This window comes from Euphorbia lathyris, chromosome 6 (genome assembly GCF_963576675.1).
Source record: "Euphorbia lathyris chromosome 6, ddEupLath1.1, whole genome shotgun sequence".
In the NCBI taxonomy this organism is placed as follows: domain Eukaryota; kingdom Viridiplantae; phylum Streptophyta; class Magnoliopsida; order Malpighiales; family Euphorbiaceae; genus Euphorbia; species Euphorbia lathyris.
The window spans coordinates 39,897,401-39,969,489 of NC_088915.1; the positions used below are offsets into that span (position 1 = coordinate 39,897,401).

General features: G+C 35.6%; 2 protein-coding genes, 1 long non-coding RNA gene and 1 other non-coding gene across 4 annotated transcripts; 2 read left to right on the plus strand and 2 right to left on the minus strand.

Annotated features, from left to right (window-relative positions):
- The first annotated feature begins 10,184 nt into the window (after positions 1 to 10,184).
- LOC136232239 (extra-large guanine nucleotide-binding protein 3) lies at positions 10,185 to 16,992 on the plus strand. The gene is made up of 9 exons (XM_066021290.1): positions 10,185 to 10,478; positions 10,690 to 11,853; positions 12,003 to 12,140; positions 14,282 to 14,386; positions 14,479 to 14,658; positions 14,941 to 15,118; positions 15,667 to 15,914; positions 16,024 to 16,196; positions 16,277 to 16,992. Exons 2-9 carry the CDS (start codon positions 10,879 to 10,881, stop codon positions 16,869 to 16,871), a joined length of 2,592 nt encoding a protein of 863 aa, XP_065877362.1. The 5' UTR covers positions 10,185 to 10,478; positions 10,690 to 10,878; the 3' UTR covers positions 16,872 to 16,992.
- A 4,327-nt stretch (positions 16,993 to 21,319) lies between these two features.
- Positions 21,320 to 25,796, plus strand: LOC136232008 (protein FAR-RED IMPAIRED RESPONSE 1-like). The gene is made up of 6 exons (XM_066021041.1): positions 21,320 to 21,616; positions 22,530 to 22,610; positions 22,714 to 25,049; positions 25,135 to 25,290; positions 25,390 to 25,489; positions 25,586 to 25,796. Exon 3 carries the CDS (start codon positions 23,397 to 23,399, stop codon positions 25,047 to 25,049), a length of 1,653 nt encoding a protein of 550 aa, XP_065877113.1. The 5' UTR covers positions 21,320 to 21,616; positions 22,530 to 22,610; positions 22,714 to 23,396; the 3' UTR covers positions 25,135 to 25,290; positions 25,390 to 25,489; positions 25,586 to 25,796.
- Positions 25,797 to 27,051: 1,255 nt separating this feature from the next.
- LOC136233339 (uncharacterized) lies at positions 27,052 to 28,383 on the minus strand. Its single transcript, XR_010690784.1, has 2 exons — positions 28,131 to 28,383; positions 27,052 to 27,209 (listed from the first exon to the last, which is right to left on the minus strand). It is a non-coding gene; the product is annotated as an uncharacterized lncRNA (long non-coding RNA).
- Positions 28,384 to 62,321: 33,938 nt separating this feature from the next.
- Positions 62,322 to 62,428, minus strand: LOC136234290 (small nucleolar RNA R71). The gene has a single exon (XR_010691181.1). It is a non-coding gene; the product is annotated as a small nucleolar RNA R71 (small nucleolar RNA).
- Positions 62,429 to 72,089: the final 9,661 nt, after the last annotated feature.

Genomic DNA, 72,089 nt, shown 5'->3' on the forward strand with positions numbered 1-72,089 from the left:
ATGTGTCTCCAAGAGATAACTAAATCCGCTCACGACATGAGGGGTGTTGGATAACTACGCATGGGCAAGTGTCTCCAAGAGATTGATCGATTATTACCTGCATTAAGAGCACAGATAATTCCCTTTTTCTCGAGGGTTAAATTTGTCAAAAAATTAATTCTGAATTAATTTCAAAGGATAAACTGTAATAAATAAAAGAATGACTTGTATTGAAAGTCGAAACGTTTATTTTGGATTAAACGCATTTAATTGGATTAAATGAATTTAATTACAAAGCATTGATTTCCACATAAAGAATGTGAAAAGATGGTTACTGATCAATGGTTTGGTCACCAATCGGGTACTAGGGTCGCCGATCGAGGACTTGGTCGCTGGTCGAGGACCACTGCGAGTAGTAGCCTATAAATAAGACATTGAAGTGCCTTGGATAGTTACATCTCCATAACTAAAATCTCTTGGCATTCTAATACTCTTTCGAAACAGATTTTCTAAAATGGCGGAACGCAGACAGAGGCACCACCGTACTTTAGAGAGTTTGAGTGATGGCTCGAACGAAGCTGCTGCTCCTATGCTGTTGGAGCAACGTGTCAGGGACTTGGAGTTGGTCCCATCACTTGCTCACCTCGATTTTGTGCCTGTTGGGAGGCACCTCGGGAGCATCAGTGTAACTGCATTATACGGGAAGGTCCTGGTGAAGGACGAACCTATACCGGGAGACTCACTCGTCGAAGTTCTCGATACGTTAGATACTTTTCACGTATTAGGACGTTATGCAAGTAGTTATTAGTCTAAAGTTGAATTTGGGATTTGCATGTTGACATTTTACGTATGAATATTTTAATACATGCTCGGGAATAGGCCGTTTGATACTATTGCAAAAATAAATTAATATAAAAAATGAAATTAGAAAAACAAATATAGAATAAAACATCAAGAGTATTGATGAAGTCTATATGAATGTCTAAAAAAATTAATTATAAAACCAATTATAGAAAAACAAATACAACTATTTTTAAAATTTTAGAATATTAATCCCATCAATTTGAAAATAATTTTTACTTTTAAATAAATGAGTTGTCGTACTAAAAAGAGAAAAAATATTTATATAATGTAGGTTCATTTAGACTATTATAAACTATTTAAAAAAAATAAGTAAACAATTATATTATTTATAATAAAAACTCACTACTATATTTGCAAGAATTTACAAAATTTACGAAGCGAAATAATATATGAAGCGAAATGTTATTCGAATCATTATGCTCCGTTTTTCTAACAAAATAAAATATTAATTGCTTATTACTTTACTTTATAATTTAATTAATAAAAAATATTATTTTCAATACAATTACTATACGCATATATTAAATTTATTGTTAATTTTTTTTTGAAGGATAATAAATTATACAAAATTATTTTTTAAAATAATCTTTTTTTTTGTATATTTAAATCATTTTAAAGTAAAAAATTATATACAAATAATATGTAATTAAAATTTTTTTTTACTATAATCTGGGTTGATCCTGTGGAGAATCGAGCAGATAAGGCGATGAAGGTAGGGGAGTTGTTTATCCAAAGGTCTAGAATCTGGGATCGTGGGAAATTGGAGAGCTGTTTTGACAGGGATACGACTAAGAATATTGGGGCCATGGTTATCCCGTTCTCTGTAAAGGATGACAGACTCATATGGCATTACACAGCAAATGGAGTATATTCTATCAAATCAGGCTACAATTTACAAGGCTCGGGCAGGAATAATTTTGGGGATGTTGCGGGATGGAAGGCACTGTGGAAGTTTGAGTTACCTCCCAAGATTAAACTCTTTGCATGGAAATTAATGTCAGGTATACTTCCTCTTCGAACTAAACTTGCTAGTAGAAGGATCCCTATTGCGACTAATTGTCTGTTATGTCCAAATGACATTGAACATGGGTGGCACTTGTTTGCTGGTTGTGCTTTTGCCAAAGCATGCTGGGGTTTAATTGGATTAGCTTCACCTGGAGAGGATTGGGAGTATATTGAGGAGTGGACGCTTAATTTGTGTGCTGGCTCACAAAAAATAGTCATACAGAAAAGTATGGTTGTTCTTTGGGCTATTTGGCAGGCCAGAAACAAAATCCTATGGGATCAGGAAGCTTGTAGGCCGGAAGTGATAATGCGAGTATCCCTGAGATTTGTGGAGGAGTGGGAGGAGGCCCAAAATTCCAAAAAGATGGAGTTGGGAAGAGTTGGGGGAGAGGTGACTAGAAATTTAGAGGGAGGTGGTTTGACTAGGGTGGAGATAACACGGGATGGTGAAGGAAGGAGGGGGTGGGAGATTTTTCTCATAATAATTTCTGTTTTGCAGGTCCGACGGATAGACGAAGATACAGTGCTGAATTAGCAGACGACGGACATGTTGGCACCTCGGCCGAGGGAGCATCTCGTCAATTTTTGGCAGAAAATCATCCTGGTTAGCATGCTGAGTGTAATCCGTATCCAGGATTCTCTGATGTAGATATCGGGTTAGAAATTTCAAGCTGCAGCAATGTTGGTCGCCTCAACGATCACCACTCCAGACACGACGCTGAACCAGGTATCACCTATGCGCAGCAGACCAGACAGGATGCTATTGCAGGAGACTCCGGTGCACAGCGGATCGGGAATGATGAAGCTGCAATTTCTTTCAATGTACAACAGTTCCGTTTTGCATCGTTAGAAGCTGTCAGCGAGGTTAGGCCCGAAATGACAAGCGATAGATTATCTCTTAGTCCCAAATGGTGCCCGCCACCTTGTAATTATTTGAAGTGCAATGTCGATGCCGCAATGTTTAACAATGAGGGGGCTATCGGTGCAGGAGCAGTTTTGCGCGACTGTATGGGTAGCTTCATCCAAGGCTATAGCACACATCAGTTGGGTGTGGTATCGGTCAAAATGGCGAAAGCAATGGCACTTAAGGAAAGTTTGGGTTAGGTATCATCTTTAGGTTATAACTCAGTTATGTTTGAAAGCGATGCAAAGGTTGTGCTAGACTCGATCCGAGCACAACATCGAGATCTCACTGAGTTTGGGCAAATTGTTCAAGACATTAGAGAGTTTATTCAAGATCACCCAAATTTTAAGGTGAATTTTGTTGCAAGGTTAGCGAACGGTGCAGCTCACGCTATGGCACGAAATGCTCGTTCCTATGCTAATTCTTTTATTCATTGGTCTAGTCCTGTATACATTCGTAGCATTCAGATCTGTTGTCATGGTGAAGAATTTTTATGAAGATTGAGAGTTTTAAGATCTATCTCTTCTCTTTTAGATCTTTCTCTCTCTTTTAGATCTATCTTCTCTTTTTCAGATCTGTCTTCTCTCTCTCAGATCTGTTGTCATGGTGAAGAATTTTTATGAAGATGGAGAATTTTGAGATCTATCTTCTCTCTCTCAGATCTATTTCTCTCTTTTAGATCTTTTTTCTCTCTTTTAGATCTATCTTCTCTCTCTCAGATCTATTTCTCTCTTTTAGATCTTTTTCTCTCTTTTAGATCTTGTTCTCTCTTTTAGATCTATCTCCTCTCTTTCTCTCTCTCTCTCGGCTAGGGTTCATGGTAAAGCGTGTTAGGGATAGATCTAGGGAGAGGGGGGTTGTGGCCGGCAAGGGGGGGTCGGATCTGGAGGGGATTTGCGGCAAGGAAGGGGGCGGCGGCCTGGTGGTTTGGGGCGAAAAGGGTGAGGCAGGTTTTGTTGGTGGCGAGCGTGCGCCTGGTGTAGATCGGGGCGGGGCGCTTGGCGGGGTGGAGGCAGGGGAATCCAGGGGCGTCGGTAGGGATCTCGTGGGCATGGATGGTGCGTCGGCAGGGTTCTCACGGGCGTCGCCCGTGCGGCTGGGGACGGATCTTTGCGATCCATAGGCGGCAGATTCGGCAAGGTTGTCGCGGCTGGGTGCGGATCAATGGGAGATACGGGCGGCTGGGTTTTCTGATGCCGGGGGTAAGGCTCCCCCAATCTCGGGGGGAGAAGTGGGGCGGGGGGTGCCTGGCGCAGGGCTATGCGCCGATAGTGCCGGGCACTGCCCAGGCGCTGCCGGCTCCTCGGCCGGGCAGTGGGCTGGGGCTGTCGGCGCAGTGCCTTGCACGGGATCCTCTCCTTCGGGCTGTGAGGGGCAGGCAGGGGCTAAGACGGGGAGGCAGGCTGCCTCGGGTCTGGATGTTTCTAATAATTCGAGAAGGGTGGGTGTTGTAGGAGTAGCTCATGGGAAGACGGTCTCCCCCAGACCTAGGGTTCAGATGAGCGAGATTGGTAAAAACTCTTGGAAGGACACGGTCATGGGGGTGGCTGAGGAAGAGCCGGTTTTAGAGGAAGTTTTAATGGTGGGAGATTCTGATGATATGTTCTCGGATTCTGATGAGGAAGATAATGGCTAGGAGGATCCTCTTTGTCCGGTCATTAGACTTTCCGCTACAGAGAAGCGTGAGCTTAAAGAGAAGTGGAAGGTGTCTTTGATTGTTACTGTCCTGGGTAAGCGAATTAGTTTTAACTATTTTGCCCAAAGAATACAAGCGCAGTGGGCAAGGAAAGGTAAAGTCAGTATTACTGACCTGGAAAATGACTACTATGTCATTAAATTTACCAGGGTTGAGGATTATAATTCGGTTATCAAGGGAGGCCCATATATCATTTCCAATCATGTTTTGGCCTTAAGGCCTTGGGTTCCTAATTTTAATCCTCACGACTATTCGGTTAACAGGATCTTAACTTGGGTAAGATTCCCGGGCCTTCCCATTGAGTACTACAGTGACAATTGGGGCCATTAGGGGTAAGTTTGCTAGGGTATGTATAGATGTTGATCTGGCTAAACCTTTACTTTCAAAGTTCTGTGTTCAGGATAAAGTGTTCTTTATTGAGTATGAAGGTTTACATAACATCTGTTATGATTGTGGCATGTATGGTCATTCTTAGAAGGGTTGCCCTAAAAGGGAGAGGGTTGTTATAGAGAGGGTTGAGAGTAGTGTGCGGATTACTAGAGGGAACCATGGGTATGAAGGGAACTTTGGTCCCTGGATGGTGGCAAAGAGGCCCGCTAGACGTAGGAATCAACCTGTAGTGGTTCACAATCGTCCTCCTGATATCAACACAAATTCTAAGTCCCTTTCTCCTAAAGCTACTATTATTCCAAATGTCAAGAAGAAGCCTGTCCTCAAAGCTAGAAAGGAGGCTGGGGTTTCTTCAGTAGCATTGCCTGGGTCCAGATTTGGGGCCTTGATGATTGAGGAAGTTCAAGAGTCGGACCAAGATGAGAATCATATGGATCAGAGTATTCCAGGATTGGAGTTTGTAGATCCAGTCGAGAAGGTGGTTGAATCTGTGAACCCGCTTTTTGTCTCTAAGGATGAAGCCCAGGGGGGGACCCTGACCCTTGCAGCTAGAAGGATGAAGAAATCAAATGAGGTTAGTATTCATGTTCTTGGTATTGATCCTGGGATTAGGAAATCTATGGGAGTTAACAAAACTAATATGAAAAAGCTTAATGGAAAACAAAAAAGTGGCCTTAACACTTTGGCGTTTCCAGATAAGAGGGGGCCTGGGGGTACCTCGGTAAGGCTCTCAGGAGCCCCTAGTAAACACCTGGCTTAGGGTAGGGGTGTGGTCAGTTGTCCTCATTTCTATGGAGTTGTTATTTTGGAATGTTAGGGGTGCGGCTAGCAAGGCTACCCGTATCCATATTAATGATCTTATTAAGCAGTTTAATCCATCTTGTTTTGCTCTTTTGGAAACTAAGATTAGTGGTGAGAAAGCAGATGAGGTGGTTAAGAAGTTTAAGAACTTGCACTGTGTTAGATCGGAGGCAACTGGCCGGGCTGGGGGGATTTGGCTTTTTTGGAGGCCAGATCGGATTCATTTTGATATTCTTAGCATGGATAAGCAGTTCATTCATTGTAAAGTGAGTATTTCCGGCAATACTCCCTTTTTTATTACCCTTGTGTATGCTGACCCTATCTTGTCTAATCGAAAACGGCTCTGGGAGGTTCTCTATTCTATGAGTGTCAGCATTTCGGAGCCCTGGTTTGTGGCGGGTGACTTTAATGATATCGCCTTTATGAGTGATCAGAGAGGGGGATCCAATCATTATGTTAATCGCTGTCTGCATCACAAGAATAGTATGGATTTATGTGGGCTTTCCGATCTGGGGGCTTCTGGTCATAAATTCACTTGGAAGCGTAATAATACTTTTGTTCGATTGGACAAAGTCTACGCTAATGTTTTAGCTCTAACTTCCTTCCCCGAGTGCTCTGTGTTGAACCTCCCGTTCCGTCATTCGGATCATTGTCCTATTTTGTTTAGACTTTTGAGAGGTAAGCATCCTAGGGGTAAGAGACCGTTCCGGTATCAGTTGGCTTGGGAGTCCCATCCTAAGTTTAAAGAGTTCGTTTATGAGAGTTGGAGACCTCATTCGTATGTACTGCAAGCTGCTGAAGGGTTCAGGAATAAGGTGCAGGGGTGGAATAGGAATGTGTTTGGGCATATTATCAGAAGGAAGAACAAGTTATTAAAGAGGATGGAGGGCATTCAACACAGGTTGGAGGGGAGGTTTGATCATAGCCTTGAGGGCCTCCTCAGAACCCTTCAGAAGGAGCTGGAGGCTGTGCTTAGGCAGGAGGACTTCCTTTGGTTCCAGAAGTCTCGGAAGTCCTGGATTAGAGATGGGGATCGTAATACCAAATACTTCCATCTCTCTACCCTGATCAGAAGGCAGAGAAATAGAACTGAGGCCATTAAGGATTCTAATGGTGATTGGGTTTATGAAGATGAGGTTATTCGGAACTTAGCCCTGGATTTCTACAGAGAGATGTTCAAAGAGGAACCTGTTCTTTTGGAGAGGGCTCACTCTATTGCTACATTTCCTTTAATCAGTGAGGATTGTAGTCAGGAGGCCTTTCAACCTATTTCCCGAAAAGAGATTGACCAAGCTATCTTCAGCATTGGGGCTTCTAAAGCTCCTAGGATTGATGGTCTTCCGGCGGGCTTTTACCATAAGCATTGGGATGTCGTGAAGGAAGGCATCTATAATTTTGTCTTGGGGGTGTTCAGTGGTTCGAAGGATATTGAGCTGGTTAATAGAACCCTCCTGGTTCTGATTCCTAAGATTGATAAGCCTTCATCCTTTTTGCATATGAGACCTATCAGTCTTTGTAGTGTTCTTTACAAAACTGTTACAAAGATTGTGGCTAATAGAATCCGTGGCATTCTTCCTGCGATCATTTGTCAGAATCAGGGTAGCTTTGTGCCTGGTAGACAAATGATGGATAATGTGGTGATCGCCCAAGAGTTGGTCCACACGATGAAGATTAGAAAGGGGAGGAAAGGCATTGTGGCTCTGAAGCTGGATTTAGAGAAGGCCTATGATCGAATTAATTGGGATTTCTTGATGGAGAGCCTTGAGAGAGCTAGAATCCCGGACAGCTGGAGAAGTTTAATTAAGGTATGTATTTCTTCTCCTGTGTTTCAAGTTATGGTCAATGGGGATATGTCGGAGGAATTTTCCCCGGGCAGAGGAATCCGTCAGGGGGATCCTATGAGCCCTTTCCTTTTTGTTATTGCTATGGAGAAGCTCTCTCACCTGATTCAGGATGTGATTGATAATGGGAGTTTCCACCCTGTGGCGATCAACAGCTTCTGTCCCCAGGTGACTCACTTATTCTTTGCAGATGATGTCCTTATCTTTCTTGAGGGTAATGAGGAGCAGTTGAGAGTCATTATGGATATTCTGGATTGTTTTTGTTCGGCCTCTGGGCAGAAGCTTAATATCCAGAAATCTAGGATGATGTGCTCTAAGAATATGAATCAGAGAGTCTGTAAGAGATTAAATGATCTCTCAGGTATTCCTCTTACTGATTCTCTTGGGAAGTATCTGGGCGTTCCCCTCCATAGTGAGCGTGTGTCTAAAGGCTCCTTCAAAGAGACTTTGGATAAAGCTAATTCGAAGTGTGCCACTTGGAAAGCCAAGACTCTGTCTCTCGCTGGCCGCCTCACGTTAATCCAATCTGTTAATTGTGCTGCTTCCAATCACATCATGCAGGCTTGTAAGATTCCGGATCCTGTGCTTAATGATCTTGACAAGATTAACCGTAAGTTCCTGTGGGGGGAAGCTGCGGAGGGCAGGAAGATCCATCTTGTGCCTTGAAGTGAGGTTTGCCAGCCTAAAGATTCTGGGGGTCTGGGTATTAGGAAAGCAAAGGACAATAATAAAGTTTTATTAATGAAACTCCTTTGGCGTATGTGGCAAAACCCCTCCTCTCTTTGGGTTCGCTTCCTTTGTGGTAAGTATCGGAAAGACAAAATCTTCGGGGGCCCGAAAGAGAGAGTTGCTAATTGTTCCTTCCTCTGGAAAGGACTTAGTGCTGTGTTTGATGAGTTCTGCTCGGGAGTTGGCTTGGAGGTGGGGAATGGTAAGTCCATTAGTTTCTGGTTTGATAACTGGATTGGGGATAAACCGTTAATTGAGGTGTGTTCTTCCCCCCCGCCTAGTGATATACGCAACTGGAGGATTGCCGATGTGGTTGACTCGGAAGGGGACTGGATCTGGTCAAAGTTTGATACTTTCTTTAGCCTTGAGACTCTCCTTAGAATGCGGGGAGTGAAGGTGAGTAATCAAGAGGAAGACTTGGATAGGCACTGCTGGGCGCTAACTAACAATGGAGTTTATTCTTGCAAATCGGCCTTTGAAGCTTTCTCTCTCTTTAGATCTGATCCTCCCTCGGATGTGTGGAAGTCGATTTGGACCCTTAAAGTTCCTTTCCGTATTAGGAGTTTCCTGTGGCTGGGCGTTAAGGACAGACTTCTTACTAATTCGGATAGGCACAGAAGGCACTTGGCTGATTCTGGAGCTTGCAGTAGATGCAGAGGCTATGTTGAGACTTTGTGCCATGCTCTTAGAGATTGCTCTAATAGTAAAGAGGTTTGGAGGAAAATTCTCCCACACCATATTTTCTCTTCCTTCATGGCACATTCTGAGGTCGACTGGTTCTCTGATGGTGTTAGAGGAAAGTTGCTTCCATACATGGAGCATGGTGACATTTTCTTTGCTATTATTTGTCACCAAGTTTGGAAATGGAGAAACGAGGAGATTTTTGGAGATAAAACTGTTTTTATGACAAACTTAGCTGATTTCTTCTCGAAAAAACTTTTCTCTATTATCGATAGTTTCAAAGGAGAGTCCCTTACCAGAGCCTCTCAGTGTTGTGATGTCCATCTCGTGGGATGGAGCAAGCCAAGAGAGGGGGTTGTGAAGCTGAATACTGATGGTTCATGCCTCAGTAACGGTAAGATTGCGGCTGGAGGTGTGCTTAGAGATGCAGGGGGCGCCTGGCTTTCTGGGTTCTCCCAGAATTTAGGGTTGGGTTCTTCCTTTTCTGCGGAGCTCTGGGCTATTCTTACTGGAATCAATCTTGCTAAAAGGCTGGGTGTTAAGAGGCTCTCTGTGGAGTCTGATAATTTGGAAGCAATCAAAATGATTTCTGAGAATCATTCTATGGGTCTTAACAGTCGCAACCTCATCAAAGCTATTAAAAGGTTTTGCTCCTCCTTTGAGTTCGTAGAGTTCAGGCACATTTTTAGAGAGCAGAATCGTGTTGCTGATCGCTTGGCGGCGGCGGGCCATGAAGGGACGTTAGGCGTTACTATCCTTCCTGTTTCCCCTAGTTTCATCTCTCCTCTTCTCTTAGAAGCTCTTAGAAGATAGAATTGGGGTTAGCTTCCTTAGGCTAATTCTTGAGTAGTTTGTTGTTGTTCGTTTTTCTTTTCCTTTTCTACCAAAAAAAAAATGTAAAAAGATTAAAATTTTATACAAAATTTAATCGACCCGCCTAGTTTCTAAAAAAAATAAAATAACACATACGTTGTCATTAATGTTTTTTTTTTCTTTTTCTGAAAGAGTTGTTATTATTTTGCAGGTTATAATAAAAACGCTGACTAGCTGACCTGTCAACATCCATCAAAATCTGAAATATAAACAGCCAAAATATTCAACAGGGTGGGTCCATCATTCATTATCATCTGCTTTCTCTCCTCTCTTCCAAAAATCTGCAATCTCTGGTTACTTCAAAGCACACAAGAGTTTGAGAGAAACCTCAAAAACCATACTTTTGTAAATTTTCTTCGTTCTCGCACATTTTTTTTTCCTTACACCAGGTCCCTTTTGCTTTATTTTAATAGAAAAGACTCTGTTGACTATTCCTCCTCCTCTCCTTTTTTACTTCTATATTATTATTATTATTATTTATTTTTTTTTTTTTTTTTGTGTCTGACTGATCAATCTTTCTAGGGTTTTTATTTTAGATTTAAAGCTTTGATTATTTCAACTCTTAGACTAATATATGTAACTCTCTCTATATATATGGCTTCTCATTTATTTGATTACTACTAAAATGTCATGCTGACCTCTGTAAGAGTTGAATTTGGTTACATTCAACTTGAACGTTTCTTGTTCGGCTGCTACATGATTCAATCTTAGATGGGTACTGTGCACTTTTTCTTTGCAAGTTCTGCTTGGAGTACATATGAATTATTGAATTTGTTTTTATCCTTTTTGAATTTGCGTTGAAATCTTGATCTGGTCCGTTATTGTTGTTGTCATTATATTTGTATGTTTTCAAATCTGAAGGCTTTCAAAGAATGATCCTTTCTTATAAGACTATTGATTGCGACTCCTGTTTTTTATTATTCCAGGTTCTGATTGCCAGTCCAAGTCAAAGGTTGATCCTAGAATTTCCCTCCTTGGCTTGGTTTGGGGTTGAAAGTGATTATATTGTGTGCAGCATGTGATTCTGAGTCATAATTTATATTATTTGGAACCCAGTTGCTCCTTGAGAAGTTATTAGTTTGATTCTGTATTTGAAGATTGTTGTTCTCAAATAAATGGAGCAGAGAGAGGGAGAGAGCTGGAGGGTATTAGCGAGTAAGATGCTTCCTCCTGGGGCTTCTCTCCCCGAAGATGATACTAATCTTGATTACTCCATTGCAATAGAATATGAAGGCCCACCTGTTTCTTACATGGTTCCTAAAGTTGAACCTCTTGATGTAAGTCCATATACAATCCCAACTGCAGAACCACTTTCAGAGTCACAAATATTAGCTGCAAATCAAGGTCCTCCAGTAATTGAGCCAATACCTTTGCCTGTGTCTCATATAGCTGGCGTCACAAGTTCCCCTACTCAAAGTCCAAGATTCTCAGCAAGCTCAGAGTCGGTAGTTTCTGTATTGCAAAATCCTGACTTTTCTTCAGCTTCGGCTTCAGCTTCTCCAGGATCGGTCCATGCTCCTTCTACCCATCCTTCGAAACAAGTGGTTAGTGAAGCAAAGAGAGTACCAGTTGTTAAATTTAATGATGTTGATAGATCAGAAAGGAAAGATGTCGACCTCCTCGAGAAGCCATATTATCCTGACTATGTCGGGGTTGTTTCCAAAGGGAAAAAGAAGAAAAAGAGTAGAGTTTGTTATAGATGTGGAAAAGGAAAGTGGGAAACCAAGGAGTCATGCCTGGTTTGTGATGCTAAATATTGTAGCAATTGTGTGCTTAGAGCAATGGGATCAATGCCCGAAGGGCGTAAATGTGTCACCTGCATTGGTCAGGCAATCGATGAATCCAAGCGGATGAAGTTAGGTAAACATTCAAGGGTATTGTCGAGATTGCTCAGTCCTTTGGAAGCTAAGCAGATAATGAAAGCTGAGAAAGAATGTTCTGCTAATCAGCTGCGACCTGAGCAGTTGATAGTGAATGGATTTCCTCTGAAGCCAGAAGAGATGGCAGAATTACTAGGATGTGCATTACCTCCACGAAAACTGAAGCCGGGTAGATATTGGTATGATAAAGAATCTGGTCTCTGGGGAAAGGTGTGCATATTCTCAATAAGATATGTGTTAACTGAGTTTCTCTTTGCTAAGCATTCTCTAATTGCACTAGTTGGATTATTCTTATGATCTCTCTAGCAGATTATATATGGTTGGATTTTTCTCTAACGTCTCGATTGATAATTTTACAGGAAGGGGAAAAGCCAGATAAAATCATTAGTTCAAACTTAAATTTCACAGGGAAACTTAATCCAACTGCAAGCAATGGAAACACCGAGGTTTATATGAATGGCCGAGAAATTACCAAACTTGAATTGAGGGTACTAAAAGTAAGTCCTCTTGTTCTTTTATAGTTGGGCTATATGTTTAAGTGTTTATCTGGTCTTGACTTTAGTTGTCTAACCACATGGCTGAGATAGAAAAACTTGCACTTTGGATCTTAGTAGTTGAGGAAAAATGGCAGTTCCAACAATGTATGTTGTCCTTTCTTTAACTTGTAGAAAAGTGGATGCACTACTATGGGTGTATTATGATCTTCCCTGTATCAGTTTCTTCAGAGTAGAAGTTCTAGTAGAGAAAGATGTGCTATTCTGCACCTAAGGTAAAAAAAGCATTCCTTGTAAATAAATCATAGGAACAAATATGAATTTGAAAGCATATTATCAGATACATGTCTAGCTAAGTTAAGAATTATATATGTTTTCCCTTATATTATAATCTAACTATAACGTTGAGCAAGTTCTGAATAATGGAATTCATAAGCATCCTAAGATGCACATACGTAAAGTAAAGAGTCTTGAGCAAAGATGGGCATATGCAAGGTTCCGCTAAGTCCTTGAGATGGGCACTCTTGATCCAAGTCAGCCATTATGCCACTTATGAAGCACTTGGTTCACTCTACTTATATGGCCCATAGGTAGGTGAAGTATATAATTCTCTAAGTGGAGTTTTAGACTGGATTGATGCCTTTCCAGTGGCGAATCCAAGGGTCAGTTTGTAATCTGACAACTAGTGTCACATTATAGAATTAGGCCCCTTCTATTTATTGGCAGTTACCATCTGTTTAATTCCGTATCAACCAAAATTCTATGTTATAATATGCATGTTACTTTGTGAAGTTCATTACTCTACTTTAAGTATATGTGAGTCATAATTAATATTTCTTCTTTCTGACAACTAGTTTCTAGCTGCTTATGCCAGAGTTCGGTTCTCATACGCTTTCATGGGCCAAGTGGATGACTTTTTTGTTTGATGGGGAACAAACATGTGAAAGTTTTGTACCAAATTGATTATTCTGCTAAATGTTCAATTATGTCCTATTGAGTTGAAGTATCAGAAAGGGGTAGTTGTATACCTTGAGCCACATGGAAGATATGGGGAAATTCCTTCTTGAACCTTCAGACTTCTTTTGTAAGAACTTGTGTTTTATATTTTGTCAGAACCACTGGTTCTGAATCAAGACCAAAAGTAGAATAAAAGAATTTAGAAGAGAGGAGAGAGAAAATGGAGGAAGCTGAGAGAATTTAGGAGAAAACTGTAAGTACTTCCATTGACAGATTCACTACAAGAGCATGATCTTTATTAGTAGCTAGATAGCTGAGATCAGAAATAGGAAATAACTATCAAAGAAATAGGAACTATTAGAATTAGACAATAATTTTAATTTTCCTTCTTTGCTCTTCCATTTGCACATTCTTGTCCCCAAGAATGGTAAAAGTCCGGAAACTGCTTGCTGATAGTAAGCTCATCTTCCCAAGTGGCATCCAGCAGGCCCAAAGAATCCCTACTAGGATAGTTATGCCACTCAACATCCAGAATAGGAGGTAATGTAGTGAAAGTAAGGGTATGGAGTGTTAACTCTCTTTTGAGTAAAGAAATATGGAATACAGGAGGGATCTTATGGTTTGGGGGAAGTTGCAGTTTGTAAGCTACTAAGCCAACTTTGTCAGTAATCAAATTCTGCTCCATCAATAGAGCCTCGATACGTTGATTCTGATTCCGTTGTGCGTCTTGATAGATTCGCTACAAGAGCATGAGACAGCTGAGGTCAGAATAGGAAATAACGATCAAAGGAATAGGAAATAACTACTAAAGAAATGGGAAATAACTAAATAGGAAATAACTATTAGAATTAAACAAAATTAGCCTTCTTTGCCCTTCTTTTGTATGTGACATATTTCTTTAGTGTAGAAAATGCTTTGGCAGTTGTCTTTGAATTTCTACGGTTGATATGCTAAACAGCTGGCAGTGGTGTCATGTGTACATTGGTATCCCAATTTAGCCATATTCATCTGTTTTTTTCCTTAGATTCCACTTGTCTACTTAGTTGCAGCAATTACTACATAAATAGTAGCTAATGTTTGGTTCTATATCTTGAAGTGGTAATCTGAACCGAGTTTGTCAATGCCATAGCTTGACATGTGTGTTACCCATAGCTGAAGAAACTAACTTCATCTCTTAATGTTTCCAGTTAGCAAATGTGCAGTGCCCACGTGATACTCATTTTTGGGTCTATGATGATGGGCGTTATGAAGAGGAAGGTCAGAATAATATCAGGGGAAATATTTGGGAGAAGGTATATGCTGGAAAGCTCACCACCAATCTGACAACCATGATAAAACTGTATTTTTATAATGAAACGTTGTGGATTTTCTTTTTGCTAGACAGGCATCAACACGGTTTGTGTGTGCAATTTTCTCTTTGCCTGTGCCCCATGGTCAACCACAAGGGCACAGAGATGAGACTAGTAACTATGTTACTGTTCCGAATTATTTAGAGCAAAGAAAAGTACAGAAACTTCTTCTGCTGGGTCTTCAAGGCTCTGGAACCAGCACGATTTTCAAGCAGGTATGGACTTGTGTTTTTGATTTTGCTTCAGCTTTGTGTGAACATGTTATGATGTGGATATGTATTACAATGACAATTGAATGATGATATGGTTCATTTATAGGTCAATATTTGCAAGTATATCAACCCTTTTTGTGTTGAAAAACCTAAATAGAAAAAAATGTAGAAAAAATGGTTGCATGGTGCTTTACATTGAAAAATAGTTTACAATTAGTAACCTCAAATCAATAAGCTGTTTGTTGAAATCCCTTGATGAGTTTATGTTTTTGTTTCACCCAACAGGCCAAATTTTTGTACGGGAACAGGTTTGCTATAGAAGAATTGCAGGATATCAAGTTGATGATTCAGAGCAATATGTATAGATATCTTAGCATTTTGCTTGATGGAAGGGAACGCTTTGAGGAGGAGGCAATATCTAGGATGAGGGAGCTAAGCATCCAGGATCAAAGCTCGGAGGGAGGTACGATTTTGATTGTTGTTCACTGCACTGCATTAAGATCTTTTGTGTAATTATATTTATTGAATTATTCTTAAATTCAACATAAATTATTAATATCTGCATTGACTATGAATATCATGTAAGTTTATGAGTGAATTGGCTGGTAAATTATGTTTGGGTGCTTGGATTTGTTTAAATACCTTTGAATTTGGTTAATAAATATACTTTTCGACACTAGAATCTTTTGCTATTGTGATCTCTTGCTTGTGTTAATTATTTTGAGAAGCCATTCTTGTTTCTTTGCCAGTACTGTTGCATAGGCTTTTGTTGAACTAATCTTAGTAGCAATTCGTTGTCTCCATCAATAGCCTATGTGCTTGAATGTGTCTATCTATTTAACGGTTTCAATGAGTCTGATATAATTCCTGCATTAGAAAAATTCTTACCCGAAAGAAGGGATAAAAATACGAATTATAGATTATCTTGAAGAAAAATAATTAAATTGCTTGATACTCTCTTTATACTATTTGAGGTATTTTGAAATGAATGGTGGTTTAATTTTGCTTCAGGTGGAGAGGCTGACTCTTGCGAAACTAATCAGTGTATCTATTCGATCAACCCGAGATTAAAGCATTTCTCTGATTGGCTGCTGGACATTATAGCCACAGGAGATTTAGATGCATTTTTTCCAGCAGCAACTCGTGAATATGCTCCATTAGTTGAAGAAGTGTGGAAGGATCCGGCTATACAAGAAACATACAAGAGAAAGGATGAGCTTCATTTCCTTCCAGATGTTGCCGAGTATTTCTTAAGCCGGGTATTGTACTGTTTGTTACTCATTTCTGACTTGCGTTCATTGGCAATTCTTAATGATGAAATCAGTTAGCATTCAGATACATAATGCATGATGAGGTCTTCTTTCTCAGGCCGTGGAGGTGTCAAGCAACGAATATGAACCTTCAGAACGTGATATTGTCTATGCAGAAGGGGTCACGCGAGGGAACGGTTTGGCCTTCATAGAATTCTCACTTGATGATCGCAGCCCAATGTCTGAAACATATGCTGATAATATGGAACCTCAGACACCGCCTCTCACAAAGTAATTATTAGTATTATTATTATTATATGTTTTTCATTTTGATGTGCATTACTTGATTACTTATAGAGTTCCGTTTTCAGATACCAACTGATTAGAGTAAATGCGAAGGGGATGAATGAAGGGTGCAAATGGGTGGAGATGTTCGAAGATGTGCGTGTAGTGGTGTTCTGTGTTGCCCTCAGTGACTATGATCAAGTGTGGCTAGCACCAGAAGGTGGTGGGAGCGGCTCACTACTGAAGAACAAAATGATGCAATGCAAAGAGCTATTTGAGTCAATGATCAGGCACCCTTGCTTTAAGGATACTCCTTTTGTTTTGATACTTAACAAATACGATCTCTTCGAAGAGAAGGTTAACCAGGTGCATCTAAGTAGTTGCGAATGGTTCAAAGACTTCAGCCCTTTGCGGCCTCACAATAACAATCAAACACTTGCTCACCAGGCGTATTACTATGTTGCAATGAGGTTCAAAGATCTTTATGCTTCTCTAACCGGTAGAAAGCTATTTGTGTGGCAAGCTAGGGCTAGAGACCGGGTAACGGTTGATGAAGCATTTAAGTACATAAGAGAGGTTCTGAAATGGGATGAGGAGAAAGAGGATAATTATTATGGTGGAGCTGAAGACTCTTATTATAGTACTGACATGAGTTCATCACCATTTGTTCGTCCAGAATGATTTGTTGTATTTGCATTTGGAATAAGTAAAATTTATGCACTTTCCAATAATTGTTTATCTGTAAAATCATAATTTAATTTATTATTCTGAGTTTTCCATTTTCTTGTTTGCTCAGGCTTAACATGCTTCTTCGCCAAACATTTTATTCCTATGAGAGAGCAAACCATCTTTTGTTAACCACGTTTTAAATTCCAATATTTTGTAAAAGGCTTGAAATTGAATATTTTCTCATAATGAAAAAACTCATCTTTTTCTTTTTGTTAGATTTAAAGATATAATATTATATATATATATATATATATATATATTTATATATATATAGGAGAGATCAGGTGTAACACATTTCTTATGGTGTGACAACCCTTATTGTGTGACAATGACCAATTTTGTAATTATCCAAAGGAATGTGGCAAATTTGTAAATAAAAGGAAAGAGAAAATTGTTTTATTTCTTTTCTTTAAAATGCATTTTCCCGACTTTCCAACCTCGTTTTTCCAAGAAATTTATACTGTTGGACTCGTCTTAATTAGACGGTCATTTCAAGATCCCAGAAGCTCGAGTAAAAAAAATTTCCGGTGAACGGAATCCGGCGATCTATTTTTCTGTGAGAAAAAATGTACAGAAAATTCTCAAAAAAATTCAAAAAATGTAAAACATCATTCTGGGAAACTTTAATTCTTGACTCAAAGTGAGATTTCTTACGGTTTAATCCCAAATCAACGGAATTCGGCGATTAGATGGGCGTTTTCTGGTGAGAAATCCGAAAGTGCCCAGAAAATACTCAAAGTATTTCAGAAAATGTAAAACATTATTTGGAGAAACTTTAATTCTTGACTTGAAGTAGGATTTCTTACGGTTTAGTCCCAATAAATTGTTGAAGCATGTAAAATGGATAAAATTAAGGAACAAGTTTTATTGGGACGAAACCGTAAGAAATCCCATTTCGACCCAAGAATTAAAGTTTCTTAGAATAATGTTCTACATTTTCTAGAATTTTTTGAGAATTTTATGGGAACCTTTTTCCTCGCTAGAAAACGCCCACCCGGATTCCGTTCACCGGAAATTTTTTTACTTGAGCTTCAGAGATCTTAAAATGACCGTCTAATTTAGATGAGTCTAATAGTATAAAATTTTTCGAAAAACGAGGTTTGAAATGTCGGAAAAATGTATTTAAAAAAAAATAAATAAAACAATTTTCTGTTGGAACAATATAAGTATTATGTTGGAACAAATAGTACACTGATTTGGAACAAATGGTACACTGATTTGGAACAATTTCGTACACTGCCGGAACAATGTAAGTAGGACAAAAAACGTGCCCAGAAAATTATCAAAAAATTCCAAAACATGTAAAACATCATTTTAAGAAACTTTAATTCTTGGCTCAAAGTGAGATTCCTTACATTTTTGACCCAGCAAATTGTTGAAGCATGTAATAGATAAAATTAAGGAACAAGTTTTATTGGGACTAAACCGTAAGAAATCCCGCTTTGACCCAATAATTAAAGTTTTTTAGAATAATGTTTTACATTTTCTGAAATTTTTTAAGAATTTTCTGGGCAATTTTTTCTCGCCAGAAAACGTCCACCCGGATTCCGTTCACCGGAAATTTTTTTACTTGAGTTTCAGGGATCTTAAAATGATCGTCTAATTTATACTAATAGTATAAAAATTTTCGAAAAATGAGGCTAGAAATGTCGGGAAAATGTATTTTAAAGAAAAGAAATAAAACAATTTTCTGTTGGAACAATATAAGTATTATGTTGGAACAAATTGTACACTGATTTGGAACAAATGGTAAACTGATTTGGAACAATTTCGTACACTGTCGGAACAATGTAAGTAGGACAAAAAATGTGCCCAGAAAATTATCAAAAAATTTCAAAACATGTAAAACATCATTTTAAGAAACTTTAATTCTTGGCTCAAAGAGAAATTCTTTACAGTTTTGACCCAACAAATTGTTGAAGCATGTAAAGTTGATAAAATTAAGGAACAAGTTTTATTGGGACTAAACTGTAAGAAATCTCGCTTCGATCCAAGAATTAAAGTTTATCATAATAATGTTTTACATTTTCTGAAATTTTTTAAGAATTATCTGGGCATTTTTTTTTCTCGTCAGAAAACGCCCACCCGGATTCCGTTCACCGTAATTTTTTTTACTTGAGCTTCATGGATCTTAAAATGACCGTCTAATTTAGACGAGTCTAATAGTATAAAAATTTTCAAAAAACAAGGTTAGAAATGTCGGAAAAATGTATTTTAAAGAAAAGAAATAAAACAACTTTTCTATTTTCTCTTTCCTTTTATTTACAAATTTGCCACCTTACCCTTTTTAATTATAATCAAAACTACGTAGTTTTGTTATATCACACAATAAGCTCATTGCAACACCCTAACCCCTTGTCATATATATAGGAGAGATCAGGTGTGACACATCTCTTATGATGTGACAAACTTTATTGTGTGACAAAGACCAATTTTGTAATTAACCAAAAGGAGGTGGCAAATTTGTAAATAAAAGGAAAGAGAAAATTGTTTTATTTTTTTTCTTTAAAATGCATTTTTCCAACTTTTCCAACCTCGTTTTTCAAAAAAATTTTATACCGTTGGACTCGTCTTAATTAAACGGTCATTTTAAGATCCATGAAGGTCAAGTAAAAAAAATTCCGGTGAACGGAATCCGGGTGGACGTTTTCCGGCGAGAATAAAAGTGTCCAGAAAATTCTCAAAAAACTCCACAAAATGTAAAATATTCTTCTAAAAACTTTAATTCTTGGGTCGAAGCGAGATTTCTTACGATTTAGTCCCAATAAAACTTTTTTCTTAATTTTATCCATTTTACACGCTTCAACAATTTGTTGGGTAAAAAATGTAAGGAATCTCGCTTTAAGCCAAGAATTAAAGTTTCTTAAAATAATGTTTTACATATTTTGGAATTTTTTTGATAATTTTCTGAACACGTTTTTTGTCCTACCTACGTTGTTCCAAATCAGTGTACCATTTGTTCCAACATAATAGTTATATTGTTCCAACAAAAAATTGTTTTATTTCTTTTCTTTAAAATACATTTTTCTGACATTTCTAATATCGTTTTTTGAAATTTTTTATACTATTAGATTCATCTAAATTAGACAGTCATTTTAAGATTCTTGAAGTTCAAGTAAAAAAAATTCCGGTGAACGGAATCCGGGTGGGCGTTTTCTGGCGAGAAACAAAGTGCCCAGAAAATTCTTAAAAAATTCCAAAAAATGTAAAACATTATTCTAAGAAACTTTAATTCTTGGGTCGAAGCGGGATATCTTACGGTTTAGTCCCAATAAAACTTCTTTCTTAATTTTATCCATTTTACATGCTTCAACAATTTATTGGCTCAAAACTGTAAGGAATTTCGCTTTGAGCCAATAATTAAAGTTTCTTAAAATGATGTTTTACATGTTTTTGAATTTTTTGATAATTTTCTGGATACGTTTTTTGTCCTACTTACATTGTTCCAGATCAGTGTACCATTTGTTCCAAATCAGTGTACAATTTGTTCCAATATAATACTTGTATTGTTCCAATAGAAAAATGTTTTATTTCTTTTCTTAAAAATACATTTTCTCGACATTTCTAACCTTGGTTTTCAAAATTTTTTATACTATTAGACTCGTCTAAATTAGACGGTCATTTTAAGATCCCTGAAGGTCGAGTAAAAAAAATTCGGGTGAACGGAATCCGGGTGGGCGTTTTCTGGTGAGAAACAAAATGCCCAGAAAATTCTCAAAAAATTCCAGAAAATATAAAACATTATTATAAGAAACTTTAATTCTTGGGTCGAAGCGGGATTTCTTACGGCATAGTCCCAACAAATTGTTGAAACATGTAAAATGGATAAAATTAAGGAAAAAGTTTTATTGGGACTAAACCATAAGAAATCCTGTTTCGATCCAAGAATTAAAGTTTCTTAGAATAATGTTTTACATTTTCTGAATTTTTTTGAGAATTTCTGGGTACTTTTTTTCTCGCAAGAAAACGCCCACCTGGATTCCTTTCACCGGAAATTTTTTTACTTGAGCTTCATGGATCTTAAAATGACCGTTTAATTAAGACGAGTCCAACGGTATAAAATTTTTTGAAAAACGAGATTGGAAAAGTTGGGAAAATGCATTTTAAAGAAAAAAATAAAACAATTTCCCCCCTCTTTCATTTTATTTACCAATTTGCCACCTTGCCCTTTTTAATTATCATCAAAACTACGTAGTTTTATTATGTCACACAATAAGCTCCTTGTCGGAAAAAAATCTTCTGTCCCTGAAATGCTATCCCCTTTCCTGTCCCCCATTTAATTAATTACATGTGTCCAATTTTATCCTAATCAGCATTTAGATTAATTAATCTCTTAACTAGAGTTAAACTCTTATTCTAACAGATTTTAAAGACCCACGTATCTCTCTTTATCAGTTCAGTTCGACTTTCTCTCACTTAGATTGCTCTGTGATCGAAAAATCTTCCGTGATTGAAACCAATTTGTTTTGAATTCTGAAAACGTGATACAATAATAATCGAGTTTGCTTTGAGTTTAAAATCTGTTGTTTGAATTCTGCAGAAGTAATTTTTGCTTTGATGGAAAACAGAGAGCCACATACTATTTAGCTGTGATTGAAACCAATTTTCGTTGGTTGGGTTTAGGAAACAGAGGAGCATACAATAGCAAGTGAAGAAATTCCACTGATTGAATTCTGCAAAGACCATTGAAACCCGAGGTAGGTATTGCTGTAAATTCTATGTTGTTCATCATTTTAGGAAACAGAGGCACCTGCAACATCAAACAAATCTATTTACTGCAAGGTTGAGATACATAATCTAGTTAGTTTTTGATAAAATATATATGAGGAATTAATATATATTAAAAGTAGTAATTAATTACTCTAAGTGTTGTAGAAGAAATCCATTATCAATGCCATGAATTTAAATTGATATGTAAAGAATCTTCCATAATTTTCTTAGTTCATGTCCTGAATAAAATTAAATAACTGCACAAGAACTTGAATGACCAAATTGTAGATATATTAAAATTTGCTTGTGTGAATATAATTAGCTTTAAGTTGATCTTGTGTCTCATAATTTGATCTTGTGGGCCTTGAAGGTTGTAAAGTTTCTTTTATTTTATTTTTCATTTGAATTTTGTTTATTGCATTCCATGACCAACTATTATTTGTTGTAATTAGTGTTCTCGAATACATTTCAAATTCTTTTTATTATCTTCTATAGACTTAGGATAGATTGTTGCAGTCTTTATAATAAAAATATAGATTATTGCAGACTTATCATGGTTCTTGGTTTCATGAATTTCTTGGATAGGTTTTAATGATTGAATCATTAGGTATGAAAAGGTTTTTTTACTAGAAATATTCACCATTTACAGGAATAATACTGCAATTCTTAGTATGGTTCTACATTTGCTTAAAAATATTACAAAGTGTTATAGTATTCATCATTCACATGAATAATACTGCACTTGTTAATGTGGTTCTACATGTTTCATTTTAATATTATGAATATTACAAAACCTTCTTAAATTTGAAGGTTTTTCTGTCTTTATATTTGTCCAAGTTAACATGATTTGGAGGCTTCAAAATTTTACTAATCATTTTATTGTTTCTTTTATTTATCTAGTATTTTGTGAAAGAGTTTTGATTGTTGAACTCGCCCATGAGTATCAATAGCCAACATCGCAGCGAGACAGTATCAACAGAGGTAGTTATAGTTCCTCTTTTATTTATGTATTGTTGTTTTGGTATGAAAAAAAAATTGTGAACAATTTTGAGTGTCTCACACATTGATCATATATTTCTTGAAGGAGGTTGAAGCAGAATATACTAATAACGATGGAATATCTAGCAAACTAAATTATAAATACAGTGAAGAAGAATCACATGAAGGCGGCAAGCCTTGTGAGACCGACTCTATTCATTCAAGAATGCTTCAAGACTTGATTCATGTAGTTGGTATGGAGTTTGAAACAGAAAAGAATGCACATGACTTTTATAATCGATATGCATATAAATTTGGTTTCGGCACCAGGTTAAGTAAAGCGCATACATCATCTAGTGGCTTTTTGAAAGATAGAACATTTGTTTGCTCAGCTGAAGGTAAACGTCAAAAAGACAGGAGAAATATGTATGTTAGAGTTCATCGTGCAGAGATAAGATTTGGTTGTGGAGCAAGAATGAAGATTAAGTATGATTCATCGTCTGAAAAGTATGTTGTTTCAGAATTTATTGCTAATCATACTCATTTGACTTCAACTCCTAGTAAAACACATCGATTTCGGTCACATAGAAGCATATCTCTGTCACATAATGTTATGGCTGATGATTCAGGATTAGATCCAAAAGAAACTCTTGAGTTATTGAGTAGACAAGCTGGTGGACGTGAGCATCTTGGATTTATTGTAGAAGATTATAGGAACTATTTACGTTCAAAGAGAACAAGGGAGATGAAGTCGGGGATACAGGTGGTGTATTAGAATATCTGCAAAAAATGCAATCAAATGATCCTAGTTTTACCTATGCTATACAAGTTGACGTAGATGATTTGATAACCAATATTTTCTGGGCTGATGCAAAGATGAAGGTAGACTATGATTACTTTGGTGATGTTGTATGTTTTGACACCACTTATCGAAAAAACAAAGAAGGAAGACCATTTGCAATGTTTGTTGGTGTTAATAATCACAAGCAAACACTTATTTTTGGAGCTGCATTGTTATATGATGAGACTGCAGAAACTTTTATGTGGTTGTTTGAGACTTTTGTAAATACAATGTTAGGAAAGAAACCAAAAAGCATATTGACCGACCAAGATCCTGCAATGGCTAAAGCTTTAGCCACTCAATGGCCAGAATCACATCATCGGCTTTGGCACATATATCAGAATGCTGCTAAGCATCTTAAATGTGTCTTTGAGAATTTTAAGGATTTTGCTAAAGACTTCAGTAGTCTAATATATGATTATGAAGATGTGGAAGACTTTCTAATAGCTTGGCAGAATATGCTTGAAAAGTACAAACTCCAAGCTAACTCATGGTTGAGCCGGTTATTTTCTATGAAGGAGAAATGGGCTTTAGTCTACGGGCGTGAAACATTCAGTGCAGATATAACTACTACCCAACGCAGTGAAAGCATGAATAATTCTATCAAAAGGTATGTGAGCTACAAGTATGATTTGCTGCGATTTTTTCGTCATTTTCGACGATTAGTTGATGATCGTCGTTACAAAGAGCTAATAGCTGATTTTAAAGCAAGTCATACTACCCCTGCATTATCATTTCCTGTGAAGATATTAAAGGATGCATCAAAGGTATACACGCCAGCAGTCTTTAAATGGTTCCAAGTTGAGTTATGTAAAGCTCATGATTGCACCTCTAAGTTATTCAGCGACATTGGATCTATGCGGGTATATGAAGTGAATGCTCATGGAAAGAATTTCCATCATACTGTGAAATTTAATTCACTTGATAGTACTATCACATGTAGTTGCAAGAAATTTGAATTTGCTGGAATTTTGTGTTCACATGCTTTAAAAGTTCTTTCAACTAATGATGTGAAGACCATTCCTAGGCAATACATTTTAAAGAGATGGAGAAAGGATATTAGAGATCAAATACCAAAGGTGTCTTGTCCAAATTCAAATGATGATGATGATCTAAAGGGAAAAATAGCAAGGCGTTATAGAGACTTGGCTCGGTTACATATTGAATTAGCAACAATTGCTGCCGAATCTGATGAGGCTTATGAAATTGCTTTAAATTCTGTTCAGAAAACATTAGTTGATGTAAAAACATCTTTAAGGATCCGTCAAAAACCTCCTGAAGACCTCTCAGTGATCAACAATAATACACATGAGGTTGTTATTGATGAGTTTGGTGAGCATATAGTGAAAGGAATCAAGACCAAAGAAAAAATTGTTCGTAAGGAGGATTCTATAAGACCAAAGAATGCATTGGAGAAACTTGTCGGGAAAAAGAGATCTAAGAAAGATGTAGATATTTCGCCAAGACACCAAAGAGAACCACAAATAGATCAACTTAATGTGACCCCTCAATGTGTTGATTCCATAAGAATTCCTGCTTCACAAAATCAAATGAATGAACATGTACCACATTTTTCGACTATTGCTACTGTTTGGAAATAGGTCTGAAGCCTTTTTTATTTATGTTTTGATAATTTGATTAATTAACTTGTTTAAACTTCTATCTTCTTTTTTCAATATGTAACAGATACCTCAATATGCATTGTTGAATGGAGTTCAAATTCCACATGATTTACCTTTTCACCCACAATTCAATTCTGTTGCGTTTCCTCCACGGATGCAATTTACATCGCCTATTTTGTGTCCAACCATGCAGTTCACGCCACCCTATCAATATCAACAGGTTCTTTCAAGTGTTTGTTATTTAATTAGTTTAAGGCCTGCTTGATTAATTCTTATTACTTATTTTGCTATATGTTTTTTCTTGTGCCATGTTGTATAGATTTTAGGAGGCTCGAATGTTGGTGCATTTTATCATCAAGGCTCTATGATGACTTATCAACCACCTCTTACATCAGATTTGAATAGAGTTCCATCTGCAAGTATGTATTGTCCATGTATTTATGAGTTAGAAATATCTAGCATGTTAAAAATATTGATTTCATAAAATTTTGTGAAATATAATTTTGTGATTGCAGGCACAACTTCTACTGAAGAACATAACTTGCTGAACATAAACCAAGATGGATCATGAGTAAAGAAGGAATGATATTTATTGTGTTTGGAAGGAGAGGAATTTTTGTTTTTTTAACAATAAGAGTTTGTTATGGTCTGATTTATCAACAGTAACTGCACTTTTTGTTCCAATTTTTTTAATTGAAGTGAAATTTCTATGGCTTGATTTATCAAGAGTGATGGTGTTTAGATTGTTAGTTTGACAAGCAATAGATTTTTCTAATGCTATTTCCTCATACGAACAATTTAGTTAATGTCACAGATAAGTATACAGTTCAGATGTATTTATCAATTTTTGTTATTATCAGTGTTTCTTTCTCTATAAAATATCCAATTTTGATAAAATGTGCATTAGTTGTGTTATTATTTTTGCTTTACTGTGAATGAGTAGCAGATTCTGGCCATTCAAAATGCTGCTTTTTTAGAATGAGCATTAGTTTCAGGAAGAGGAAGCTATGCACCATTCATTTTGTGGATGGAAGACATGTTTTTCAATGTTCAGCGTCTGCCTTATTTATAATTGCTGTTATCAGGCAAATTTGAATCTGATTGACAGTATCTGAAGCATTGGATTAAACAGGTCAATATTAGGAAAAAATATGGAGTAAAACTTAGTAATTGTAATTTATGCGCTGGTCTGGGTTTCTTGTGCATCAATACTGATTTGCTTGTAATTTTAGAATGATTGGTCTATATGTATACCAATCATCTAGGAAAATATATTACCTTTTGATTTCGTATCTAGATTATTACAGATCTAACTTAATATTGAGCCTTAACTTGCTTAAATATGCAGCTTGACATCTAAACCAGATTCAAACTGCAGAAGAGTTTTTAGTTTATTTGGTGAAGTAACATGATAACAAGTATAAGTTTTGTTTAAAGGTAGGTCTCTATAGCTCCCAATCATCAACAACACCACTGTGGTAGGAAATATACAAGACCAAGTAAACATTTTCAGATTTTATACCACCACGTCTAATGATTATGCCATATAACTTCACTCAACTCACTTGTTGAAGCAGACCAAAGGGTAACATTTAATATCAAAAACAATTTTTTTTTTTTGCATATCATCCTTATAATAATCGACATGTGCTTGATATCTCTTCAGGCAGGTTGAAATGAGTAATTGCATAATCCTTTCGAAAAAGAAGCATAAATCATGTTATAATATGCAGATTAATATGTCACTGAAACCATATTATTCAATTTCGAATCTTGTTTCAGAATAAAAGATCAATAGATTAATATATGTTTTACAGCCAAAATTAGAATATAAGTTTAAAATGCAGGTGGGTCTCCTTTTTGATGTTTGAAGTCCTGAATGCCTTGCTGTTGTTGTTGCCTTCCTGTTTGTTGATGGTGCTAACCAAACTGTTGCAATTAGAGAATCTTCTGAATAAGTGACAGCATGTTGCTCTTCATATTTTGACACAACACTTTAAGTATTTGGATATATAGCTTCTTCAATGGAAGGTTCAAATACAAATCCCCTGCCGTATTATATTCCTGATTTTCCTTCATTTGTCTTCTTGTAATACTTGTTCAAATTTTTCAAGCTTTTCCCTGGATTTTTTCCCACTCCTTTAATTAAAAAAAATAAATAAATTATAATTAGAACAATCATACAAGCAACACATAAATTACAAGTAACTATGGAGTGAGTTCATCATGCAACAATGGCCTACAAATTTGTATTTAACTCAATTTAGCATACCACTTACAAACTTTTGCTAAACAAAGATAAAAGTTATTATGGGTATTTGCTAATAGAGGTTTAAATGCTACTTAATTACTTAATTAAACATGTATAAGGTCAATCATTCACATTTTCAATTGGGGAAAAAATAGTAGAAATGGAGGTGTACAGGAGCCTATGCATACTTATTTTTATTCCTAAGGCAAGAAACTGCTACTGGTATGGATGTTTTTGTTTATATGAGGTTGGTAAGGTGGAATCTCCGCTCGGCGAAAAAGAGTTTCCAAGAATGGTAGTTTTTCAAATTTTCAGTTGCAAATGAAGAACACCAAAGAGAAGGAGGATTTACCAAGATACTAATCCAAATTTATTAATTTTGCACATCACCATTCTTCACTGAAATATTTTCACTGTTTCTAATACAACACACATATATTTATATTTATGTATACAAGCAGTTAAAAAAAAACAGGCAGAAAAAATCAATAATTTTATGCAATGAACAAATAAGAAAATAAAATAGCACCATCAGTCTGTAACTGAGCAGTCATTTTCTTAGTCTGTAACTTTTTTCCTTGAAGTTCAGGGGGAACAACAAAATTAACAATCTGCAAAGCCAGCCCTCAGCTACTACAATGGTTTTAACAATTTCAAATAGAAATCGTTCTAATTAATTATAATTCTAGCCCAAACCAAAATCGTTTTAATAATTCCAATCACTCTAAATTTTGAAACAATAAAAATTGTTTCTGCTCCCAAAATTTGCAATCGGAAGAGGAAGAGAAAGAAATTGGAAGAGAAAAGACCTGAATTCTAATTCTGCTCAAAAGTCTTGGCTCTTTACGGAAGAAGAAGTCGAACTGTAAAAAAAAGGAGAGAAAGTCGAACTTTGATCCAGGTAAAAATTGTTTCTGCTCCCAAAATTTGTAATCGGAAGAGGAAGAGAAAGAAATTGAAAGAGAAAAGACATGAATTCCAATTCTGCTTAAAAGTCTTGGCTGTTTACGGAGAAGTCGAACTGTCAAAAAAAAGGAGAGAGAGTCGAACTGATTACCTGGATCTTTAAAATCTGTTAGAATAAGAGTTTAACTCTAGTTAAGAGATTAATTAATCTAAATGCTGATTAGGATAAAATTGGACACATGTAATTAATTATCATCAAAACTACGTAGTTTTGTTATGTCACACAATAAGCTCATTGTCATGCTTATGTGGCAATGAGCTTATTCTGTGATATAACAAAACTACGTAGTTTTGATAATAATTGAAAAGGGCAATGTGACAAATTTGTAAATAAAAGGACAGATTAGATAGAGAAAATTGTTTTATTTATTTTCTTTAAAATAGATTTTTCCGACCTTTCTAACCTCGTTTTTCGAAAATTTTGATATTATTAGACTCGTCTAAATTAGACGGTCATTTTGATATCCCTGAAGCTCAGGTAAAAAAATTCCGGTGAACGGAATCCGGGTGGGCGTTTTCTGGCGAGAAAAAAAGTGCCCAGAAAATTATCAAAACATTCCAGAAAATGTAAAATATTATTCTGAGAAACTTTAATTCTTGGGTCGAATCGGGATTTCTTACGGTTTAGTCTTAATAAAACGTTTTCCTTAATTTTATCCATTTTACATGTTTCACCAATTTGTTGGGTCAAAACCGTAAGGAATATCGCTTTGAGCCAAGAATTAAAGTTTCTTAAAATGATATTTTACATGTTTTGAAAAATTTTAATAATTTTTTGGATACATTTTTTGTCCTACTTTTCAGCACTATGTGTTGGAAAAACCAGCACATACTGCTAGACGCCAGCACGTTGTTCTAAATCAGTGTTCAAATTGGTCTAATTAGTGTACTAATTATTTCAAATCAATGTATCAATTGTTCCAACAAAATAATTATATTGTTCAACGGAATTCTTAAATTATTCCAACAGAATAGTTACATTATTCCGTCAGTGTACGAAATTGTTTCAAATACTATTTGTTCCAACATACTACTTATATTGTTCCAACAGAATAAATCAGCGTACCAATTGTTCCAACAAAATATTTATATTATTCCAACATAATAAATCAGTTTACCAATTGTTCCAAATCAATTTTATTATCTATCGTCTTCAATTTCATTTTTGTTTTTTTAGTATTTAATATAGTATCTTCAAATTTATATTAGTTATATTATTTAGAAAATAATTCTAATTCTTATATTCTTCCAACAGAATAAATCTGTGTACCAATTGTTTCAAATTAGTGTACCAACTTTTCCAACAGAATAATTATATTGTTCCAACAGAATACTTATATTATCCCAACAGAATTGTTATATTGTTCCAACAAAATATTCCAACACAGAGTGCTGAAAGGTAGAACCAAAACGTGCCCAGAAAATTATCAAAAAATTTCTAAAATATATAAAATAACATTTTAAGAAACTTTAATTCTTGATTCAAAATGAGATACCTTACGGTTTTGACCCAATAAATTGTTGAAACATATAAAATGGATAAAATTAAGGAAAAAGTTTTATTGGGACTAAACCGTAAGAAATCCTTCTTTGACACAAGAATTAAAATTTCTCATAATAATGTTTTACATTTTCTGGAATTTTTTAAAAAATTTCTGGATACTGTTTTTTTTCTTACCGGAAAACGCCCACCTAATCGTCGGATCCCGTTCACCAGAATTTTTCTCAGAATTTATTATCTATCGTCTTCAATTTTATTTTTATTTTTTAGAATTTAATATAATATCTTCAAATTTATATTAGTTATATTATTTAGAAAATAATTTTAATCCTTAAAATTTATTGAAAATAAAAAATTACCCTTAAAAATCAATAATCATTTTTCTTAATTTTATCCATTTTACGTATTTCAACAATTTATTGGGATTTAACCTTTATTGAAAATAAAAAATTACCCTTAAAAATCAATAAATCATTTTTCTTAATTTTATCCATTTTACATATTTCAACAATTTATTGGGATTTAACCATAAGATATCTCACTTCGGTGCAAGAATTAAAGCTTCTCAGAATATGTTGTACATTTTCTGGAATTTTTTGAGAATTTTCTGGGCACTTTTTTTTTCTCGCCGGAAAACGCTCACCTAATCGTCGGATTCCGTTGATTTGGGACTAAACCGTAAGGAATCTCACTTTGAGTCAAGAATTAAAGTTTCTCAGAATGATGTTTTACATTTTTTGGAAGTTTTTGAAAATTTTCTGGACATTTTTTTCTCACAGGAAAACAGATCGTCGGATTTCGTTCACCGGAATTTTTTTTACTCGAGCTTTTGGGATCTTAAAATGACCGTCTAATTAAGACGAGTCCAACGGTATAATTTTTTTTTTGAAAAACGTGGTTGGAAATGTCAGAAAAATGCATTTTAAAGAATAAAAAACAATTTTCTCTTTCCTTTTATTTATAAATTTGCCACCTTTCCCTACTTAATTACAAAATTAGTCATTGTCACATCATAAGACTTTTCTCACCATAAAAAAAATTATTACACTGGATCTCTTTTCTCTCTCCCTCCCTCTCTCTATACAGTAAAACCTCTATAAATGCATATCCTTGGGACCGGAAAAAAATATTCATTAAGCGAGATTATTTATTTATCGATAAATGAATAAACTATTCATTTATCGATAAAATAATAAATTATTCATTTATCGATAAATATTCATTAGATATGTAATTATCTTGTTTAGGAAATATATTATTTGATTGATTTGTAATTATCACATTAGCGTAATTACAAATCAATCAAATAATTATAGGCACAATTATATGTCTTGTTTTTTTTTTTTTTTGTAAACTCTTGGCTATATATATATATATATGGAGGTCTTCTCAATGGAGAGTGGTAAATTATCTCCATGTATGGAGAGTATTTAATAACCATTGGATCAAAGCCAATGGTCCATGATTTAAGTTATGATTTAATATTAAAATTTGCTGACACATAAATTGCAACTTGGAACATTGTGCCTTCAAAAATATTTCTCTTTCCTCAATAAATAAATACTCTTCTATTCTCTTTCTAAAATGCCTTGAAAAACTCTTTTTCGTTTTTTTTGAAACAAAAAACTCTTTTTCGTTTTTAAGAGTTTGTTGGGAAAAAATTAAAAAAAAAAAAAATTGATTTGAAAAGTTTACTGGAATGGTATGGAATGCTAATGGTCCCACGTTTGCTTTGCTCACCAAAAATATAAATAAAATTAAAATTAAAGAAGTCCACCCATTATTTCCATTGTACAATTGATTATTAATAGTAAATTATGAAATTTTAGTTTGAAATATACCCAGAAAACTTCCATTAAAAAAATTATATTTATAACATTTTAAATGAAAATAATACATAATCAATTTTGAATTGATTAATTTAATTCATTTTTTCACATTGTTTTCCTCAATTTTAGCTCAAACATAAATATTTCTTTTATTCATATTAGGTTTATGTAACATAACGTGACGTGACGTAGCATAATATAACGTAACGTGACGTGACGTAAAGTAATGTAACATGACGGAACGTAACTTAGAATAACGTAACATAAGATAACATAATATAATGTAACTTAACATAACATAACGTACCGTACCGTAATATAATATAATGTAACTTAGCATAACATAACATAATTAGCATAGGTAACTTAGTATAATGTAACGTAACATAATATAATTTAACATAACATAATTTAGTGTAATGTTTCGGTTCAGTCAGGTTTCAGTTGAGTGATATTCCGTTTAGTAATCTTTTAATTCAGTGATGTTTTAGTTCAGTAATGTTTCGGTTTAGTAATATTTCAGTTCAGTGATGTTTCAGTTAAGTGATATTTCAGTTCAGTGATGTTTCGGTTCAGTGATGTTTCAGTTTACTAATGTTTCGGTTCAGTGATGTTTCGGTTCAGTAATGTTTCAGTTCAGTAATGTTTCAGTTCAGTGATGTTTCAGTTTAGTGATGTTTCGGTTGAGTGATGTTTCGATTGAGTGATATTCGGTTTAGTAATATTTCAGTTCAGTGATGTGTTTAGTTCAGTAATATTTTAGTTTAGTAATATTTCAGTTCAGTGATGTTTCAGTTCATTAATGTTTTAGTTTAGTAATGTTTCAGTTTAGTGATATTTCTGTTTAGTGATGTTTCAGTTCAGTAATATTTTAATTTAGTAATATTTCAGTTCAGTGATGTTTCAGTTTAGAAATGTTTCAGTTTAGTGATGTTTCAGTTGAGTGACGTTTCCGTTCAGTAATATTTAAGTTCAGTGATATTTCAATTCAGTAATATTTCAGTTTAGTAATGTTTCAGTTTAGTAATGTTTCAGTTCAGTAATGTTTCAGTTCAACGATGTTTTAGTTGAGTAATGTTTCAGTTTAGCAATGTTTCAATTTAGTATTGTTTCAGTTCAGTAATGTTTTAGTTGAGTAATGTTTCAGTTTAGTAATATTTTAGTACATTTATGTTTCAGTTAAGTGATGTTTCAGTCCAGTGATATTTTGGTTCCATGATGTTTCAGTTCAGTAATATTTCAGTTTAGTAATTTTTCAGTTCAGTGATGTTTCAGTTCAGTGATGTTTCAATTTAGTAATATTTTAGTTAAATGATGTTTTAGTTCAGTGATGTTTCAGTTCAGCAATATTTCAATTGAGTAATGGTTAACTTTAGTAATATTTCAATTGAGTGATATTTCAGTTAAGTGATGTTTCAATTTAGTGATGTTTCGATTCAGTGATGTTTCAGTTCAGTGATATTTCAGTTCAGTGATGTTTCAGTTCAGTGATGTTTCGATTGAGTGATATTCAGTTTAGTAATATTTCAGTTTAGTGATGGTTCAGTTTAGTAATATTTCAATTCAGTAATGTTTCCGTTCAATAATGTTTCAGTTTAGTAATATTTCAGTTTAGTAATGTTTCAGTTTAGTAATATTTCAGTTGACTGATGTTTCAGTTTAGTAATATTTCAGTTTAGTATTGTTTCAGTTGAGTGACGTTTTAGTTTAGTAATGTTTCAGTTGAGTGATCCTTCAGTTGAGTAATGTTTCAGTTGAGTGATCCTTCAGTTGAGTAATGTTTCAGTTGAGTAATGTTTTAGTTCAGTAATATTTCAGTTCAGTAATGTTTTAATTGAGTGATGTTTCAGTTCAGTAATATTTCAGTTCAGTAATGTTTCAGTTGAGTAATGTTTTAGTTCTGTAATATTTCAGTTTAGTAATGTTTGGGTTCATTAATGTTTAAGTTCAGTGATGGTTTAGTTTAGTAATGTTTCAGCTCAGATATGTTTCAGTTCAGTAATATTTCAATTCAGCTCAGTGATGTTTCAGTTTAGTATCAGTACTATGATGTTTCAGTTTAGTGATGTTTCAGTTTAGTGATATTTTGGTTCGGTGATGTTTCAGTTCAGTAATATTTCAGTTCAGTGATGTTTCAGTTCAGTGATGTTTCAGTTCAGTGATGTTTCAGTTCAGTGATGTTTCGATTGAGTGATATTCAGTTTAGTAATATTTCAGTTTAGTGATGTTTCAGTTTAGTAATGTTTCAGTTTAGTAATATTTCAGTTCAGTGATGTTTCAGTAGTAATGTTTTAGTTCAGTAATATTTCAGTTTAGTGATATTTCAGTTCAATGATGTTTCAGTTCAGTAATATTGCAGTTTAGTAATATTTCAGTCTAGTGATATTTCAGTTAAGTGATGTTTTAGTTCAGTGATGTTTTTGTTCCGTGATGTTTCAGTTCAGTAATGTTTCAGTTTAGTAATTTTTTTGTTCAGTGATGTTTCAGTTTAGTAATATATTAGTTAAATGATGTTTTAGTTTAGTGATGTTTTAGTTCAGCAATATTTCAATTGAGTAATGGTTAGCTTTAGTAATATTTCAATTGAGTGATATTTTAGTTAAGTGATGTTTTAATTCAGTGACATTTCGGTTCAGTGATGTTTCGGTTCAGTGATGTTTCGGTTCAGTGATGTTTCAGTTCAGTGATGTTTCAGTTCAGTGATATTCGGTTTAGTAATATTTCAGTTTAGTGATGGTTCAGTTTAGTAATGTTTCAATTCAGTAATGTTTCTGTTCAGTGATGTTTCAGTTTAGTAATGTTTCAGTTTAGCTTTGTTTCAATTTATTATTGCTTCAGTTGAGTGATGTTTTAGTTCAGTAATGTTTCGGTTGAGTGATGTTTCAGTTCAGTAATGTTTCAGTTTAGTAATATTTCAGTTTAGTAATGTTTGAGTTCAATATTGTTTCTGTTTAATAATTTTTTCGTTCAGTGATGTTTTAGTTCAGTAATATTTGAGTTTAGTAATATTTTGGTTCAGTGATGTTTCAGTTGAGTGATGTTTCGGTTCAGTGATGTTTCAGTTGAGTGATATTTAGTTTAGTAATATTCCAGTTCAGCGATATTTCAGTTCAGTAATATTTCAGTTTAGTAATACTTTAGTGCAGTGATGTTCCAATTAAGAAATGTTCTAGTTCAGTAATATTTCAGTTCGGTAATGTTTCAATTCAGTGATGTTTTAGTTGAGTGATGTTTCAATTCAGTAATATTTCATATCAGTGATGTTTTATTTTAGTGATGTTTCATTTTAGTAATGTTTGAGTTTAGTAATGTTTCAGTTCAATGATGTTTCAGTTTAGTAATGTTTCAGTTTAGTTATTTGTTAGTTCAATGATGTTTCAGTTGAGTGATGTTTTAGTTTAGTAATATTTCAGTTCAGTAATGTTTCAGTTCAGTGATGTTTCAGTGCATTGATGTTTCAGTTGAGTGATGTTTCAATTCAGTAATATTTTAGTTCAGTGATGTTTTTATTTAGTGATGTTTCGGTTCAGTGATGTTTCAGTTTAGTGATGTTTCAGTTTAGTGATGTTTCAGTTTAGTGATGTTTCAGTTCAGTGATGTTTTAGTTCAGTAATATTTCAATTTAGTTATTTTTCAATCGAGTGATGTTTCAGTTGAGTGATGTTCCAGTTCAGTAATATTTCAGTTTAGTGATGTTTCAGTTCAGTAAAGTTTTAGTTCAGTAATGTTTCAGTTTATTAATATTTTAGGTTAGTATTGTTTAAGTTCAGTAACATTTCAGTTCAGGGATGTTTCAGTTCAGTGATGTTTGAGTTCAGTAATGTTTCAGTTCAGAGTTGTATCAATTCGATACTATTTCAGTTCAGTGATGTTTCAAATCAGTAATATTTTCAGTTCGGTGATCTTTTAGTTTATTAATATTTCAGTTCAGTGATGTTTCAATTTATTAATATTTCAGTTCAGTAATATTTTAGTTCAGTGATATTTCAGTTTAGTAATGTTTCAGTTGAGTGATGTTTCAGTTCAGTAATATTTCAGTTGAGTGATATTTCAGTTCAGTTATGTTTCAGTTTAGTAATATTTCAGTTTAGTGATGTTTCTGTTCAGTAATGTTTCAGTTCAGTGATGTTTCAGTTTTATAATATTTAAGTTTAGTGATGTTTTGGTTCAATGATGTTTCAGTTCAGCAATGTTTCGGTTCAGTGATGTTTCAGTTTAATAATATTTCAGTTTAGTATCAGTGCAGTGATGTTTCAGTTTAGTGATGTTTCAGGTGAGTGATGTTTCAGTTCAGTAGCGTTTTAGTTTAGTAATGTTTGAGTTCAGTAATATTTCAATTCTGTGATGTTTCAGTTTAGTAATGGGTCAGTTTAGTTATTTTTCAGTTGAGTGTTGTTTTAGTTGAGTGATGTTTATGTTTAGTGATATTTCAGTTTAGTAATATTTCAGTATTGTAATATTTCAGTTCAGTAATATTTCAGTTTAGTAATGTTTCAGTTTAGTCATGTTTCGGTCTAGTGATGTTTCAGTTTAGTAATGTTTCAGTTTAGTAATGTTTGAGTTCAGTAATGTATGTTTCGGTAGAGTGACGTTTCAGTTCAGTGATGTTTCAGTTCAGTACTATTTCAATTCAGTGATTTTTGAGTTCAGTAATGTTTGAGTTCAGTAATGTTTCAGTTCAGTAATGTTTTAGTTGAGTGATGTTTCAATCCAGTAATGTTTCAGTTGAGTGATGTTTTAGTTCAGTAATATTTCAGTTTAGTAATGTTTGAGTTCATTAATGTTTCAGTTCAGTGATGTTTCATTTCAGATATGTTTCAGTTTAGTGATGTTTCAGTTTAATGATGTTTCAGTTGACTGATGTTTCAGTTTATTAATATTTATGTTCAATTCAGTGATATTTCAGTTGAGTGATGTTTCACTTCAGTAATATTTCAGTTCTGTGATGTTTCAGTTTAGTAATATTTCAGTTTAGTAATGTTCAATTTCAGTAATGTTTAAGTTCAGTGATGTTTTAGTTGAGTAATGTTTCAGTTTAGTAATATTCCAGTTTAGTATTGTTTCAGTTCAGTAATTTTTCAGTTGAGTAATGTTTCAGTTCAGTAATATTTTGGTTCAGTGATGTTTCAGTTCAATGATGTTTCAGTTCAGTGATGTTTCAGTTCAGTGATGTTTCAGTTCCGGTTGAGTGATGTTTTAGTTCAGTGATGTTTCGATTTAGTAACATAACTTATCATAACATAATGTAAGCTCTTAGCCTAGTGGTTGAGAGCTTACCTATGACTATGAAGGTCATGGGCTCGAATCACACCCGGGTCTGGTGGAGATTTTTCTTTCTTCTTTAATGTAAGCACATTGTTCGGATTAAAAAAAAAACATAATGTAACTTAGCGTAATGTAACGTAACATAATATAACATAACGTAACATGACATAACATAATGTAGTATAACGTGATGTCATGTAATGTGACAGATTGTAACGTAACGTCACGTAATGTAATGTAACCAAATTAAGCTCATTTAGCAACCGAACCTTTCTTGTAACGTGATGTCATGATAGAAAAGTATTTTATATGACAAACAAACACAGTAAAATATTTTCTAATGTTATTGTCAAACAATGAAAAAGAAAATTATACAGAACCAAATTAAAACTAAAATAAAATCAATACTAACGAAGCATAAAATACAGTAATAATACTAATCAATACAGTTAAGTTTCTTACAACTTTCAATGGAATATATAATAATTTTTTAATTTATTCAATTGAATTCTTTCTCAACACTCAAATTCTTGTTCATATAAAACACAGTAATAATCCCACTAGTTTCTAACTCACCAAGAGAGAGGCATGGTAATTCCATTGAAAAAATTAATTAAAAGTTGTACAATCAAAGACATTAGCTTACTATTGACGTGCTGTACTTTACAAATACAAGGTTTAAGTATTGGAATAAATTAATAAAAGGCAACAATGAAAACAATATTATATTTTTATTCGGATATTTAAATAAATTTATTAATAATTTTATATACCAATTATTTTTTATGATGGATTTATTATGGAATGAGTAAGTATTTTTGAAAAATGTGGATAATCATTTATTATAGAGAGAAACTTTCTTAAAAAAAAAGAAAATGAATTTATCATAGAGAGAGAAATATATATTTAGTAACCTGATAACCTTTTGGTAACCTGCTATAGCAGGTCATTTAATCATATTTTATTAGTCTCCATCCATGGAGAGTCTCCATTGAGAACTCTTCCATATATATATATATATATATATATATATTGTGTGTAATTTAATAATTATTATTTTATATTTTCATTGGGCCCTTAAGGATTTAAATATTTTTTATTATTTAATGCATTTAGCGAGGTTATTACTTTAGTCCATTGGCCCAAGTCGAGACCAGAAGAATTTATTATATAATCGAGGTTATTACTTTATCGAATATTCATTTATCGAGGTTTAATATATATATATATATATATATATATATATATATATATATATATATATATATATATATATATAGTTGTCGTCTATCTCCTTATATGAGTGTTATCATATTTTCCTTATCATCACATAGATCTAGCTCATTAAAAGATCATGAAGTCAGTTCTGTGCCCTCTCTCTCAAAACTTCATTCTTCTTTGTAGGAAACTAAGAAAAAATCTGCAAATTCTCTTCTTCTTCCTTTCTCTTCCATTTTTCTATCAATCTTTCTATTTTGTTGATCTACTTTGAGGAGGACGAAGGGTCTTCCTTCTTCCTCCTCACATCGGGTTCAATTTCTATATTCTTTTATTGCTTTTTTAGTTTGTATTCATATATTTCATCGAAACTCTTTATCCGTCTGATTGTATCTGGTCTCTGTTATTCTGTCGTTTATGCTTTTTTCAGATTTAGCAAGAGCGAAAATGATTTATCTTGTTCGTAGATCAATAAATCTACGTGGTTGCAACAAAAAAGGACTCAGATCCGAATGTTCAAAATGGTCTAAAGGATGAAGTTTGGATTGCAGATGTCTTTCTACAGATTTGGATTTACGAGAAATATATTGTTGTTTTGTGTTTTTTATGCTTTTTATGGTGTCTTCTTGCTCTTTGTAGTCATTTCCATCCCTTTGTGGATACTGTATTTGTTTCCTCTAATCATGTAAGGTTTTATTCCTTACATTTTGCTTGTTGTACTTCTTTTCTTATCTAATGAAATTACAAGCATTTTCTCAAAAAAAAAAGATCATGAAGTCATTCCCGAAGAAAAACACTATGACATTGATTATGATTGGAATGTGTTTATGGTCGTTGTGCTAAAAATAGTTTCAAGCACCGTCTACTATTATTCTATGGATTGTAATTTTTTACTTAGGTATGACGAAATTTACTATTTTTCTTATGAATAAAACAATTTTTTCTTCTAAAAAAATAAAAAAGTAAAAGTATTTTAAAAATATCAATTGAACTCGTTAAACTCTGATTGAACCTTTAATCCTTGATCCTTTATGTTTTTCAATTCTTTGACCGGTTCGATTTTGACAACTATGAAAAAAAGGGACTCTCTCTAAATTTGTCCCTGTAGTTTTTGGAGAAGTGCATATTTACCCCCTAACTACAAAATGATGCAATTTTACATTTAACATTGTCAATCAAAATCAATTTTATCCTTACCTAACAGAAACTTTGAACGGACTAATTTAATAGTTATCCAATTGCCACATCAAATCTTACAAACAAGTTTGTCGATAAACTGAAGTAATTTCATGCATTTTGACAGATTGTTTATAATTTGTTTTAATAACATTAATACACGTTTTAGAAAACATTTTATGATTAACTTGTATCTAACAGACTTAAATATTGATATTTTAGCAAGTTGTTTATAATTGTATTAACAAGTAATAACATTACAAATATTTTAGACATAATTGATGTTTAAAGATCCGATGAATCATGTAAAAACTAAATAACAAGTCAAATAACTGGTAAATTAGTCTGTTTAGTTTTCTGTTAGGTATTAACAAAGTAAACATAGCCTAACCCTTGAATTAAATCTACATTCCCTAAACATGATAAGGACATATTTAGACTTTATTCTGTGTTAACTAGATGTAGATCTGTCTTTTGGGTCAAATCAAAAATTGATGTAGATATGTGTTAAATTTGACTTTATTCTATGTTAACTTGAATTAAATCTACATTCCCTAAACTTGATGTAGATATGTGTTAAATTTGAAGTAGGGGAAAATTATAAAAATGGGTCAAATGGGAGACCCATTTACATATATTTAACTCATTTACTCAACCTACTACATATCTAGACTGATTTTGTGTGACTTTCCCACAATACCCCTAACCGTCCCACTTCCCCTTACGCGAACGTTCTCTCCCATTTTCTCCTTGGATGCGCGAAACGACTGTTGGCTCCTTCATTAATGATTCCAAAACTTTTGATCTTCCTATCTTCCTTTAAATTGCACGAAATCTGCACCATTTCTCCAAATCACAATGTATTTCTCTTTTTCCTCTCTTCATCTCTTGATTCTGCAACTTCCTAATCCTAGAAAACGAAGCTATGGTTCTTTATCTTCCTGTTCCTGCTCGTTACTTGGTTTCTTTCTTCTTGTTACCATCAAAGAAATGATTATTCTACGTTATTTCCATCGTTTTCCCCAGTTTATCATATTGTTATTGTTGCTTTTAAGGGTGAAAGGCACGGAAAATGTAAGTACCTGTTGTTTTTTTGCGTTTTTCCATGAATAAATACACTTCGCGTAATCGATGATTTCGCGAAGATCTGCGAAGAGAAAGAGCCTGAAACGTGACGATCTACTTCGCGAATCGATTAGTTCGCGAAGTCTGCGAGTAGAAAAGTTCATGATTTCACTCGCAGACTTCGCGAAAGCATCGATATGCGACGTAGATCGTCATGTTTCAAACCTCGCATACCTCATGAAAACATCGATTAGCGAAGTAAAATCATCTCTTTCCCTGCACATTTACATTCGCATGCTTCGCTAATCCTCATTTCGCGAAGCCAAAATCGTCTTTTCCCCTGCCTAACACGATTAATTTTTCATGAAGGTGGTTGATTACATAACATCCCTTTCTGGAAGGCGGCGTATTGGGCTGCAGGGGAGATGACTTTCCTTCCTGTATAGGGAGAAATTTCCCTCAAGATTGGCACATTCACTTTGAAATGATTGGTTAGGAGAGATTGTGCCAATCTTGGTGTGCACCATGGGACACGTCCATCCCAAAAGGTCTGGACTTCCTTTAGAGCGAGAAATTTCCGTCCAGATTCCTCACGTTGACTTTGAAATGATTTGTTAGGAGTTTATTGTGGCAATCTTGTTGTAAATTTTGATAATGTTATGATTTTAATGTTGTTATTATGACAATCTTGTTGTAAATTTTGATAATGTTATGATTTTAATGTTAGAATCCGTTGTTATTTGGAATTTTTTGTTATATACCACTTCGCGAATTAGCTTCAAAACACATCCAGGCTTCGCATATGCTAATTAAATTCATCAAGTAAACCAAACATTAGCTTCGCAGGCTTTGCATATGCTAATTAAATTCATCGAGTAAACCCATCGTTTAGCTTCGCAGGCTTCGCATATGATCGAATCTGCGAAGTCAGACGGGAGGGAGGCAGACGCGCGTAAATATTGAGGGTATTATGGGAAAGTCACACAAAAACAATCTAGATATGTAGTATGTTGAGTAAATGGATTAAATATGTAAATGGACATCCCATTTGACCTAGTTTTGTAATTTACCCTTTGAAGTAGTCGAACAAGGACATATTATAACTTAAGAGCTAAATTAGACTTGTACTTAAAAGCTCATCGAGTCCAATTGGTCGTCAGCTTTAAATTGGACTTTAGGATATCAATTGACTGTGAGGTGCAAAAAGTAGAAGGACCGTTGGTGCTCTTTTCCTATGTTATTTCTGGAAGTTATTTCTATTAAATTGCTTATTTCTACGGTTTATTCTCTACTGTTACTATAGAAATCCCTTATTGTTGCTTATTTGGTTATTTGTTATTTTGGCTTATAGTTTAGGCTGTTATAACTTATATCACAATTGTATTGTAACCATTGCTGATCTCATGATCTCAGTTGTACTAACATCTTTATAAGGTCCAAATCTTTCTATCAAAAAATATGAATACTACATTCTCTTGATTCTTCTTCTCAATTCTCTTTTATTCTCTCTCTTACTTGTTTCTAATTCTATAAAGAACTAGTTTTGACATTCCTCCGCCTTAGATCCGACTTGTATGGTCTCTAATTCTACCAAAAAGAATAGAGCAGCTAAACGAGACCAGGAGGAAGCCATGGATGCATTGGAACCACAAATTAAGCTCCTCAATTTTATGTGGTTAATTTTATCTTTGTTCTTTTAATTACTATTGTCTGTGTTTGTTATTTTTACCGTTAACTAGCTGTAATTGTGCTTGACACGTGTTTGTTCTCTCTCCTGTTTGTTGCTGCGCAACACACGAGAGCAACGGTCATATATTCCCCTATACTTTTCTTTGCAAATCATCAATGAGAATTAACAAATTTCTTCTTTCTTCTCAATCTCTTTTTCTCCGAAATTAGTCTGGTATCATTTGGTATCAGAGCATCCATCCTACATGTGTCATTCCCGCCATATCCAAACCTTGCATCTGCCATGGCTGAAGGAACCAGATTACAAGAACTGAAGAAGATTGAGGATACCCTCAAATCGTTGGTCAAGGGTTGGTTCGTTGAGCACAGCAAGAAGTAAGACCAGCTGAACGAAGATTATCGGAAACAACAAGAACAGCTGATTGCAGATATGATGAATAAGCAACAAAGCTCCATTGTGAATGAGCTTAAAACTTATTTCACAGAACGAGATTCTCATTCCTCTTCATCGCATAACCAAGGACCTCATGTTAGCGATCATCTCAACCTAAATCCAAACTCAGAGCACCCATACCAGCTTTCCACCAGATTTGCAAAGGTTGATTTTCCAAAGTTCAATGGAACAGAGCTCGACGGCTGGTTGTTTAGGTGTGAACGATTCTTCCAAATAGATAACACACCTCCTGAATCCAAGGTGAAACCCGCTTCACTTCATTTGGAGGGCCGAGCTCTAGAATGGCATCAGTCCTACTTGAAGAACAGAGGTCAAAACGATGATCCGCCATGGTTAGAATTTGTTAAAGCTGTAAAAGGGAGATTCAAAGAACATATCTATGAAGATCCAATGGTAGACCTTAAGCGACTCACACAAACTGGTAATCTCTCAGACTATATGGAGGCCTTTGATGTTTGTGCTCATAAGGTTTCATTATCTGAAGAAAATATGTTAAGTTGCTTTTTAAGTGGTTTGAAGGATGAAATTGGTTACCTATTACAGATGTTAGGTCCAAAAACCCTGCAATAGGCTTACTGTTGGGGTTTAGTGTCCTATAGACAATTGTTCTAGGATATAAACTTAATGTAAATGAAGTGTTATTTGCATCATTTGTTTTAATAAGATATGGTTTCATACTATATATAAAGGCAACCTCTTTTAAGAACTAAATAAGTCTAATAAAAGGAAATCCCTAAGTTTGTTTAAAGTGATTATAAAGTGTTCATACAAGCATGAAGTGAGACGAAACTTTATAATAAACTAATAAACTTAAAACTACCCCAAGTCAAGTAATATGTTTAGAAATAGGATTGACATATCACTGTTGAGACTTGCATGTAACAATGTCTTCTGTCGAGACAGAAAGCTGATCTCACAAGCTTCAGATATGCAAATATCTGGACAGTTACATGGATCCAATGAAAGGGAGTTCATTTGGATTGGGGACCCGACTTGAGATAACAGGATGGGTAGATTTATCCTTGTCATCTGTTCATCTTATTGGTATTAATAGGTATAAGTAATCCTCAGACTCAAAGGAATGTTAATTAGTGATTCTGGATTATGGAATGTGATGCTTTGATCCTGTTGTAACACGATCCATAACAGAGATGACTCTGGGGTGTGAACGGCAGGCGTTGGGTATCACAGGAAGTAATTGCAGGATAGTTATACATTGGATTAAGCATTTGTCACTCCCGATAAACGGGAGATACGTCCAAGGATCGCTTGTGGAAGACTTGACTCTAAATCCTTGCAAGGTGATAGCTTAAGACTTGAAATACAGATTTCACTTAACCTATCTAATTGGAGTTAACTCGTCCTGTACAAGTAAAACGAACGTCTCGCTATATGTGACTTGACATTATCCATAGTCATAAGATTCAGTTCAAGGATGTAGTTGATAAAGGATTGAATTATACTATAACTAATACGGAAAGGTCAACGACAGAATCAACCTGTCTTCTTATAGCTCTGGGGGAATGTTTCGGATTTGCTAATCCCATTTCGTGTACTCATTCCGTTATGCAAAGATTAAATATAATTCTGAGAAAATTAATTTAATGGTTGCATACGGCTAGAAGCAATAAGAACCTAATGGGTCACACATAAGACTTGGAGCCCAAAAGAGAAACAGATGTTAATTAATTGATGGAAGCCCAACTGAGTCCACTAAGGCTCAGTAAGCAAGGGGGGCGATTTTTATGTATAAATTAGATAAAGAAATTAATTTGATTTTGAGCAATCCTAATTAGATTATGATTGTGAATTAAATTAATTAAAGGATAAATAAGTTAGGAGGTTTAATGAGATTAAATTGCTCCTATTATTATCCTAAAAGGTTATTATTATTATCTTTATAATTAGATATAATTATAGATAATAAATAAGAATTATATTCCGAATTAAATTCTTATTCAGTAACCTAATTCTATCTAACTAGCCTATGTGTAAATTTCGGCCAACACAGTGTCTACCGAAGAGAGAGAATTTCGACCCCCTTGTTGAGGACGAGATTATTCACCGCTTCCTTCCGTTTCAATTGATTATCAATCTCTTTCTCTATTCCTTAATCTTGTATTGATTAATTAGAGGCAATCTATTCTTGATTGCTTTTCATACGGTTGAATTCTAACTTGGTTTTGAATTGTGTTTTTGTCTTGTGCTCGGGAACTCGAAGTAAGAGTTGTGGGAACTTCGATTGCAACGGTAGATAGAACATCAAAAGGTATTTCCTTCTATCCCTCTTTATATGAAATAACGATTAACGGATCTTGGGTTAATGGAAAAAGGTTAAAATTTTATATTTCCGCTGCCAAACGTTTGCCTATTTTCCTTCAGTTGCCCTAGCTAGAATCCAAGATAATTACCTGAATGTAGTAAAAATTGGAAAAACAGCTATGAACAGAACTGCTACCACTCCAATCACACCTTACAGACCCCAACCACCATTGCTACCATCACCTTCAACCCCAAACTTTTCAGCTACTAGTTCAGTATACCAACTAACAAATTGACCACCAGCCATCACCCCATCTAGAACCACCAATCCACCAAAAGCCAGGCGTCTCTCTAAAGCTGAGTTGGCAGAAAAACGAGCTCGTAATCTCTGCTTCTGGTGTGATGAAAAGTTCACCCCAGGGCATCAATGCAAGAAAACGTATATGCACATGATAGTAGTACAAGAATGCCCTGAGGAGTTGCTAGAAGAAGAACACTCAGCAGAACCAGACTAAGAAGAAGGTCCTCTCGTATCTCTTTGTGCAATGGGAGGTAATGCATTGGGTACACCTCAAACTATGAGACTAGTCGGGAGTTACAAGAAGAAGATCTTGCACATACTAGTGGATTCTGGCAGCACTCACAATTTCTTGGACCTCACCATTGCTAAGGGACTGGGTTATCCCCTTAAACCAATAGATCCATCTGTAAGAATTCTGGTGGCAAATGGTCAAGAAGTGTTGTGTTCATATATGTGTGAAGCTTTCCAATAGGTAATGCAGGAGGAAGTCTTTGAAGCAGACTTCCTAGTTATGAATTTAGGGGGTTGTGAGATGGTTTTTGGAGTTTAATGGTTGATCACTTTGGGAGATATCACTTGGAATTTTAATTCTCTAAGCATGACTTTCCACAGAAAAGATAAATTATGTTGTTTGCAGGGTGTCTCTTCAACAACTGTGAAATTCATTTCTGAAAGTAACTTGTTGAGAATGTTCAACCATGGGTACACTGCCTTTTTGGCTCAAATTCAGCAAAGCTCAGGGGTGCCACAACTTGACAGCCAAGTTGTGCCTCCCGAGTTGGAGTCTCTTCTAAGCGAGTTCAATTTCTTGTTTAACAAAATTAGTGGGCTGCCACCACAAAGACCTCAAGATCACATGATTCCCTTGGTTGATGGGGCATCTCCAGTTAATATCAGACCATACAAGCATTCACCAATGCAGAAGGATGTAATAGAGGCTATGATTCAAGAGCTACTGGATAATGGAACCATCAGGCATAGTGTCAGCCTTTTCTCATCTCCTATAGTATTAATGAAGAAGAAGGATAACTCATGGAGAATGTGTGTGGATTATAGAGAACTCAATGGAAAAACAGTTAAGGATCGATTTCCCATTCCTATTATTGAAGAATTGTTGGATGAGTTACATGAAGCACATGTCTTCTCCAAGATTGATCTCACTTCAGGCTACTACCAAATCCTAATGCACACTCCAGACATCTTCAGGACTCATGAAGGGCACTGTGAATTTGTGGTTATGCTTTTTGGGTTGACTAATGCCCCTTCTACTTTCCAAAGCTTAATGAACACTATCTTCAGGAATTACTTAAGAAAGTTTGTTCTTGTATTTTTTTGATGATATTCTTGTGTATAGCAGGGATATGGAGACTCATATTCAACACCTACGTTGGGTATTCATGACCTTAGAGGAACATCAGTTACTAGCCAAGAGGAGCAAGTGTACTTTTGGTAGCTCATCTGTGGAATACTTGGGACATGTGATCCAAGGAGGAGGAGTATCCACAGATCCAAGGAAGATTGATGTTGTTGCTAATTGGCCTTTGAAGGAAAATAGACAAGCCTAGGTGCAGCAGAATTATAAAATTTTATCTATTTTATCTGTTTCCCTTTTCCAAGATCTGTTAATTGTTATTTCATATAAAGAGGGATATAGTGAAATACCTTTTCTGAAGAACTATCTACAGTTGCAAACGAAGTGCCCACAACTCTTAATCCGTGTATCACGAACAACAAAAGAAACAACACAGAAAAGAAAGACGATTAGTAATCAACCTTAATAAATAGCAATCGCAATGACTGCCTCTAACAGAATCGATACGAGATCAAAGAGAGAGTAAGAAAGATTGTAATTAGCCGAGACGGAACGATTCCTCTTGCTCTAGTAATGTGTGTTAGTCGAAATTTAGGGGGTTAGGGTGTCTATTTATAGACTTCTCAAAACCCTAATCCCTATTGTGTTAGGTAATTAATTAATTAGAATCTTATTCGGAATAGGATTACTAATTAGATAATTAAATAAACACTTTATTATCATCTAAATAATAACTAATTATATCTAGATAATATTAATAATCAAATTAATAATTTAATTATTGTTAGGGACAATTAATTAGAGTTTCAATCACATTAAAACCTCTAATTAATATTATCAGATAATCCTTTAATTTAATTTAATTTATAATCATAATCTAATTATAATTATTAAATCAAATTAATTATCCCTAATTAACTAATAAATTTCGGCCCATGTAGTGTGTCCCGATAATTACATTTTCGTCCTCTGGTTCCAAGTCCCATATGCGACCCATTAGGTTCTTTATTGCCACTAGCCGTATATATCCTTTGAAATTAATTCATCCTGATTAATTCCAACATGTATATAACGGAATACCATCGCGAGCTATTACTAGCAGAACCTACGATATTCCCCCAGAGCAATTAAGAAGTCAGGTTGATAACTGACGTTAACCTTTCAGCATTAGGTGCAGTATAATACGATCCTTCATCAACTATATCCTATTGGTCAATTCCTTATAACCATGGAACATGTTAAGATTACGTATAGCGAAGAGCCCGTTTTACTTATACAGGTTGAATTCACTTTGAAAGATAAGTTAAGTGAAATTTCTATTTCTACTCTTAACTCTATCACCTTGCAAGGATTTCAGTTAATTCACCACAAGCAGCCATTTGGATATATCTCCCATTTATCGGGATTGACGAATGCTCAATCTGACATTAACTATTCTGCAATTACTTTGTGTGATACCCAACCCTGCTCTCACACACCTCAGGCTCTCACCTGTTGGATCGTGCTCGCATAGGATCAAAGTACCAGACTCCATAATCTAGAATCACTAATTAACGAATGTTTGAGTCTGAGGATTAGTTATACCTACTAATACAAATGAGATGAACAGTTGACACTTTTAGATAAATTAATCCATGCTATTATCTCAAGTCGAGTCCCAATCCTAATGAACTCCTTCACCGGATCCATGTAACTGTCTAGATATCTAAATATCTAAAGCTTGTGAGATCATCTTTCTGTCTCGACAGAAAACTCTGTTACATGCAAGACTCAACAGTAATATGCCAACCCCTATAACATATTACTTGACTTGGGTTGATTTTAATTCTATTGGTCTATTATAAAGTATAGTCTCACTTCATGCTTGTATGAACACTTTATAACTACTTAAATAAACTTAGGATTACTTTCTTTATGAAAGATTTGTACCTTTATATATAGTTACATTTTAATGCTATATATCTGATTAAACAAATGACTAAATAAACAATTTATTCATTAATATTTATATCCTAAAACAATTGTCTTTAGGACACTAAACTCCAACAGCCTTTACCCACTACCATCAAGCAACTTAGAGGATTTCTGGGATTAGATGGGTATTATAGAAGATTCATCCAACAATATGGTGTCATCAGCAAGCCATTGACATATCTCCTTAGGAAGGACAACTTCCACTAGGATGACAAAGCAACTCTAGCCTTTCAGAAATTAAAGATGGCTCTTACAAGTGCACCTGTCTTAGCTCTACCTTCCCCTGAAAAACTATTTGTAATTGAAACAGATTCCTGTGATGTGGGCATGGGAGCAGTTTTGATGCAGGAGTCTTATCCCATTGCATACATCAGCAAAGCTTTGGCTCCCGGGCACCAATACTTATCAGTTTATGAAAAATAACTTCTAGCTGTGGTTCATGCTGTCAAGCATTGGGATCATTATGTTGCTCATCGAAGGTTCCTCATCAAAACATACCACAAGAGCCTCAAGTTTCTTATTGAGCATAGAATCACAACCAGTCATCAACAAAAATACATAGCGAAATTGTTTGGATATGACTTTGAGATTTCTTATAAACAGGGAAAAGAAAACATTGTTGCTGATGCCCTTTCTAGATTGCCTGCTGCAGAGCTAGCTGCTCTAACTGTTTCTACTCCCATTAATAGCCTCCTGCCTGAGGTGGAATTAAGCTGGACACAAGATCCTAAGCTCAAGGAGCTGATTGTTGATTTAGAGGCTAATAAGCTTGATGGGGGACCCTACACTTGGAAGGATTCTCTGCTCAGAAGAAAAGGGAGGTTGATGGTGGGTGACAACCAGAATTTAAGGTTCAAACTTCTGTAGTTAGTGCACAATTCATCTATAAGGGGTCACTCTGGGGTTCAGGCAACATACAAACGACTCCAACAACTCTTTTATTGGAAAGGAATGGAAAGAGATGTGAGAAATCATATCAGAGCTTGCACAGTTTGTCAGACTTGTAAGTATGAAAATATTGGCTCCCCTGGTCTGTTGCAGCCTTTGCCAATACTAGAGGGCATTTGGACTGATATTAGCATGTGTTTCATAGAAGGGTTGCCTAAAGCACAGGGAAAGGAAGTGATCATGGTGGTAGTGGACACACTGAGCAAATATGCTCATTTCCTCAGTCTGGCTCATCCTTACTCAATTCTAGATGTGGCAAGGCTATTCCTTGATAACATTTTCAAATTACATGGATTACCGGCTTCAATTGTAACGGATAGGGATCCTGTCTTTGTTAGTGGGTTTTGGTCTGAACTGTTTAACTTGCAGGGAGTGGAGTTGCTTAAGTCCACCTCATACCATCCTCAAACTGATGGCCAGACAGAGGTGGTTAATTAATGCCTAGAGACATACCTGCGTTGTATGTCACATGAGAATCCAAAAATTTGGGTCAAATGGATATCTTTGGCAGAGTGGTGGTACAATACTAGTTTCCACACTTCTATTCAAATGACTCATTTTGAAGCTGTCTATGGAATGCCACCTCCAATTCATATCCCCTACTACCCTGGTGGCTCTATGATTGACTCTGTAGATCAACTATTGAAGGATAGAGAAGTGGCCCTGCAAGTTACAAAGTTCCAGCTGCACAGAGCACAAAATAGGATGAAGTGATAGCTCCCTATTTTATAGAGTTTTTAGGATTGTTTTAGATTGTTTTCACTTTGTTTTTACTCAATTATAGTATCATTTTGTTAGGTTTTAGTTAAATTCAGTATTTTCCTTTATTTATGTCATTTTCGGTGTTTTCAAGGATTTCTAGGGACTATTCGAGCATTTCCAAACCAGACCCAAGCCCATTGGAGCATTTTCGGACTATTTGGGGACCGTCGGAGCACTTTTGGGATTCGTCAGGGACCATTAGAGCATATTTCGGAAGCCCAAGGACCTAAACAGACAAAATCCAGAGTTTTGCCCCAATTGGGACCTGTCTCGTCGAGACACTCCCTGTCTTGATGAGAAGACGCGGGGAAAGGCACACCAGCGCCTTTCATTTGCTGAAGTCCGCTAATTAGAGCCCTGGAACCATCCTTTGACTGCACAAAATGCCTATTTTACCCCCCGGAGACACTAGGGTTTTGCCCAATCTCTATAAATAGGGAGCTACTCTCAGTCTTACAGGGACGATTAATTATTAGCCATTCCTGTACATTATTTATCAGTTTTACATTTTATTCAGTTGTAGTTTCGTTTAGTTTTATTTTTTTGAAGAACAAGCTCAACGGGTGGTGTTCATTGTAATTAATCAGACAAACGGGTTTTAGAATTCTTTTCTCCTTCCCTTTTATCTATATTTTACTCTTAATCAAGAATGTCTTCCATTGTTCATGTTTACATCTTTGTTATGATTAGTTTGTCTATGAGCTAATCCCCATCCAATCTAGGATGGGGATGAAATTGGTTATATGAATATGTATGATTAGGATCCAGGGTTTATGTAATTCCTCTTGTTTGATCAGATTATGCATGCTTAATGCCTAGATATTGCCAGGAATAGGATAATTGCTAGAATGAGATTCGATGACGATCAACTAGCATGCTTTATGTATATAATTATGCCTAATGCCTATAAACCTGACAAAGATAGGATTATAGATAGATAAGAACTTGACCATAGAATTATCTATGCTGAACCTGTGTAAATCTGACCTCGCTAGAGACCACTAGGAGTGTGGCTTCGTGACTGGGCCACGACTTTAGTCTTAATTGTCAAAGAACCTACTGCTTTGCATGCCCTAAGTTATATGCCTAATCAAGCCGTTAGCTGAATGCATGTGAATAGGTTAGATGAATCTTGATCACATTTGTCTTTCTTGTTAGGACAATTACCATCAATCACTAGTAGAACATAAACCTGAAATCCTTAAGCCCATACTTAGGAGTTAATCAATGAATTCCCTATCCTAGGTTGTAACCTACGTTGAATCACAATCCACCCTGCGACTTGTTCTATTTATTGCTTTAAGTAGATAGTTGTTTATTTAATTTGTTTCACAAACCATTTTATCATCAACTCCGCTAAATAGATAGATTAACCTGTCGAATTTACTAATTAGGATAATAGTCCTTGTGGTTCGATCTCGTGCTTAGCACAATATTACTTGTTGCGATAGGATACACTTGTCCTATTAACTGCTATATACTTTACGAGCATCATGAAGCAACATGCTGATTCTCACCGTACAGAGAGGCAATTTAGCATTGGAGATTTAGTCTATGTTAAACTACAACCTTATAGACAACAGTCAGTGATGCATCGTTCGAATTACAAGTTGTATCCACTTTTTTATGGACCCTATAAAGTCATAGACAAAATAGGAGCAGTGGCCTATAAATTACAGTTGCCATCAGAGTCTTCTATTCATCCTGTTTTCCATGTTTCAGATCTCAGGAAGCACCTTTCTAACCAGTCAAGTGTCACTACAGAGTTACCAGGCAATGCAATTCAACTTCCTTTCCCAGCTGCTATACTTGAAAGAAAAATATGAAAAAGGGGAAACAGGGATGCAACCAAGGTTTTGGTTCAGTGGGTCAATCATGGACCAGAGGAAGCTATCTGGGAATTTGCTTTTGATCTGCAGAAACGTTTTCCAGATTTTAACCTTGAGGACAAGGTTGCTTACGAGGAGTGAGATGTTATGTGGTTAATTTTATCTTTGTTCTTTTAATTACCATTGTCCGTGTTTGTTATTTTTACCGTTAACTAGCTATAATTGTGCTTGACACGTGTTTGTTCTCTCTCTTATTTGTTGCTGCGCCACACACGAGAGCAACGATCATATATTCCCATGTACCTTTTTTAAAAATTATCAATGAGAATTAACAAATTTCTTCTTTCTTCTCAATCTTTTTCTCTCTATCATTCAATGGCCTCAACATCAACTAATGAAATCCATTCCACAGCCCGACGATCGTTAGAGGAAAAGATAGCCAAATCCTTCACCACTTTGTTAAAAGTAACCCAACCCAACCATGACAGTTGTTCACCTCTCAAAAAACTTAACCCAAATAGGGAGAAGCCATTTGGAACCAATCCCGAGAAAGGAATTCTAAGGCAACCCAAACAATTCACACTCCAACAAAAGGAGTGGAAGTGGAGAATTGGCTCAACAAATGCAATACGTATTTTTCACTATTTGAAGTTGGAGAGTGGATCTGGTTGGACTTTACTTGAATGGGAAAATTAGATGAAGGTTCGATGGGAAGAATTTGTGGAAGCCATAACCAATAGGTTTCAAGACACAAAAACAAGTGATGTAGAACTCTACCCTCATGGACTATGAATACCAATTTGTGGCCTTTAAGCTCAAAATGGAAAAGTTTCATCCCGCTGTCCCTTATTCATTTTGTGTTTCTTGTTTTATATCAGGGTTAAAACTAGAGTTAAGGTCAGCTATGAGGACCTTTGAACCCCTTAACATTTACACAACTATTAAAAAAGATAAACTCCAGGAAAATCATGTCAAGGACATGCTAGAAGATGTCAAACCTAAATCCAGTTTTAAACCACCCATTAAACCATGACAATCAACTCCCTTTTCAACTGTGAAACCATCTAATTCCAGCCATACTTTTGTTAGAAATGATTAAACCAAAAACAAACAAACACATAAACAAAACATGAACAGTAAACAAGAAATTAAAAGGAAAGAGTTTAGAAAAATCTGAGGCCTGTATTGACAATCGTCTTCTAGGCTACAATATATTACGCAAGCGAACTCTTACCAAGTGTATATTAGTTATCACCGGAGTAGAAAAAAACAACAACGTATATATAGAAGAAATATTTCAGAGTAATTTTGCAAAAGTGTATAAATCTGATAGCTCCATCATGTATATATAGAACTTGAATGGACATGTCTATTCTCGAGTGGACACGACTATTAATGAACGAACTTGACTGTTCACGAACAAAGACGACTATTGATTTTATACTAATTTCATTTATATATATAAATTTTCCAACAATCCCTCACATAAATGAAACTTGAAACGAGACGATTAGGATGTGGTGATAACTTTTTACAGTTGATATCTGCATAGGATAGCTAGCTAATGTGCATTGAACCTTCCCTTGTGAAAGTATATTTACTTTACTGGCTGACTAGTAGACGCGATGTCTTTGAACTATTCTTCCGTTTGTCTAAACGATGATATACCCCACACAGATACCAACATAACCCAATATAGGTTCTCATGGTTATGTTCGTTATGGTCATGAACATCGCCTGGTTCTGCGAGAGTTTAAGAGAACTAGGCCCCACTAGTCTCCATCTAAGCGACCCCACTTCACTCTGACATATGTGATTTATTTGTTCAGACTTTCTGACAAACAATGTATCATTAAAAGCATATAGCTTAACCTGTTGAAACACCTTTCCACATGATTTTGATTTGACAAAACTATTTAAGTAAAAATCTCAATGATAAAAATATTCCAACACATTAAATTTAATTGCTTTGATTTATTAGTACTAATATGTTTATTCAATGTTGAGTAAGTTGATTCATAAGAATAGGAACTAAAAATCTATAAGAGAAAGTCAAGACAAAGTCAGCTGATGAAAGTCACACAGCCGAAGCTCAGTAAAATGCAACTCATCATTGAAAAGAAAAATCTTCTCTAAAAGTTTGAAGGCGAAGCCGCTGAGTCGAGCAATATGATCGTCAAGTCAGCAACAATGATCGATCAACTTGCAAGACAAAGTCTGTACATTTCTGAAACATTCAGAAGCCACAGAAATCTGTCGGGAAGACTTTTTCAGAAGAAGCATGGACTATCTGATGTCAACAGACAGGCGGACCTGGCATCTGACTTAGACAGAAGATATGATTGGCCTGCAGCACTGAGTGCTGACCAAGTGATGATGAAAGAAGAATGTTTCCCCACAACGGCTATACCGGGATGTAAATAATTGATACCTCGGACATCACTATAAATAGGCCTCTCCAATGCTTGAATCAATGCAGATCTTCATAAAGTCAATTCATTGATAAAAATACAAAATAGAAGCTCTGTCTTGAAAAGCAAAAAGCAAACTCTTACACCAACTCCTATTCTTGTGTAAAAGTCTAGAGTGACTTAGTCATCTAAAGTGTTCTTTGTTTCACTAAGAACAATTATTGTATCATTTGTAAAAGGTTAGAAAAGTGAGGCTGAGTTACTCAGTTATAGTACTCAGCGGTAGAGATAGGATTGAGTAGAGGAATAGAGGAAGGTACTCTTGCATACTCAGTTGCTATTGTAAACGGTTTGTGCTCTACCTTTAAAGAGCTCAGTAGAGGATTCAAAAAGCTCGGAAGGATTTCCAGGGACTGGACGTAGGCGGAGAGGCCGAACCAGGATAAGTCTGATGAGTAACTTCTAACCCTTTTATCTCTTTATACATATATTGCTTGCTAAATACTAATCAGAAAAACAATAACTTGTATACGCTGAGTTGAGTAATTTGAGAGCTGAGTTGGAAATAGACACAAGTGTTGCTTCCTAACTCACGGTAGAAACAGCTCTGGTCAGCAGTTGACTAAAGCTGTCTCAAATCCTACTCAGCGGGGCTGACCTAAAGACTGAGTTGAAGTCTTAAACAATAATTAAGTCAGCATTAACATAAATTTTTTTATAATAGTTCCTAACCCCCCCCCCCTTGGAAGTAACACTGTCACGTTACACGGGACCAGTAAGTGGTATCAGAGCCTAACAGCTCACTAATCAAGATAAAACTATCTTGAGCTGATCCCTGCAATGGCTGAGAACAGCACTCGTTTCCTACCCGGAAATCAGACTACTGAGATACTCCCTGAGGGATTATCTATCACTCGGCCTCCACTGTTCTTTGGGTCTAACCATACCTTTTGGAAGAACAGGATGAAGAATTTCATTCAGGCAACAAATATGAGTGCATGGCTAGCTATAGTCCAAGGCCCTTTTGTTCCATATGAAATCATTGATGGTGTAAAAACTGTTAAAAGCGAGGCTAAATGGTCAGAGGATAACCTCAAGAAATTGCAAAATAATGCTTCGGCTATAAACATGCTTCACTGTGCTTTAGATGATGCAGAATACAATAAGATTTCAGATTGTGAGTCAGCGCAAGAAATCTGGAAAAAGATGGAGGTTACCTACGAAGGAACCAGCAAGGTAAAGAGTCCAAGGTGAATCAACATATGCATTTGTATGAGCTGTTCGAGATGAATGATGATGAAGGCATCTCTGAAATGAATGCAAGGTTCACTAATATAATCAATGAGCTCAAGAGACTCGGCAAGAACTTCACTGAGGAAGAACAAGTGAAGAAAATTCTGAGGAGTCTTCCCAAAAGCTGGCAGACAAAGAAAATAGCTGTTGAAGAAGCTCAGGACCTGTCCACCTATAAGTATGATGAGCTTATTGGATCCATGCTGACCCATGAGATCTCAATGAAGAATGTTGAAGCAAAAGAAAAGTCTGAGGACAAAAAGCAAAAATCTCTTGTCATGAAAGCTGACTCCACAGATATGGACTCATCAGATGATGAGGAAATGACCATGTTCACCAGAAAAATGAAAAGGTTGTTTCGAAAGAATGACAAACACAGCAAAAGGTCATTCAAAAAGAGTGACAAATACAAAGCTGAGTCAAGTGACATCAAACATAAGAAAGACAGCTCAAAGCCCATTACCTGTTTTGAATGTCATCAAGCTGGACATATCAAATCAAGTTGTCCTACCTTGAAGAAGGACAAGAAGGGCAGTAGAAAGGCAATGGTGGCCACTTGAGTGATAGTGATGAGTCGACCTCATCAGAAGCTGATGCCACTGAGTCAGCAAATATCTGCTTCATGGCTAATGAGTCTGCTGACCCCTGCCGTTCTGAGCAAGCTGACCTCTCTTGTGCATCTGACAATGAGGAAACACTCAACTAAGGTAATGTCTCTACCTTTGCTCAGAAATGAAATGATTAATGCCATGAGTGATCTCTACACACTTATCAAGAAGTGTAACAAGAAAATACGAGTACTCAGCAGGCGATGTGATGAGATTGAGGAGGTCAAGCTCAGTGACCTTCGACATCTTCTCCAGGACAATACTAGGCAAGATGAAAATCTAAAAATCATGCATAGGTTTGTCTCTGATGTCCAATCGGATTCTAAGAAACTAAGGAAGGACATCACATCCATTCAAGACCAGCTGAAGATTTCGACTAAGAAAAATTACCATCAGAACGCTGAGTACTCAGGTACTAGTCAGTGGAGATGGAGTCCTCAGCGAAATGGTCAATGTAACTTCTGTGGAAAAAGAGGACACACCACAAAGGTGTGTTGCATGCTCAGCACCAATGTGCTGACCAGCAAGTAAAGTACCCCCCAAAGGAAAGTTCATTGTGACTTCTGTGGGAAGAATGGCCACATTACCAATGTATGTCGCCATAAAATTAAATATGATGTATCACCTGCTCAGCCTAACAAACAAGGACCCAAAAAGACTTGGGTACCTAAAGATAACTAGTTACATTGCAGGTAAGCATGAGGTGTGCTGAGAAGTCAAAGCTATGGTATATTGATAGCGCATGCTCAAGGCATATGACTGGCGATGAAACTCAGTTTATCACACTTGTGCATAAACGAGGAGGAAATGTAAGTTTTGGAGACAACAAAAAGGGTAAGATAGTGGGGTCAGGGACTGTTGGTGGTAATCCTACTATTGAGTTAGTCTCCCTAGTCAGAGGACTTGAATATAACCTACTGAGCGTAGCTCAGCTGTGTGACAGTGGTAGAAAGGTTATATTTGATGCCACTGGATGTAAAATACTCGAGGGCAAAACAAATGAGTTGATTTTAACCGCACCTCGTGTTGACAATGTTTTCATGCTGAACTTAGAAAAGAAGTTTTCAAAGAATATATGCTTAGTGTCAAAGGAAGATAATTCCTGGCTATGGCACAGGAGACTTGGTCATGTAAGCATGGACCTCCTTGCCAAATTAGCAAGAAAGCAATTAGTTGAGGGATTCGCCAAACTCAAGTTTGAGAAGGATCAATTATGCAATGCTTGTCAGCAAGGAAAACAAACTAGAAAATCTTTTCAAAGTAAAAATATTGTCTCAACCAAGCGTCCATTAGAGTTGCTACACCTGGATCTCTTCGGACCAGTCCAACCGCTGAGTTTGGGTGGTAGGATATTTTCCTTGGTCATTGTAGATGACTTTTCTCGGTACACTTGGGTCATCCTACTGAGTAGCAATGATGAAGCTTTTGAGATGTTTTCAACACTGGTTAGAAAACTTGAAAATGATAAAGACCTAAAATTAGCTTACATCCGAAGTGATAATGGTGGAGAGTTTAAAAATCAACTGTTTGATGAATTCTGTGAAGCCAGCGGCATTGACCATAATTTTTCTGTTCCTAGAACTCCTCAACAGAATGGGGTAGTTGAGAGGAAGAACAGAACCTTGGTTGAAATAGCCAGGACAATGCTGAGTGAGACTAGGCTTCCAAAGTACTTCTGGGGTGAAGCTGTCAACACAGTATGCTACATACTCAATAGGGCTCTAGTCAGACCTATACTAAAGAAAACCCCTATGAACTTTCGAAAGGACGAAAACCCAACATTGGATACTTTCATGCCTTCGGTTGCAAATTTTTCATTCTAAATACTAAAGACAACCTTGCTAAGTTTGATTCAAAAGCTGATGAAGCTATCTTCTTAGGCTACTCAACAAACAGCAAAGCATATGGAGTGTTCAATAAACGAACTCAGGTCTTAGAAGAGTCTGTACACATTGAGTTCGATGAAACTAACCCTGCAGAAAAAGTCAATCAGTCAACTGAAGATGATCCATGCTCAGCATCTGCTGACCAAAGTACAGCCGCTGAGTCACTACCTCAAGGGCTGACCAAAGGTAAAAACGAATCTCAAATCATTTTCACTGACCAATGCAAACCTGTAGAGATTGTTGAAACACCTACCCCTGAAGACACTACATTGCCAAAAGAAATCAAGGTTCCAAGAGGACACTCTGAAAGTAGCATTCTTGATGCTGCTGAGAACACCTTGATGACCAGAAATCAACTCAAGAGATATCTCAGTAACGTGGCTTTCGTGTTAGTTCTTGAACCAATAAACTTCTTAGAAACTGAGAACGATGAATTCTGGATAAATGCAATGCAAGAGGAGCTTGATCAATTCAAAAGAAATGAAGTATGAGATTTAGTGCCCAATCCAATAAATCAGAAGACTATAGGAACAAGATGGGTATTCCGAAATAAGCTAGATGAACAAGGAAACATAGTTAGGAACAAAGCCAGACTTGTAGCTCAAGGTTACAGTCAGCAAGAAGGTATTGACTATGGTGAGACCTTTGCCCCTGTGGCTAGATTAGAAGCTATAAGAATATTATGTGCATATGCTAGCTTTATGAATTTTAAATTGTTTCAAATGGATGTCAAAAGTGCATTTCTTAATGGAGTTATAAATGAAGAGGTTTATGTTAGTCAGCCTCCAGGGTTTGAGAAGTTCCCAACCCATGTTTATAAACTCAAAAAGGCTCTGTATGGTCTGAAGCAAGCACCACGTGCTTGGTATGAAAGGCTGACCAGCTTCCTGCTAACTAGAAACTATGTCAGAGGAAAATCTGACACAACCTTATTCATTAAGAGAAAGGGTAAAGATACCCTGCTGGCACAAATATATGTTGATGACATTATTTTTGGTGCTACTAATGAGTCTATGTGCAAGGAATTTAGTAAGCAGATGCAGACTGAGTTTGAAATGTCAATGATGGGAGAACTCAACTTCTTCCTTGGACTTCAAATCAAACAAGGCAAAAATGGCATCTTCATCAGTCAGACTAAGTATGCAAAGGAGATATTGAAGAAATATGAAATGGAAAACTGTAAGTCAATATCTACCCTAATATGTATTGACACTGTGCTCTGTGCTGACGAAAATGGTAAGTCAGTAGACAGCAAATTGTACCGAGGTATGATTGGCTCTCTACTCTATCTAACGGCAAGTAGGCCAGATATTCAGTACTCTGTATGTTACTGTGCAAGATATCAATCTAACCCTAAGGAATCTCATTACATAGTTGTAAAAAGAATCCTTAGATATTTGCAAGGCTCAGTGAATGCAGGTTTATGGTATCCTAACACTAATGCTTTCACACTCATTGGATACACTGATGCTGACTATGGACGAGACAAGCTTGAGAGGAAAAGAACCTCAAGAGGATGCCACTTTCTCGGAAGCTGTCTTGTGTCTTGGTTCAGTAAGAAACAGTCGTCAGTAGCCCAATCAACCACTGAAGCTGAGTACATTGCTGTTGGAAGCTGTGTAGCCCAAGTCCTATGGATCAAACAACAGCTAGATGACTATGGAGTTCAGACCAAAATGATTAAAGTCAAATGTGACAACAAAAGTGCCATTGACTTGTCAAAGAATCCAATCCAGCACAGCAGGATGAAGCATGTCAGCATTAGGCATCACTTCATCAGAGATCATGTACTCAAAGGTGAGATCAAGCTGACCTACGTCCCAACGGATGAGCAGCTTGCTGATATCTTTACGAAGTCGTTGGCTCGTGAGCAGTTCAGCATATTGAGAGAAGCTATTGGTATGTTTAATCCTCTTCAATAAAATTCCAAGTGCAATATATGCTGAGTGATTATTATCTGCTGAGTGGATACTTACGCTGAGTGATTACTACATGCTGAGTTGCTATGCATGCTAAGTGATTTTACTACGCAAAATTATGAATCTGTTTTATGATGTTAAGCCCAAAATATACCTAAAATATCATCAATAATTACATCAATATTGCTACGAATTTATGCTATTCATACCTATTTAGAATACTTTTACTCTCGAATATGTTTCTTTCGTGCAAGGTACATAAATATTTGGTAAAATCCAAATAGGAGTAAAAAGAGCTCAAAAATAGAAGAAAAGCCCTACAAAAGAGTCAAAGAAGAAAAAAATTAATAACGCTAAATCGAGGACACGAACGAAAGCTGAAAAATCGAAAAAGCTTCGTGCAGCGACCGCGGCCCCCGCTATTCACGGTCGCGACACGCGTCCGTCAGCCATTTTTTCCTTCGTACGAAGTACAATTGATGCTCCCCCATTCTCGGTAGAGAATTTAATAATTCTCGGTACGAGCAAGAGATTTTAGAGCCTAGTTACACACTTTCGTTTTCGATGAAACGCGATCGTTCGGGTGGATAGAGACGTTCTTTCGCAGCGGACACGATCCTTCACAACGGACACGACACTTCAATCAAGACTCTTCAACATCTATAAATAAAGAGTTGATGGAGAGTTGAAGATAATAATGATATAGAATGTTATATGTGTAGAAGAAAGAGATTAGTGTAGAATTTATGCAGAAATTCCGAATCAAGTGATTCATAAGTTAGATTTCGATTCTGTTCAAAAGCAATATGATGTACACACATTGTTTACAAAATAATAACAAATTCAGTAGCGTTTAGACATTGTTCCAGTTTAGTTTACATTTTGGTAGTGGACCGACTCAGTCTCTATTACGAAGATTCAGCGAGAAGATTGAGTAGAGGATTCGCCCCTGAGCCTGACAAACTCTAACGAAACCCAAGGAAAGGATTGACAACCCGTTCACTTGCACGCCGTCGAAGAATTCAATGCTCCATGTTCTCTGTAAACTTGTATCAATTTATATTTCATCTAATAAAGTCCGTTCTATTCGATAGATTTTTATGCAGCACTTATGGTAACCAATCCACTAAAGTGACTGCTGGTGTTTTCATTAAAACGTATTTAATCCAAAATCTTTACAAGGAAACTTTGTTGAACACTTAAGCAAATTATTATCTCGGTAGAGTTTTAATTTGACTAAGGGCAATTATCCCGGATAAGGGTTTTGTCGCGTTCAAAGCCAATTAATTAGAGGTTCCGTCATTTATTTCATCGTTATAATTCATACAAAGTTTAAAGTTGTTTTCTTTGCTTAATGCAAACGAATATACTTGTTTACTTTTCTAAAGTACTAAAACGTTCCTGTTTTGCAAATTCATTTTTAATCAGATATTTTCTAACATCTTCACATTCTAATCTAACTCTTATTCTAGCAATTTCAAAACCAAAACCGATTAAACGATTTTTTCCATATTATAAACCTTAAAGTAATTTTAACCGATTGTAAATAAGTTTTGTTAAAAAACATTCCTTGTGGGATCGATATCTTTTATTACTACAAGCGTATACCGTGCACTTGCGGAAATCGCTCAACAAGTTTTTGGCGCCGTTGCCGGGGAATGCCAAAATTTTTGACAAAATTTTAAATTTTTCGTGTTTTATTACGAATCTAGGTTTATTCATACTTATTCAAACTTTTACATTTTATTTATTTTTAATTACTAACATATTTATTTTTCAAATTCTGTTTTATAGGTAGTTTCTGTTCGTGCGAAATTTCAAGTTCATGCGCAGTTCTCGAAGTTCGGGCACGTCACCAGATCCTATTGACCCAGAGATTTAAAGAACTCTTAAAAATAACAAGAAAGAAAAGAAAAAGAAAAACCAAACCCCAATAAAAACTAAAATTACCGAGCCAGAAGTTATGGCCACACTTATGGATCACGCTAGGCCAGGAGTGGCCGGTGTAACAAACAGTATAGTTAGACCCCAAATTAATGCACATCATTTTGAAATTAAGCCTGCGTTGCTTAATATGTTGCAAAATAATGTAACGTTTTACGGGTTACCTAACGAAAATCCTAATACCTATTTGACAAATTTCTTAGAAATTTGTGACACTTTTAAAATTACTGATGTAACTGCAGAAGCAATCAAACTTCGCATTTTTCCTTTTACTTTGAAGGATCGAGCCAAAGAGTGGTTAACTTCTATGCCAGCCGCATCAATTGAGACTTGGGAGCAATTAGCCCAAGCATTTTTATCAAAAATTTTTCCTTTAGCAAAAACCGCAAGAGTCATTAAAGAGTTAACATCTTTTTCTCAAAATGATAATGAAACTCTTTATGAGGCTTGGGAACGTTTTAAAGAACTTCAACGTTTATGCCCACACCACCAATTGCCCGCTGAACTTTTAATGCAAACATTTTATAATGGACTAAATCCTACAACTAGAGGTTCATTGGACGCTATGTCTGGAGGGTTATTCATGAAGAAAACATCTGCCCAAGCAAGAGAACGTTTAGAGGAAATGGCAATCAACAGCAGTATGTGGCCCGCGGAACGTGGACAAATACCAGTAGCGAAATCATCATCCTCAACAACATCATCAGTTAAAGGTATAGTGAACCTTGATCCAGTAGCGATGTTGCAAGCCCAATTTTCTGCCTTATCGCACAAAATTGATAGGTTTATGGCACCGTGTGATCCTAATGGTCAACCAATCCAAACAGATGTGGATTACGAAGGTACGAGTGAAATTGAACAGGTAAATTTTGTCCAAGGACAAAACCAAACTAATAACCCTTATTCCAATACATATAATCCTGGATGGAGAAATCATCCTAACTTTAACTGGAGAGACAATAATAATGCTAATGCTAATCAAAATCGTACTACTAATTATCAAAATCAATCAAGAGATTCGATTAGCACTTTATCTTCTAAAATCGACAAATTCATTGATACGATGAGCGGAAAAATAAGTAATCACGACGATGGTTTTAAACGGATCGAGAATAAATTCGATCAGCTTATTAAAAACCAATCATCTAGCATCCATAATTTGGAGATTCAAATTGGACAACTCATTAAATCAATTCCATCCCGCAAAGAGGGAAGTCTTTCAAGCCATACGGAAGAAAATCCGAAAGAGCATGTTAAGGCTATCACTCTTCGTTCAGGGAAAAATTACTTAGGCCCGGAAATGCCCGGAAATTCGACTTTACCTGGAACTGATTTACCAAAGCCCAAAGAAGATACATTAAAACAAAAAGATGCACAAATTGACTCTAGTAAAAAAACTTTTGTACCCAAACCACCTTTTCCACACAAAGTCCGCAACAAGGACTATGATAAACAACTTTTAACATTTTTAGACAAACTTAAGAATTTGCATATTAAATTAACGTTTATGGATGCAATTACGCAAATTCCCAATTATGGAAAATTCCTTAAAGATTTAATTTCAAAGAAAATCAGTTGGGAAGGAATTTCATCCATTTCACTAACTGAAGATTGCAGTTCGATTGTGTCAAGCAATTTGCCCACAAAACTCAAGGATACCGGATGTTTTACCATTCCGTGTAAATTGGGAGATATAGAATTCCCAAGTTGTCTTTGTGATTTAGGAGCAAGCATTAACTTGATGCCATTATCTATTTTTAATAAGTTAGGCTTAGAAGAAGACATCAAACGTACCAATATGGTTTTGCAATTAGCGGATCAAACCACTAAAAGACCATACGGTATAATTGAGGATGTTTTAGTTAAAGTTGACAAATTTATTTTTCCTACCGATTTCGTTATTTTAGATTTTGCTTATGATGTAAATTGTCCGCTAATCTTTGGTAGACCGTTCATGAACACGGGACGTGCTCTAGTTGATGTGCCGGAAGGGAAAGTAGTTTTACGAATAGGAGATGATAAGATTGAGTTTGATATGAACCAAGCAATGAAATATCCGATGGAAGATTTCGCTTGTATGAAACTTGATTTAATTGAAGAATGTGTAAATGACATTGTTCAAAAAGAAGAAATGATAGATCCTATAATGAGTGAGGAACTAGAAGATAAGGACCCAGAACCTTTGATTCGTGAAGATGGACCGGTTCCGCCTTCGATCGTAGTTCCACCTAAATTAGAACTTAAGGAATTACCAAGTCATTTGAGGTACGCTTTCTTAGGCGAAGGCGACTCTCTACCTATAATTATCTCTAACAAACTAACACAAGTCCAAGAAGAGAAATTGAAAGAAGTTGTTAGAAATAGGATAGGAAGTATGGGTTGGCAAATTTCAGACTTAAAAGGTATTAATCCAAGTATTGTGATGCATAGAATTCACTTAGAAGAAGATAAGCCACCTAAGGCGGATAGGCAAAGACGCCTAAATCCGAACATGAAAGAAGTAGTAAAAAATGAGATTACTAAACTTCTGGACAATGGAATCATCTACCCTATCTCGGATAGTGAATGGGTTAGTCCGATCCATTGCGTACCTAAAAAGGGAGGCATAACAGTTGTAAGGAATAAAGAAGGTGAATTAATACCTACGCGAACCACCACTGGTTGGAGGGTTTGTATAGATTATAGAAATTTAAATAAAGCAACTAGGAAAGATTATTTTCCTCTTCCTTTCATTGATCAAATGATCGAAATGATAGCTGGTCATGCTTTCTACTGTTTTCTTGATGGTTACTCCGGATTCTTTCAAATATACATTTACCCGGATGACCAAGATAAAACAACCTTCACATGTCCTTACGGAACATTTGCATATAGAAGAATGCCCTTTGGTCTATGTAACGCACCTGCAACATTTCAACGTTGTATGACTGCGATTTTTAATGATTTCATTGAAGATATCATGGAAGTTTTTATGGACGATTTTTCAGTTTATGGAGATTCTTTTGATTCGTGCCTAGAAAATTTGAATAAAGTTTTGTCTAGGTGTGAAGAAACAAATTTGGTATTAAACTGGGAAAAATGTCATTTCATGGTTGACGAAGGAATTGTTTTAGGTCACAAAATATCTGAAAAATGATTAGAAGTAGATAGAGCAAAAACCTCAGTAATAGAGAAATTACCCCCTCCAACTACTGTTAAGGGAGTAAGATCATTCTTAGGACATGCTGGTTTTTATCGAAGATTTATTAAAAAAATTTCTGTAATTTCCAAACCACTTACTAATTTACTCATGAAAGATTCAACCTTTGATTTTAACGAAGAATGCGTTAAAGCGTTCGAAACATTGAAAAAAGCTTTAGTCAGTGCACCTATTATTGCTAAACCCGATTGGGATCTACCATTTGAAATTATGTGTGATGCAAGTCACTTAGCTGTCGGATGTGTTTTAGGTCAAAGGAAAGATAAAAAACTTCATGTCATTTATTATGCAAGTCACACACTTTCCGGTGCACAATTAAACTACACCACAACAGAAAAAGAAATGTTAGCCGTAGTTTTTGCATGTGACAAGTTTAGGTCATATTTATTAGGTTGAAAAGTTATTATTTATACTGATCATGCAGCATTAAGATATTTATTTGCTAAAAAGGATGCAAAACCACGTCTAATTAGATGGGTTTTATTGTTGCAAGAATTTGATATAGAAATAAAAGACAAAAAGGGAGTTGAAAACCTTGTCGCCGATCATCTATCGAGACTTGAAGATGAAAACGGTCCTATAGGTGAAACTACCGGTATACGAGATGATTTCCCTGACGAACACCTCTATCAAATAAAAAGTGCCATGTCACCATGGTATGCAGATATTGCTAATTATCTTGCAGCCAATATTGTTCCGGAAGGATTAGATTTCCAGCAAAAGAAGAAATTTTTCTTCGATATTAAACAATATTTTTGGGAAGATCCTTTTTTGTTTAAGACTTGTGGTGACGGGATAATTAGGAGATGCGTTGGTGAAAATGAATACGAATCCATAATGTCGGAATGTAGTTCTTATGGAGGACATAATGGAGTTAACAAGACAGCTGCTAGAATATTTGAAAGCGGTTTCTTTTGGCCTACGATGTTTAAGGACGTCCGTTCATTTATTACTCGTTGTGATAAGTGCCAAAGAACAGGAAATCTAGGAAGGAAAGATGAGATGCCCCTCACAACCATATTAGAAGTTGAAGTCTTCGATATGTGGGGAATAGATTTCATGGGACCTTTTCCCCCTTCCAATGGTAAAACTTACATATTAGTCGCCGTTGATTATGTTTCGAAGTGGGCTGAAGCAATTGCAACCCCGACGAACGATTCTAAAGTTGTCGTTAATTTTCTTGACGATATATTTTGTAGATTTGGTTGTCCAAGAGTTATCGTTAGTGATGGCGGTACTCATTTTATAAACAAGAGTTTTGAAACACTTATGAAAAAATATGGAGTACGCCATCGCGTATAACGCCGTACCATCCTCAGTCAAATGGTCAGGCGGAGATATCAAACAGAGAACTCAAATGGATTCTCGAGAAAACAGTTTCATCTTCTAGAAAAGATTGGTCTTCTAAACTCAATAATGCGCTATGGGCATACCGTACTGCATTTAAAACGCCAATAGGAATGACTCTGTACCGTTTAGTGTATGGTAAGGCATGTCATTTGCCAGTCGAATTAGAACATAAAGCCTATTGGGCTATTAGAGAACTAAATTTTGATTTACGACAAGCAGGTAAGAAACGTTTGCTCCATTTGAATGAGTTAGATGAGTTACGTCATCTATCTTACGAAAATGCAAAGATTTATAAAGAAAAAGTGAAAAAATGGCATGATTCCAAAATTAAAGTCAAAAACTTTAATGTTGGGGATAAAGTGCTGTTATTTAATTCACGACTTCGTTTATTTCCAGGAAAACTTAAGTCCAGATGGTTAGGACCATATTTAGTCGTAAAAACATTCGATTACGGTTCTTTAGAACTGGAAGGTCCTACCGGAGTTCGATTCAAAGTTAATGGTAATCGATGTAAAATCTATTACGAAAATATTTCCCAACTAGGAATTGAATTCGTAACAAGATTATCTGACGTATGAATTACTCAGTTTATTTTACACAGTTTATTTTATTTTATTGTTTTTATGATTTTGTTTATTTTATTTTATTTTATTTTTATTTTTTTCAAAATGCCATTTTTATAATTAGATGACTTTATGTTATGATTTAAATGCATAAAATATTTATATTTCATGATTTTAGATTTAATTTTTAGGAAATTAAGATGAATTTGAAGTTTCAGGCAATTCTCTGCCGTGAATTTAGAATTCCCTGCCGAGAATCCCTTTATTTAAGAATGTCACAAACAGGTTCGGATTTCTCTGTTCATACCGAGAATTTTTAAATTCTCTACCGTGAATCAGAAGGTAGCTTTGATGCCTGATTTCCGCAAGGAAATCAGCGTGTCGCGACCGCGGCTTTGCCATTCGCGGTCGCGACACGCGTGTTTTCTACACTATCAGGTCTGAAACACTCTTGGCAATTGAAACATTAAGTTTTTTCATTCCCGAAAGGTGCAATTTATACATTTTCATAATTAAAACGATACCTCTTTTCATCTTAAACTCTTATAAATTAGTCTTAGAGGATTCGAGTTCTGTTACAATTCTTTTCATCTTTGTCAGAACTCTGATTTTCTTCGCAAACACCGTCCTTTGCTAAAGTAACACTAACTTTGCACCATGCCTACCAAATACAAATCACCTAGGCACAATGCTGCCTCAATCAACAAACGCCCAGACTTATCCAAGCGATATGGGGCGCCTTTTCCTATCTTCAATCACGATGAAGGTAGGCGTTATTGGAATCACCGTTACAAATTCTTCACCGGAATGTTGTATATGGATGAATTTCTTAATAGCCAATTAGGCATTTCTGATGACATGAGCCGCTATATGGAGCGCCTAGGGTGGACAAAATTCGCCCAAATGCGATTTCCGATAATAGGCGACTGGATACTCGAATTCTTCTGTACCGTGCGTTTTACTAATAAACGACGAGTACGTCTCAGTTTTCGTCGAGAAGGTGAAATCTTCACTTTCGGCTATCCCGAGTTGCATGCTTGGTTTGGTTTTCCCCCGAGGGATACAATCAAACGTCATCTTAGACGAGACATGACATCCTCGGATATTTGGAGAATGCTCACTGGATTCTGGCGATTCAATTCAAAACTCGCCTATAATCACTCTTTTCGCTCCAACTCCATGCTGTATCTACACAAATTTCTGTGTCACAGTTTATTCGGGCGCACATTCAGTAGTGTGGTCCGTGACACAGATTTGTATGTTCTTGGAGATATATTCCAGGGCAATGCAGTGGATTCTTCCAAAATTCTGATGGAAGGTCTTGTCGCCGCTTCTCGATCCAAAGATAAGAAGATTGGGTTCGGCAATATAATCTGTGGAATAATTCTCGGTTCAAAGGGTACCATTGATGTTCCCTGGAGTGATGATGAATTCTTCCCAATAATTGACTATAAATTTCTCGAGCACGAAGGACTTGTGAAACATGTCTTTCGAGCAGGGCCTCAATTTTTGTCTGCATCAGAACGTGAAACTTTCATGCAGTTTCAAATTGATCGTATTAAGGCCAGAAATATCCCGTTAGATAGGGATGAATATGTAGAATAGTTTCTGTTTTTCATTTTTTATTTTTTTTGTATATGTTTTGTTTTGTTTTAATTATTGGTTTGTTTTCATTATTTGTACATATGTTACAATAATAAAAATCTTATTTAGTTCAATTCTTAATTTTTATCCATTTGATCCATAATCTATACTTAGCATATTTCATATGGGTACTTTCTAATTTTTCATAATCAAATTAAGATAAAAAGGATTCACTTGAACAAATATGGTTTTCTATTTTTCCACACGTATATCCACATTTAATCCACTTTGTAACTCAATTTATTTTTAATGAATTAAGTTATCATTTAATCAATTCAATTCATGTATTAAATATGTATTACCATGCACTTATTATGCATTTAATATGGTTCTCTTAACTTATATGCATAAATGAACATTTAAGTTTTCATTAATTACTCATAAATCAATTTATTATACTTTAATTCAATTTATTAAGGTAAAACCTTTGGTTTTCCTTGGAATTAATGACATTTATTTAAGTTTTAAGTGCAGGAACACATCATATTAAGTTCAGGAACCATTTCCTCAACAAAAATTACATAAACCATGTCAAAAGGCACCAAAATAGGCATTTTTACCAATTCTCTACCGAGAATTTATTAATTATAGGTATGAGCAGCAACTTTGGCAAGATTTCAAGGCGAATATTGCCTGAAATTCGCGTGCCGCGGCCGCAGCTTTGCCATTCGCGGTCGCGACACGCGTATCTTTTGCCCTTTTCAATCCGATTTTAACTCTAAATTTTGCCTATTCCTATTCCTATTCTACCTATTCACCTACCTATACAACACTATATAAACCTACCTCTTACACAAACCTCACATCACCTCTATTTTTACCCAATCCCTTACTCTAAACTCTTCCCCAAAAATCTACTTTTTGTCTTCCCAATTTATTCACTCCAATTTCTATCATCTTTTCTATTCAATCAATCCCATATTCCAAACCCCCAAACTCATCTTCAAGCTTTGCTTTCTCTCTCAATTTCTTCTTCTTCTTCTTCTTCTCAAACCCTAAACACACAAAACACCATCACCATGGTTAGGAGTAAGCGTGTTGGTAACAAGCCCGCCGTTACGGAAGCTAATCGCCTTCGGGTTCAATGTGGAGCTTATTTTGACATCTATTCGGAGGAAGAAGCCGCTCGTTTCAAACATTTTTCTCAAGACCGACCGCCAATTTGTTGATATGCACTTCTTAGACTTCCATGCTGTAAGAGCATTAAATTTCTCTACTCGAATTGATGCCTTTATTGAAGCATTGGGTTGGCAAGCGTTCGTTAATATGCGTTTTCCGCGTATTAATGAATATGTGGTGGAATTTTTGGTCACTTTGTCCATGAACAAGAAGAAAACTTCAATTTCTTTTAGGAATAATGGTATACCTTACACCATTAACTATGAAGCAATGGGAAATATGTTTGGTTTCCCTACTTCTGATTTTTATGATAAGCCTAAAGATTTTGATAATGATGCAGTTTGGCAAACTCTTTCGGACCAAGATTATTTTAATTCAAAAAACACTTCAAGCAAGTTGATTAAGGACAATTGTGTGTTCTTCTTTCACAAGTTTTTGAGTTTCTCCTTGTTTGGTCGTGTTGAGAGTTCTAAGGTTCAGGTTCGGGATTTGTATGTTTTGGATAGTTTGCTCAAAGGCTTGCGGATTGATAGCATTGGCATAATGTTTGATAATTTGTTCCGTGCTTCGAGGGCTAGTACCATTCAAATCCCTCTTTGTAATTTTATCACCGGTATTGTGTTGGGAGCTCGGGGTGAATTGACCGACTATGACATGTCCACCTACCGTGGGTATATTCCGCTTTTGGACATCTCGGCTCTTGAGCGAGCTCATTTATTGCTTCCCCAAGGACCTCCCGTCTTTATTTCATATGCTACCCGAATTGCCCATCTTCGTGGCACTATGGGTGGTGGCGCTTTAAGTTCTTAATTTGTAGGTACCGAAGGCGGCGGAGATGCGGAAGGAGAGGAAGATGAACCACCGGCTCAAGCACAACTCCAAGCACCTCAAGCGGAGGATGATCCGGTAGATTTGCGGAGGATTTTGGACCAAATCAATTCCAACAATCGTCAAATGAATTTAAGAATTGATGATTTGGTTGACAACAATATGGTGATGAATGACAACCTCAACCTTTTGAGGCGTGAACATCGTTCGACTCGGCATCGGATGCTTTCCTTTTTCCGACGCCGCAATGTGGAGACGTCACCTACACCTCCCGATTCACCACCTTAAGCTTAGGTTGTTTTCATTTCATTTTATTTTTATCTTGTTATATTTGGTACAATTTTCATTTTCTTATGTTTGGTACATTTTCTATTTTTAATTTTATGTTGAATGTTTCATTTCCTACAATTTCAATCTTTGTTTCGTATGCCTTATTTCGTATTTATTTTTTATGTTTTCTCCATTTTTGCACCAATGAGGACATGATCCAATTTAAGTGTGGGAGGAGATATACATATATCATTTCCATATATACGAATAAATGCTACGAAAATATTATTTTGCAAACAAATAAATGCAACACATTTTATTTTACAACACTAATATATTGCAACACATTTTTCATTTTTTATATGTTCATAAATTAATCATAAGTTAATATGATTATTTGTTTAGGTTATTATTATCGTTAATATTTCTATACGGGTACTATTTTTCAAATTTTTTTTACAAATCTCCGTTACGATTTTAAGAAAATTGTCTCGAGTGAATGTATTTAAGTAAAAAAATTCTTTATTTTCAATCTCTATTTTATATCATGTAATTCATGATAGAATAAATCTTATTTTAAATTTTCAATTAGGTTTATAGGCATTAAATTGAACTAACAATTTTAGCTCGGTTTGATTTCGTCTTACATTAACACCAATTGAAGTTTTTAAGGAAACTTTAGCCATAATACATGTTGAATTTTAAAGTCAATATAGGATGAATGTGCTATTTTTCTTTTTCCCAAGTTACAATTTCATGTTTCATATTAATTAATCAATTAGTTGAATTCTTAACTTTTTGCCACGATTGCGACCACCCTTATCACAATCGAGGTATGGAAGGAACGTTTAAAAAATAATAATAAGCGTGTATAAGTTTAAAGTAATGATTGCGTCCACCCATGGCATGGTCGGTACCTCTTAAGCAAACACAAAGCAATAAAATATGTATAAGGTTACGGTTGAAACCACCCTTATTTCGGGCGTAACCAAGCAAATAAAAACAAGTACTTATTCATTTTAATATATCTTATATATTAGTTTAGGTTTGGGAAAGAAAATTTTGTGCTTTGAAATGCCTTGAGATGAAAGACTCAAAAACATGCGTGCTTACATTGTCCCGAATGCTTCAATTCAAAATTGGAAATACAAGACGAATGATATATCGTATTTATACTAAGTTA

Bases quoted from the DNA above. Each gene is read 5' to 3' on its own strand.
- LOC136232239 (XM_066021290.1), top strand. From the start codon at position 10,879: ATGGAGCAGAGAGAGGGAGAGAGCTGGAGGGTATTAGCGAGTAAGATG. The intron at 11,854-12,002 runs GTGTGCATATTC...ATAATTTTACAG, and splicing joins AATCTGGTCTCTGGGGAAAG to GAAGGGGAAAAGCCAGATAA. The intron at 12,141-14,281 runs GTAAGTCCTCTT...TAATGTTTCCAG, and splicing joins TTGAATTGAGGGTACTAAAA to TTAGCAAATGTGCAGTGCCC.
- LOC136232008 (XM_066021041.1), top strand. From the start codon at position 23,397: ATGCAATCAAATGATCCTAGTTTTACCTATGCTATACAAGTTGACGTA.